This window comes from Elephantulus edwardii, unplaced genomic scaffold, assembly GCF_000299155.1.
Source record: "Elephantulus edwardii isolate Elephantulus edwardi_28Jun2011 unplaced genomic scaffold, EleEdw1.0 scaffold00022, whole genome shotgun sequence".
Classification (NCBI taxonomy): domain Eukaryota; kingdom Metazoa; phylum Chordata; class Mammalia; order Macroscelidea; family Macroscelididae; genus Elephantulus; species Elephantulus edwardii.
In genome coordinates, this window is record NW_006399772.1 from 12,622,905 (window position 1) to 12,694,521 (window position 71,617).

The following is a 71,617-nucleotide window of genomic DNA, read 5'->3' on the forward strand; positions in this document are numbered from 1 at the left end:
CAACAACAACATATAAGATATATTTAACAATATATGTGTATTTAACAACCTATATATGCTCTTTGAGCAGCTACTTCTTTGTTAACATATAGGTTTTGCCTGAACACAATAAATGTTCTGGGATTCCCATTATTATCTGTGTTATCAGTAATTTTTTTATGATACACACATAAAATATCTTGGCATAGTCAATAATATACAAGTAATCTCTCTGCTTCTGGCTAAGATCCATCTGACATAATAGTAGCAATGATGTCCTTCATGCTACAGCTTCATCTAAATCTAACTTGAATTTCTGAAAGTTTATCAGTATTTTTAAAATAATCTTGAAAAGGATTTTACTTTCATATAATACTATGTGTAGTGTTAGCCTAAAAGTTGGCTTTTTTCCCCCTCTTTTTTTTTTATTTAATCCATTATATTAAACTCCCTCTAGTCTCCAGCCACCTTAACTGCAGACACAAGGTCTTGCAAATCATCAACACCTGTGGGGCTAGGATAAGAGCAAGAGAGCCTTGCACACTGAGGAGCAGAAACTGGGACATTAAGATTTGAGGAGAGAAAGACTTGATGGAGATTGATATTAGATACTGGCAGTTTGAGGTAGAAAGGCTGTGGCATTGAAGAAACTGTGGTAAGGTGTAACCTGAAGATTCTTAGATTTGTGCTGGCCACATTTAAAGGTTTTACTGTTTATGCAGAATAATTAAGGAGAATCTAACTTTGAACTGCCCTGAGAGAGACCTTGCTGGATGCTTTAGATTTGTCAGCTGAACTGAAACCAGATCCTGGACTAATTGAGGAATTGTGACTTGGAACTCGGGCAAAAGCTTGGATATATGTTGAGTGATATTCTCTGCTTCTCCCATTCTCCAATTTACTTCCTTGATAAACCCCATTCTCAGTACCACAACTGTAAGTCTATGAGTCTAAAGCCTGGGCTGTGCTAGTCTCATTCACTTGACCCTTTCAGTGAGACTCACTGCCCTGTGCCCCTATGTGTCATTTTCAGCTCTGTAGACACTATTGTCTAGTTTGATAATCTCCACATTCTTTTAGATCACCTTTTTATGGAATAAGAAAAATATGGATCTTTTTCAGTCTGTTGGCGAGGTAGTTGTCTTCCAAATTTGTGAACATATACTGATAAAAAGATACATCTAGCTTTCCATCTGTTTCCTCAACTGGTATACTACAAATTTTCTGAGACCTTAGTATTTTGCTAATGCTTTGGATAGGGCAAGTTTCAGAACTGCTGTTAATAATAGAGTTATTATTTGTTGCAGGCAATTCAATAGCACCTAACAATATCAGTCCAACTTGGACTTCTTTCTTCATTACTAGTGGCTCTAGATCCTATGCTATTTTCTGAAGTGTTTCAGTGCAAGCCAATTCTTTTTGTTACGGTGACTATGTGCATTTCTTTCATTTTCAAGATTTTGTCCATAGAATCTTGAAGCTTGAATTTGTTACTTAGTTCGTTTAGCTTGAGAAATACCTAGCATGTACTTCTCCTTTGATTTTCTAATTCCAGTTCAGATTAACAAATTAGATAGACCATAATTAGATAGATCATAAATTCTCTCTCTCAGTTTAAATAATTAACCTAAGCAAAGGATAGAGTGGTCATTGGAAGTCTCCTTTGGATTTTGACAGCTCTTCTCAGGTGGGAATGCTCTGGTAAATACGCATTTTACTACTGAGTAGAATGTCTGAGTTCTAGGGAAAATTATGCTCCTTCTTAACCATTGGCTAGTCAAGCATCCCACCAGTCTTTTAGGGATAACATCTGCTCATCTACAGACAGAACGAATATGACAGTGGGGTAAAAAATAGGTGAGCTTGTGACTTATAAATAGCAGAATGTTCTAGAAGTGTAAGGTCTGCCCTGTTTCCAAGCTCACTTGTTTAAGCCAACTTTTTGGACATTGAGACAACTATAAAAGACTGTATTCTTACTCAATTCAATACTGCACTGCCATCATCTTAGATATTTTTAAAAATTTATTTATTTTTCATTTCAATGAACATCTACAGAGATTCTGGAATTCCATTCATTCACTGTTGTACCCTTCTCCCCGCACCCCCCTCCCCCCACCGTTTGCTCCTCTCCTTCAAAAGCAAAAGAAAAACTCCCTCATTGATTTTTTAAAAATACATTTCTCTTTTACCTGTGGTAAGTAGTTATGCCCAATATGTGTGTCTACAGCACCCTACCACTAATTTTGCAAATTATTGTTATGTGCCTTTTCATTACAACCTACTCCTAGCTGACCCTCCAGCAGCTTTTCAGAATCAGTAAATCTCTTCCATAAGCTCATGGATTCAAGCCATGTCCCTTTGGGTCAGCAGTGCAGTTCCTTTACACTAGGCCACCAGCCTCTTTTGAAAATAGCATTTGTGATAGCCCAGGAGCACAACATTATGTAACATGTAGGGTGATCTGATGGCCTATTAACTAAGGAGCTGCTATGCTAACCCAAAAGTTGGTGTTTCAAATCCATCAGCTGCTATTCAGCAGAAATATGGGCAATATATCCTCCCGTTCAATTTATAACCTCTGCAAACACACTTTGAAAACACTCTTGAATCATTTCAGAGTCCAGAGCAATAACTTTAATGTGGAGGGTTGAAGTCAAAGAAAGCACAACATTATCACATTCTGTCTGTTACTGAGCATACAGGAGTGCAGACAGTGTCACGAGGTCATGGTTCTATTTGTAGCAGAACTTTTGAATGCAATGATAATTTAAATGTATATATGTGCATATTTCTCTGCATTACCTTTCTCTGCATTACCTTCTCACTTACTCTAATATGATGACATCAAAGGAATGGAAGGAGACGGAGGTGTGTTGTCCCTTTTCCTCTCAATATTTCTTACTGATCAAAAAGGTAATGTGTCAGTAATGTGTATATCTTGAAGTAAAATAAAAACTTAGTTCTGTGATATATTTCTATAATAAGAAATACAGGTGCATGTAAGCTACAGAATATGAATTATAACTGTGATGTTGCATACAAGTTTCATGATGTCGTATTTACATTTAAAGTGAGCAGTTTCCATTGCCGTTGAGTCAATTCTACATCATGGTTACTCTTTTGGATGGGCTAGAACTAACCTACAGGGTTTCCAAGGCTGTAACCTTTATAGGAACAGATCGCCACATCATTCTTCCGTGGAACGGCTGCTGGATTGGAATCATTCTTCCGTGGAACGGCTGCTGGGTTGGAATCATCAGCATTTCAGTTAACAGATGAGTACATAGCCGCTTAACCACCTAAATACACACTGTATTATGTTGAAAAGAATGGTAAAGATCATTCTGATAATTTAAGACTTAAATTTTTTTCTTTATTTATAATGACAGCGAACATTATCTAGTAAACTCTATGACAAACCAAGAAAGAGGCTACAGAAAAAAGAAAAAAATATATATATATATCAGTACTTCTCAAGGTACCTTTTTAATCTTTTTTAAACAAAACCCCCTTCCTTTAATTTTGCCCTTGTCATATGTAGCTGGCCCTGTTCACCTGTGCTGTTTACATTGAGAAGTGTTGGAAAAAATGGAAAGAATGCTGATAGCTTTGCATATATGGTTTTGTGACTACAAAACCCCATAAAACAGTCTAAATTGAGTCATATACTTTTCTGATCTAAGCCTTTTATTCATGTCATGTTGCTAACAAGCTTGTTCTGCAGACTCTTTTGTGTCACTTTTTTCTTTGATTCAGTCCTTGATACATGTGCAATTTGAGAGACATATCCAATGTCTCAGCCTGCCATTAATCAGTGACATCATTTAACAATGAAAATCTAATGAAGTAGAAGAGATTTTAATTGTTCATAACCATCTTTTCACTTTTGCTAATTACTGTGTGGGTTTTCCCCATATATCTTCTTTAGGTTAAAGAAACAAAGAGAGAGAAGAAAAAGAAAGTAATACCTTTAAATTTTCATATGCCCTTTCAAGTCTTTTTTATCAATCCTAAGGCAGTAAAAAGGAAATAAAGGTACATGCCCTGCTGTTATGAAGACCCGTCGGTGCTACCTGGCATTGAAGATGGAGCCCGTTCCCTTCTTATCACTCTTTATATCTGTAATTCCTTTTCATAGTATCTTTCCTGTAGAATTTTGTCTTTCAATCTTCGTTATGTTAATATTTCTTTGTTACTGATTAATGGCATGAATGAAAAAGATATACTTGCTAAAGCCTGTCCTTGACTATATGCCCTCTCTTTCTCCCTTTCTCACCCACATCACCGACTTAAGGGCCTGCAACCTTCAAAGCTGTGCTGGACTTACTTTATAGCTGCAAAAAATCCAACTAGCATTGGACCTTAGAATCTTGCTGTTCTTTTAAAGGGAAGCATCAGTAAAGTCCACCCGGTGGCCCACTCAGTAGGTCAGTCTAAACTTAAGTGGTTATTTTTCTTTTTTTAAAGGCTATAAACTATGTTGCTTTCTCATAAGAAGAAAACTCTTATTGTCCTTCTTTCAATAAACGTGCGCTTTGGATTGTGTTTTCAAATGGAGCAATGATTCATCTTCATTCTCTTCTCTGATCCCCTTGGGACCAGCAGCCTGCTGTGAAAGCTAGCCTGGCTGGGGTTACAGGTGCGGTCCACATTGTGGCTGTGAAGCAGATCATACACAGGTCAGGCGTGTTGGAGCCTGGGAATTATTCTTTTTAAAGCTCTAGCGTGTGCCTGTAATACCATTATATCTGTACATTTTTCATGTACTTGATGAGCCATACTTCTTCATAACATTTAAACAATGAGTCTCACTGATTTCTTTAAAATGCCTTTATTTTCTAGGATGCAATTTTCTTCTCTCTCTCTCCCCCTTCATTCTCTCTGCCAGAAGTACTTTTTCAACTACTCTTTTTATTCTACTAAGGTTTTCCTTAATGGCAATATTATACAGAATTAGATTGCCAATAATTTTGTTTTCTTTTACTTCGTAACACTCTTCCTTTGTGATATCATTTACACACCCCTGTTGTTTCAATTACTACATCTGGTCAACTGACTTGCCTTACACCTAGGCCTCCTTAAGTGGTTTTCCATATTAGATTCTGTGGAGTTTATCTTTAAATATGACTTTCCCAGCCATAGTTTGACTTTGCCATGTAGATGGGTGGGAATGTGTGAATGAGGAGTGTTAACCTATCCACAACAGGATTGATTATCTGCTAATCCATCAGGAGAATAGCTAATCTTGAGCAACTTATACCATCAACAAACAAATGGATAGAAAAACTATCACACAATGGAATATTAACAGCATTGAAAAGCAATGAACTTGTAGAACATTATGCAACATGGGTGAGCCTGGAGCACATTATCCTGAGTGAAATATTTCAGTCACAAAAGGAAAAATACTGCATGATACCACTGTTATAAAATAGTACTGACTTGAGGAATTGAAAAAGAGAATAGGGAAAGAGTGGATAGACAATAAACACTGCATTGAAAAACTCGAGGGAAGAAGTATCTGAAAGGAATATATGATTAGTCATTATATATATAACAACAATCTGGAACAAGAGGTGCCTCACAAAGTGGACTGTGGGAAGTGGAAGAGAAGAGGAGGGAAGAAATATATAATGAGTATTGTCTTCGTTTTACTGATGCTGTTTACAAGGACAGTTCTCTTTTGTGAAGCAGATAAAGGTCAGATATGGCTGTCCCCACCTGGTCTATGTTACACACACGCACACACACACATATGTTATTAGATATGTATATTATAACATATATATGTGTGTGTGCGTGTGTGTGTGTGTATAAAATTTCTATTACTGCTTTAATTAGGAAAGGGCCTGCTGGAACCAACAGAAAATTTGACAAACAGAATGTAAAAAAAAAAAAGATACAATTTCCGCTCATATATTTAAAAAAAAAAAAGCACACAACTGTCCAGAAAGAGTTTAATATAGAAATTTTTAGGAAGTCATAAAAGCATTAAGGGTCTGAGATTTTCTTTTCTGTTATCTATGAGGCATTGTTGTTAACACCGTGGCTTTTTCCTCCTATACACACTGCTTGCTAGCCATGAAATCATGATGAAACTGACTGGTTTTAAGTCAATTGCTTTGATGCCTTGTTATTGTGAGTCTCCACTGAGTCAACTCTGGTTCCTGGAAATACCATACACTATAGAAGGGATAGGTACATAGGGTTTTCAAAGGCATCCTATTTTGGAAGTGGATGGCCAATCCATCTTCCTAGTGTGTCCTAATCTGGATGTTCAGATTTAGAGAAGTATCCAACAGATAAGCATTTTACAGAAGGAGTGAAAGCATATCCCTTCTTGTGGAATTAACCATTAGTTTCAGTGTTGTCCTTGTCCTTGGCACAAGTGTCTTGACCCATTTATTTCTTTGCTCCACCATCCATCAAGATACCCATCCACTTCTACCCACTTCCTTCAACATCTATCTCCCATTGTCCAGCCCTTGATCTAATAGCTTATATCTAAGGCTTCCTTGGCTTTTGTAATCTCAGACACGTCTGCAGCTAACAGTTTCTTATGCTGTGACCAGAGTTTCCTAAGTTTGGTGGTAAGGTGTCCTGAATGAAGGTGATGTGTTCTGATGAACCAATTGGTAGATCAGGATGGATGGTGAAGAGCTTGAGATTGTTCACAGCTTTAGTCAGCTTAGCTCCACAATCAACACTCTTGGCACCAGCATCCAGGAAATGAAAAGGCGTATTGCAATGGCAAAGTCTGCTGTTAGGGATCTCTCTAAAGTACTAAAGATCAATTGTGTCTCTTTGGAGACTGAGGTGTGCCTGATACAGGCTGTGGTCTTTGTAATCACTTGTTATGCATCAGAGAGTTGGACAATGACTAGGGAGGATAGAAGGAGAATTGATGCCTTTGAGTTTGGTGCTGGAGAAGAGTAATGAGGGTACCATGGACTACTAAGAAAACAAACAGATTCATCCTGGAGAGGGTTAAACCAGGCTGCTCCTTGGAGACAAGGATTCTGAGGCTTTGTCTGACATACTTTGGTCATTTTGTAAGGAGAGACCAGACCTTGGAGAAGGACATCATGTTTGGGAGGGTGGAGGGCAGGTGCAGGAGGGGAAGGCCCTCTAGGATGTGGATTGATTCAGTGACTGGGGTAACTGGGATGGGTGTGTCAGAGACAGTGAGATTGGCACAGGACAGAGCAGAGTTTAGGGCTGTTGTATATAGGGTCGCTATGAGTCACAAGCGACTCAACGGCACATAACAACAACAACAAAGAAGGGAATTTTGGCACGTCCTGCATTATATTCCTTATTGTCCATTCTCTCAAGTATATTCTTTTTTTTTAAAAGAAAGCATTATTTTTTTTGTTTTCACACTGTTTATACCATCATTCATATAATCTATTCTACATCCTTTTTAATTGGTTTGCTTGCAAAGTTTAATACATTGTATTTCACACTATTCTTCATTCACATTGTATTTCATACAATCATTCTCATACATTCTATTTTATAAAATCAATCACCGTTGAACCTTGCCCGTCATTAACCTGACTTTTTGCCCAGATCCTTCCCTTTTGCTTCCCCACTACCTCCCACCAAACTGTGCAGTTCCGTGACTCCACTCCTACCTATCCTCACCCCTTATCTCCCTCCCTCACCTTGAATTCCTATATATATTTTACTAGTTATTTTTCTATTTTTACAGTAATAAATGGTCTTATACAGTATGTGTTTTAATGAGACTGAGTTAGTTCACTCAGCATAATGTTCACCAGCCTCTCCCATGTTACATTAGTATTTTTCAAAATCGTTGCTCCTGAATGCTGCATAATACTACATTGTATGAATGCAATTTCTCCATCCATTTGGCTGTGGTTGGAGATTTAGGCCATTTCCATTTTCTTGTGACGGTGAGTAACGCAGCTGTGAACATTGGTGTACAAATCTCCATTTGTGCATCAGTTCTCATTTACTTGTGTTACATCCCTAGTTGTAGAATAGCTGAGTCATAGGGAGTTTCTATGTTCAACTTTTTAAGGAAATGCCACATTGTCTTCCGGAGTGGTTGCACCATTTTACAATCCCACCAACAGTATATGAGAGTTTCTACCCCTCCACATCCTGTCCAACATTTATTGCCTGCTGCCCTACTATACTTTGCCACCACTACTAGAGTGAGATGATATATCACTGTGGTTTTGATTTGCATCTCTCTCATTGCCAGTATTTTGAGTATTTCTTCTCGAGTCTGTTGGCCACCGGAATGTCTTCCTCTGCAAAAAGTCTATCCATGACTTTTGCATATTTTGTAATTGGGTTATTGGTCTTTTTCTTCAAGAGGCCCAGGAGTATTCTGTAAACTTTTCTTATGATACTCTTGTCTGGAATGGTATTGTCAAAATTTGCCCCCAGTAGGTAGGCTTCCTTTTCACCCTGTTGGAAAAGATTTTTGATGAGCACAAAGATTTATTAGTCTTTAGAAGGTCCCATTCATCAATTTTATCCTCTCCAGATTGTGCTTTTTCTGCCTGTATTTGGCAGTCTCTTTGTACAATAGGCAAAGCCTTCTAAGCTTGGTCCCAGTTTGTCTCTTATGAACTTTATGGTTTTGGGTTTCACTTCCAGGTTTCTAATCCACTTTTAGTTGATTTTTGTGTGTAGTATGAGATGCAGATCCTATTTTAGCTTTCTACAGGTAGCAGTCCAGTTTTGCTAGCACCATTTGTTGAAGAAGTTGTCATTTTCTTATTTGATAGGTTTTATTTCCTTGTCAATTATCAGTTGGCCATAGATAGATGCATTCATTTCTTGATTCTTAATTCTATTCCATTGGTCTATGTGCCTGTCATTGTACAAGTACCATGCTGTTTTTTTCTTCTTCTTTTTTAAAAATCATTTGACACATTATTGAACCCAAAGAAATGTGAAGTATTTTTTGCTTTTGTTGTACACAGGTGAAGCAGGAACCCAAGGAAGAGGAAGACTTTATATACATCTTTCCTTGGAGGAGGAGATGTTGAGTCCCTGTAGTTTCATCTTGTGGTGGGAAGATTAGCCCATATTTTGTCTGTTGCCATAACACAGAGGATGGGTGTCTTTCCAGTCATCCCAACCTCGGGCTTTGTGTAACATTTTGTCATCATATGTGTTCTCTTTCATTCCTGGTTTCCTTGTTGCTGGGCTGCTTTTGTGAGCTCTGATGTCCTGCTTATTCCCTGATCTGGTAATGTGCCATGTTTCTGATGCTGATCATACCAATCATTCACTGTCATAGTTTCCAGGCTTGGATAACCAGCTCTGAACACCTTGGTTTGGGCTACATCCATGGTGAGAATGAAGAGCTTCATTGGTTTCCTGTCCTGTTTAGGTGAATGAGAAGTTGATGCCTCTTTTGAGGACTCTTTTTATCTAAGCATCTTTATCTCTTGATCAATACTCTCAGTCTCTTCCAATCTGATACAAATCCACCTCTGAAAGTGACTAAAATAATATTCACAGACATGTTCATAATCTGCTTGAACACTTTCCATAGCAGATTTCAGTGCACACAATCTACTTTCCATCTCCTTCTTTTGCTTGTATCTCTCTTTCTTAGCTTGTCTTTGAGATCCCATAGCAATGAAGTTAGGATAGGTCCTGGATGAGCTAGCAGTGTTATTTTCAGCTGAGTTGTTCTTGGTTTGGGACAGCTAAACTCTGCCACATGGTAATAATGGCACTGAGATAAATAGTTTTAAAAGTGTTCTTAAGACTGCTGTAAATGTTCTAGACATTTGCTGGTGTTGGCTTGTTTCCTGTCCAGAGCTCCTTGCTGGCACCAACTTTTGGTCGCTGGGAACAATTTCTTCCAAATCTTCATTACAGCTAAACAATCTGAGCTACAATAACATTTCAACAACCTTCTCAAGGAGGTCCAGTGCCTTGGTTCAGTTGCTACTTCACCTTCATTTGGAAGCTGCTTGCTTTTATCAAATAACTTTGGGAGCTGCAGCAGTAGAAATTCATGTTCCACAGCTGACGTCTTGGAGAGGGAGGAATTCCAAATCCAGTACCATCGTGTTTTGATTTTGAGGTCAGGGCTTGCTATACCTCCCACTTCATTTTTGTTTTTCAGAAGTGCTGTGGTTATTTGTGATATTTTGACTCTCCAAATAAACTTGATGATTTTCCTTTCGATCTCCTAGAAAAATGAGTATGGTATCAGTATTGGGATTGCATTGAACATGTAGATAGCTTTTAGTAGGATTGTCACACTATTGAATCTTCCTGTCCAGGAACAGAGTAAATTTTTCCATTTATTTAAGTCTTTTATTATATCTTGAAGAAATATTCTATAGTTTTCTTTCAGGTCTTTTGTGTTGCTAATTAGGTTCACATTCAAATATCTCAATTTGTGGTTGGCTATTATAAATGGTATTGCTTTCTTAGTTTCCTACTTTGTGTTTCCATTGTTACTGTAAAGGAATTCCACTGATTTTTTAATATTGATCTTGTATCCTACAACCCTACTAAACTAGTCCACTAGCTCTAACAGTTTTTTTGTTGAGTCCTTGGGGTTTTCTGTGTACACTCTCATATCATCTAGATACAATGACAGTTTAAACATCTCTTTGCTGATCTGGATATCTTTTATTTCCTTCTCTTGTCGTATTACCCCAGCAAGTACTACCAATACAATGTTGAATAGAAGTGGTGATAGTGGGCATCTTTGTCTGGTCCCTGTTCACAAGGAAAGTGCTTTTAGTTTTTCTCTGTTGCATTTTCTCTGTTGGTTTTGCATGTACACTTTTCACTTTGTTGGGTAAATTCCCTTCTATTCCATTTTTGCTGAGTGTCTTAATCAGAAAAGAGTGCTATATTTTATCAAATGTCTTTTTTACATAAATTACTAAGATCATCTGGTTCTTATTATTTGTTTTGTTAATGTGGTGAATTACATTGATTGTTTTTGTTATATTGAACCATTCTTGCACAAGTCTTATGAATTCTACTTACTCATGATGGATTTTTTTATGTGTTTTTGTATTCTATAGGCTATGATTTATATGTTCATGGGAGATATTCATCTGTAGTTTTCTTTTTTGACAATATCTTTACTAGGTTTTAGTATTAGGGCTATACTTGCTTTATAGAATATCTTTGGGAGTGTTCCTTCTTTTTATATTTTTTACAATAATTTAAGGAGGATGAGTGCTAAATTTTCTCTGAATGTTTGGTAGGATTCAGCTCTGAAGCCATCTGGTCCTGGGTTGTTGGTTTTTGTTTTGTTGTTTTTTTTTTTTTTTGTGGGAAAGTTTTTTTTTACCTGCTCAATTTACTCTTTTGTGATGGGTCTGTTACAGTGTGCTACATCTGACAATGTCAATCTGGGTAAAACATGAGTTTCAAGGAATTTGTCCATTTCCTTTATGTTTTAAAATTTATCAAAGTATAGATTTACAGAATATTCTGATATTATGGATTTAGTTTCCTCTGGATCTGTTGTGATGTTGCCTCTATCATTAATTGAGTTATTAGTGTCTTCTTCCCCCTGCCCCATTTGTTAAGTTTGCCAATGGTTTCTCAGTTATACTGACCTTTTTTTAAAAACAAAACAAAACAAAACACAGCTCCTGGTTTTGTTGATGGTTTCAATTGTTTTTCTGTTTTTTATCTCATTGATTTCAGCTCTTGTTCTTAAAATTTCCTTTCTTCTAGAGGTTATGTCTTTTGATTACTTCTAACCCAGCATCTTCCATTTTAGTCTCAGACAGTATTCCTTTGTGATACATAAGGTTTTCCCTGGCTATTTATTAGAAAGTAGATGGTTCAGCCTTTTTTTTTTATTTTTTAAAAATCTATCTTTATTGGGAAGTTTAATTACAATATTTACCATGGCTGTTCCTGCTTGCCTTGAAATGCTGTTGGTTCAGCTTTCAGAATCATAACAATATACTAACCAAGATAATATTGTAAAAAGACAGACAAGTGGGAGATGGGCTAATGTGTCCGATACAAGCAAGCGAAACAAATATTCTCTAATGATTCATCATATTTCCCTTGGCAAATTTTCCGAAGTAGATATTTAAATCTTTCTTCCAAGTCTTTTCTAATCACAATGCCCCACTGATACATATCATACATACATATCAACTGACACATTGGTGTCCCTGTTGGTATTTGAAATGTCATTGGCACGGCTCCAGCATCACAGGAAAAACAGCCACTAAATTAACAGGTAGATATTGAAATGAAGTTCAGTAGCTGTTGTTTGGATTAGCTCAAGTTGACTCTGGCTCACTGTCATCTCATGAACAAAAGAATGAAACCCTGTCTGATCTTGAGTTTTTCTCCTAATCTCTGTTATAATTAAGCCCACTGTTTCAGTTACTGTGTCAATCCATTGGCTCTAAGGTTTTCCACTTTTTGGCTGATCATCTATATTTCTACGCATGATGTTCTTCACCAGGGACTGATCCCTATTGATAGCATACAAAATATGTGAGACAAAGTCTTGCCAACCTTGCTCTGGAGGAGAACTCTAGCTGTATTTCCTCTAAGATTGATTTGGTTTTTGTGTTTTTGATAGTCCATGATACATTCACTAATTTTTACCAATACTACAAATCAAAGGCTTCATTTTTTTCCCCTTAAGCAGTGTTCTATATCATTGTCCAACATTTACATGTATATAAAACAATTGGTAATACTATGACTTGAGTCTTTCTCCAATCCTGATGCTGCATTCCTCCTCATAAAGTCCAACCTCCCGAATGATGTGTTACATATAGAGATTGAAAAGGTATGGAGAAAGAACATAACCCTGGCATACTCCTTTGTTGATTTGGAGCCATGCAGTGTTCCCTAGCTCTGTTCTGATGGCTGTTTCCTGATCTCAATATACCTTTAGTATCAGCGTCATCAACTGTTCTGGGATTCTCATTCTTCTCAATAGTAGCCACAATTTGTTGTGATACACACAACCAAATGTCTTTGCATAGTCAGTAAAACACAAATAGACATTCTTCTGGTGTTCTCTGGTTTCAGCCAAGATCCATCTGACATTGGCAGTGATGCTCTTAGAGCCATGGCCTCTTCTAAACCCAGCTTGTATTTCTGGAAGTTCTCTATGTACAGTACCAAATGGTTCTGGATAATTTTTGGCAGGATCTTGTTTATATGTTGCATTAGTAGTATTGTTAAAAAATTTCCGCACCCTCTTGAATCACCTTTTTTGGGGAATGAGAATAAATATAGATCTCTTTCGGTTAGTTTGCCAGGTAGCTGTCCTCCAGGTTTCTTGGCACAACTTTGTGAACATGACCAGAGTTGCATCTGTTTGTTGGAATATGTCAGTTAGTAGTCCATCAATTCCTGGGAACTTATTTTTTGCAAGTTCCTCAGAGTCGCTTGAACTTCCTCTTTCATCATCATTGCCTCTTTATCATAGCATATTTTGCTCAACTTTCTCCATGGAGAAGCTGATTGATTTTAACTTGGGTCTTTGAGTTGGCAATGCTGAATTCACCTGAGACTACTAGTGCCCCTGCCAGAGCATTTAAATTATTGTAAGTACTAACAAGTTTTATTGATGAAACTTAAGTAAATAATTGTTGATAGAGTCAATAGACCATCACATCCCTAGAGGTCAAGTAGATGTGCTACTATCAAGAAAAATATTACATTTTTCATAGATATAATTGATTATATGTAATATATATTTTATATAGTATATACTTTTTCTTTTTCATATTTTGTCAAAATGGAGTAAATTATATACGTTAAATGTATACAGTTATACATCATAGTTCAAAAATGATTTTAAAAATTACAATCATTTCCCATCTTTAGAATAACTATAAAATTTATTGATTAGTCCAAATTTTTCCCCTTTATTCAGCCCTACAGTTGATTGCTCTTATCTCAATTTCAGGCACTCCTTCAAAGAAACAATAAACAATTACTTATAATGTCTTAGTGCATCATGACATTTTGAGCATAACCTCTGTGCCTTTACACATGCTTTTTAAATTTTTAAAGTCTTCATCCTTCTTGGTCTTACTAAGATGAAATTGACTTATTCTCAGGAATCAGCTCATCTGTAGGTGTCTCCAGCTTACCTTTACCAGATCCCTTGTGGGGGCTCCAGTGGCATCTTGTACTACTGTCTCTTCTAACACACTGCATTGTCACCGAGACCTTCCTTGCCTGTTCATCTTCCCAAGAGATTTTACGTTTTTGTGAAGGCAAGAGGTGATATTTAAATTAACTCTCTCTATCAATTGTATCTGATACGCCATTGCACAGGTTTGGAAATATTTGTGTAATAGATTAACAAATTGAAAGATAAAATTAAAAAGATAAAAAAATTGAAAGATAAAATTAAAGGTTTTAACATTTATATTGTTATTATTTGCAACTTCAGAAAATGGACAGTCTAGATGAGCCTTAATGATGTTGCAGGTTCGGTTTCAGACCACAACAGAGCAAATATTGCTATGAAAAGAAGAGGCTTAAGTGTGAACATTAAAGTAAGTGAGGAAATTGATATTGACTCTCATTCTCTTATGCACTTTCTTTTTATATTACAGAATCCATTCTGTTCTTGGTAAAACATAAAATTAAAAGTTGGCTGTGGTGTTAGAGTTGCTGGCCTGCCTATCGGCAAATACTCCCTCTCCAATGGTCCTTAGCTGTTCCAAACATCCTTTCATCAGGCTGAAATGTGGCCGCTTCCTTAGCTGGCTTTCCTTGGCACTATTATTCTTATTTCTTCAGTTTCTGGTCTATCAAATTATGTAAAATCAATATCTATTCTTGTTTGAAAACTGCACTTTTTATCAAGGATCATTAATTTAAAAAAATGGTAAAACTTCGGAGCTGATGCATGGCGAGAATGGGGTTATTTTGAACTGGTATTGGGGTCTCTTAGAACATATTGGCAACATCCACTATATCTTTAGATCTTTAGAGTTGCATGGAAACTCTATATTGCAAGCTATTTCTGGTCCATATATTCACCTTGTTGCCAAAATAATTTGTATTTTTCAGTAGTTGGGGAATAGTCCAAGCTTAATTAATGCAAGGCCAATATTCTAGTTCACCAGAAAGACAGCAACTTTAATGACCTTTTTCATATTGCATATACATCTTTAGGCTAGCCAAGATCTTTATATTGCTGAACTCGATATACAGTCTTCTGTGCTTTTTTTCTAGGAGATACAATGATTGTAGAGATAAAAAAATTTTTTTAGATTATTTCTTTCTTGTCCTTTTACTCATAAGCTAAAAATTTTCCTTTCCTTTCCTTGGCATTCATGCTATTTGTTCCTCTACCTATATGCATTTCTCTCTTGAACTCTACCCAAGTCTGTTCCTGTCCTCTGCTAAGATGGTATCCTGTTGAGGATCACTTAAAGATTTTGTAATGTGTACCATTTACTGTCCCCTTTTAATAGTGTTTTCTGGAGGGTGAAATGAAACAACCATTACTATGGTTGTTAAGAATAATAATAGTAATGATTGTTAACCATAATAACAAATATTAGTATTATTTACTTCTTGTAAGGATAGGGTGAGTATTACAGTCCATTATTTATATAAAGTGCTCCACAGAGGAAAAGCTTTATATCAAACACAGAAATTGTCCCAGGTATTTTGATTTGCAATCAGGTAAAGCAAGTAGTATTTGGAACAAACAATGAAGTGTGACTGTTTACATTTTTTGATATTGAGAACATAAACCGTAAGAATTGATTCAAGAATATTACTGAGTATAACCATATCAATGTTTTGGGGTTTTGCTTTTAAAAAATAATTGGTTTCAGATGAAAAGCTCAAAAGCTCTCATTTTTGAGGAGTTATATGATTGCTTCTTAAACAACTCAATTCCCTATACTGTGTTGAAAAGACTTACAGAAGAACTTGACATTGTTTTTGTGCAGTATTCAATATAGTGCAGGATAGCCTGTCATTCCATCACTCCTGTGTGTGACAGAACATGAAAAGGTCATTGAAGTTGTCATCTTTATGATAAACTAGAGTGATGATCCTGCATCAATTAAGCTTAGAACATCCGGCAACTACTGAAAATATAAACAATGTTTGCACCAAGAATAACATATGCAACAGAAATCACTCACATTATATATTTTCAGGATGTTTAAAGTTGTGTAAATGTATTCTATGGAAGTAATCTGTTTTCTTGAGAATGTAATTGACAGTGTTTCAGAAGCATAGAGAGACGAAATATAGCTGTTTAACACACTTGAGTTGATGAATATTCAAGATTTATTTGCAGGGGTGAAATTATTTATAAACTAAAAAGAGGAATATGTGTAATCACAAAAGAAAAGGTACTTTGCAATCTGGAATCAAGAACCTGAATACTCATAAATGGGATTAAGAGAAAAAGGAAAAGAAGAAAAAGTTTAACCTGAAATGCTGTTTATTTAAATAGCTTGACAATGATATTGTGTATTCATTGAAAAGAAAAAAGGAGTTTTAATTACTAGATCAGAAGATAAAATTTTAAGAGATCTGGAAGGTGATGTTAGTTAAACCACTGGCAAATAGATGGGGACTAATCTTGCCTTGAAGTTGAAGCAAGACACTTGTCTAGAACAGAGGGGAAGAAACAGCACAAGCCTCACGTATCTTATTTGAGGAAGAGGAGAAATGAATTCTTTAAAGTCAGAGAAAAGTAAGGCAAATGACAATTTAATTCCAAAGGTTACCGACACACTTATTAAGCCTTCATTAAGTGTGTATATTTGTAGCTGTGTTATTACTAGATGAAGGTGAAATTTTATGATACCATAATGCATGTTATAGCTAATGTATGTTGATTGGAATAGCATACACATGCCTATTGAGGAAGCATTTTAAAATTCTGGACTGAGAAGTTGGTGTGGAGTTTATCTTTCAATATGACTTTTATTAGCCATTTGTATCTGCCCTAACCATGTGACGGGCAGGTCTATGTGAATGGGCTGTGTTGGCCTATCCACAAGAGTATTGACTCTCACCAATCTACAAGGGGATTGGCCAGTCTCAACAATCTACAAGAGGACTGAGTAGTCTCGCCAATACATTTAACAACAACAGAGACAGATCTTTTGGGCCCATTGAAGAGAAAGTAAGACAATGTAAGATGCCTTTCCTGCTGCAGATCCACCTATGGCCAAACTAGAGACCTGACCTAAGATGGGACTTTAGGGTGGAGGGAACACAATATTGGTAGGAGTGAAAATTTTGTTGGTTAACTGGGAGTGGGAAATCAATACAGGACTGAGAACTTCAGAACATGGGAAGGCCACAAGGCTCAAAGTTAAGGTGCCTGTGTGTACATTTCAAGAGCTATCTTGTCTGTGTTGTTGTTGTTGTTATGTGCCGTCGAGTCGTTTGCGACTCATAGCGACCCTATGTATAACAGCCCTAAACCATGCTCTATCGTGTGCCAGTCACATTGCCTCTGACACACACATCCCGATTACCCCAGTCACTGAATCAATCCACCTCATAGAGCGTCTTCCCTGCCTGCGCTGTTCCTCTACTCTACCCAGCATGATGTCCCTCTCTAAAGACCTGTGTCTTCTTACAACATGTCCAAAGTATGTCAGACGAAGCCCCAGAATCCTTGCCTCCAAGGAGTAGCTTGCTTTAACCCTCTCTAGGATGAATCTGTTTGTTTTCTTAGCAGTCCATGGTACATTCAATACTCTTCTCCAGCACCACAGCTCAAAGGCGTCAATTCTCCTTCTGTCCTCCCTAGTCATTGTCCAACTCTCTGATGCATAACAAGTGATTGCAAAAACCATGGCCTGTACTTGTCTGTACTCTGTTATTAACCTGGATTCTAGCCTTTTGACTTTCCCAATATGGTTCTGTGTGGTCTCTGAGGTATCATATTGAATTATGTACTTAGAAAAGTAATAATATTGATGTTGAGATGAGTAGTAATAGGTATGGGAGTGTGGGATCCATAACTGAGCTCACAGGAATTAATTTTGTGTTATTGATGCTGTTGGCAGAGATAATTTCTTTTGTGAAGTAGGTTAAGGTCAAATGTGGTTGTCCTTGCTCTTGCTCTTTTTATTGTTGGTATTCTTCAGATTGACAGACAAAGAACTCTCTGAGGAAGTGTCATTTCAGCTGAGTTTTCCAGGTCTTCTAAATAGTAAATTCCTGATGGTAGAATGAAGTCACTATGATCAAAACCAAAAAAGGGATCAAGGGTATTAAACAAAGGTTTACTGAGTTCCAGATAAAGCCAGATATGTAGTAGGGAACAAATCATGGAGTATGCCATTGACCTTCTTGAATATGGATTTTAATTTAGGTACATGGATGTCAGAATGTGTTGCATTGTTGTTGTCATCCAGTCAGAACTGACTCATAGCTGACCCTCTAGCAGGTTTTCAGTGGCAGTAAATGGCACAGGAGTCGAACTGCCCATCTTTGTCCTGCAAAGCACCTGGTGGATTCCCACATTGTGCTTTTGGGTTGGCAGCGTAGAACCTTGCCATTAGGCCACAAGAACTCCCCGATGTTGTATTAATTATTTTCATTTAAAAAATCAAAACAGTTGCCATTGAGTCAATTCCGATATAACAACTCCATCTACTGCTGAGAAGAACTGTGCTCCACAGTGTTATCAAGTCTAGGATGTTTTAGAAGCAGATCACTCAGTCTTTCTTTTGAGGTGGCTCTGGACGAGTTTGAACTATTTTTTACTAGGTAGTTAAGCACTTGACCAATTCTGCTACCCAGGGATTCAATTCCAAGATAGTGATATATTCTAATTTTTAAAGTAGAAGCAGCAAGATGATTTGGAAGTGACTGAGTGATTGAAGAATGATTATTTCCAAGTGCAGAGAGAAAATTGAAGGATGAAGTGCTTTTGAGTGGGTCTCCGCCACCTGAAGACAAGAAAAATAGTCACCAATAGTTTGATTACATTTCACATGGTAATGTTTGATTAGTATACTATCTTTACTTTCTATAGTACAAATTAGTACTATAGTACAGATCTGCTGTTGCTTATATATTACTTGGATAAAATTCAACCTTTCTAAACCCATATAACGTATAAAGATATGCTACAGTAGAACATTAATATAGATTCAGTAAACTTACCATTTGTTGCATATCATGAAATATTTCCTTCACTGGAAAGGTATGGTTTGATGAAAGGGACAAGACAACTTAAAGAATAAACCATCACATATTCTTGTTCCATTGATTTATAAAGACCACTGTATTGGGTTTTTCTGTATCCTCCTTTTGCATCACTATGTCTTAGATATAGTTTGTTGACAAATAATACTCAATTCTCGGTTATTCTTGTCTTAGTTTATTAGCCTATTTTTCCCCCTTGAGATGAACACATATGTGGCTTTTCCAAAAGCTTGATTATGTGATTATGATTGTTCATCTTAGCATATGATAAAGCACTGGGTTAACCCCCCCTCCAAATGGTTATCAAAGACAATGATGTTTTTTGGGATATTGGCTTAAGTTGAACTCTACTCAGTTTCAGCATTTATTATCTGGCCATCGTCACATATTTTGAACAAGTTGTTACATGTTCTGTGAGGTACTACTTGAGAAACTAACACATTCAACATCAGAGACCTAAGCCCCAGTAAAATGCATGAAGTCTATCATTGCATTCACTAGTATTTTTCAGCATTTAATGTGGAAGATTTAGTAGCCTCATGGGTTAAGGAATTACACTGTCTACTGTAAGGCAGGCCACTCAAGTTCACTAGCTGCTTCATGGGAGAATGATGGGAAATCTCCTCCTGTGTGATTTACAGCCTCTGAAAATCCACCGGAGGGTTAGCTATTCATCAGTTCTGACTCAATATTAATGGGTGAATATACACAAATATGTAAAGTACCCTGAAGAATATGACATATACATGCAAAGACCACACATACACAGTCATTTAAATGAATTTAAAATGGTTTTTGTAAAATGAGTAATAGAGACTACTGTTAAATATGTTTTTAATTGGTTTGCTTACAAAGTTTGTTTCATACTATTCTTCATTCACATTGTGTTTCATATAATCATTCTCATGCAGTTTATAAAATTAATTACTATTGAACCTTGTCCATAATTCCCCTGTCTTTTCACCTGGATCCTTTCCATTTCCTTCCCTATCTCCCTTTACCCACTAAACTGTTGCTAAACATTTTGAAGAGTGAGAAGTGATAGATGATAAGGAGGTCAAACAGATTTTCCTAGAGAACTCAACACCTTGTCTTTTCTGAAGGATTTAAGATGTTCTCTCAATCTCCATTTTTCTTTTATTACTTTCAATGGGAGGATTAACAAAGATGCATGGTCGGAGAGGGAACAGAACCAATGAAGTTGCTGAACTTTACTCCTTAAATTTTGGGTAATTTGTAGAATGCTAACGTAATACTGAAAGCCCGCTGAAGGGTTAGCTATGAGTAGGTTCTAACTGGGCTGATGACACACACAACAACAACAATAACAACAACAACAACAACAACAACATATTACTAAGGAGGCCTGGTGCAGTCCACAGAGCATTGCACTGCTAACCCAACAGCTGTTTGCGTCTTCTATGATTTCAATCCACCAGTGATTCTGAAGGAAAAAGAACAGTCTCCTCCCAGGCTATTAAAGCCGTGGGAACTCCATGTGAGGTCACTGTGCAACAGAACCAATGCTGTGGCAGTTAGTAAGTGAGTGAATATATTCCAAATGGAAAGTCTGAGGCCAAAGAACATGTGGAAAATTATATGGGACTAAAAATTCACATTACTTTTGATAGAGGACTTCTACAACAGAAATGAAAGAGTCCAACAAACCCTCCCTTTTGATTGATTAGTAACAAAGTACATAAAACATCAATATAAATATGCCACAAGTAAATTTAAGAGGGAAGAGAGAAAGAGAGAGAGATAAGAGAGAAAAATGAAAGAGACTGAGCATACCCCCCCAAAAAAGGATATAGGTACAATAGGTAATGGATCCAGTATCACTGTTTATCTTTGTTTAGTGAGCTCTGGTGGCCTAGTGGCAAGATGCTGAGTTACAATCTCGAAGGCATGTGGTTCAAGACCACCATCTGCTCCATTAGAGAAAAATGGGCAACCTCCTCTCATGTCATTAATGGCCTCTGAAAACCCACCTGAGGGGTAAGCTGTGGGTATGTTTGAATTGTTTGGTACACAGCAACAACAACAACAGTGGTCTGATGGGTAAGGAGTTACACTGCCAACCAACAGGGAGGTAGTCGACATTCACCAACTGCTCTGTGGGAAGAAAATGAGAGAAATCTCCTTTGGACTCTGAAAACCTGTTGGAGGGTCAGCTATGAGTAGGTTCTAACTCGACTCCATTTTCAGCTCTGACTCAATGACAATGAGTGAACAAGTGAGTGAGAATCTTTGCTTTTCTTCTCTAATTTCTTAATTTAGTTATAAATCTCCTTGGAAGAAATAAAGTCTGTGTAGTTATATGATTAAAAATAATTTAAAAGAGATTTTAGCAATTTTATTCAACATAGGTGCAAAATGTAAAAAAAAAAGATACATATTTCCATTTTTCTGCATCCTGATGAATTATGTTCAATAGCATACTTTTATTTTTAGCCTTGTATAAATTTTTCATCATTCATATTATAATCTATAATAAGTATTGAGGTTAAGAATAGGTTAGTTCATTTCACACCTAGATGAATGCCTTTCATTTTGAAAGTTTGGTAGATTGTTTTATTTTTAGATTTAAAGAAATACCTGTAATCAGTTAGCTGTTCTATTCTATTCAAAACAAGCAGTGCAAACAATAGATATTGGGGCAATTTAAATGAAGAAATTGTATTCTGATAAAAGGAAAACATAAGAGTGTTATGTTAATATTCTGGTTCATAATTATTAATTGCAATTTTAGAAAACACTCCCAAAATGTCCTGCATTCTGAGCTACAAAGAAAACGTGTACTGGTTTTAGTAATTGGAAATCAACTGAGAAGAGTATATTGGTTTAAGAGATAAAACCACACACTCTGATGCATGACTTTAAAAATGCAAACAGTACTATAGAAAAAAGCTTAAAAGCTTAATGCATAGAACAATGGTGACAAGTGGGAGCAGACAACTTTAATAAAAGTATTTCATCTTCACTTTTATATTAGAGGTTTTTTTTCCCATACCTAACTAAAATGAGGCAAAACTCCACTTTCAGAATCAGCTAGCATACATCTTAAAGGAAACATACAACGATGATATAGGTCGGAGGTATTCTAGAACTCTAAGGAATAGAAAATATAAATATATACACACTGTGTGTTATTTATTTGGGCTCATATTTCAAAAGTGAAGCTTATAGATTCAGTATACTTTTCCATACATTTTAAAAAAAATGACAGACAATAAGTTGACTTTTCTTGCATAGGAAGAATGTACTTTGCTGAACAGTTCATCGGATATAGTCCCTACTGTTTAAATCTTAAATAATTGAATAAATGGAATGAATCATGAAGAAAAGAAAAATAATTTTAGTGTAAACAGTTTTTATCATTCAACATGTAGTCAGGGATCTACTGTTTCAACATAAGAACAAAAGCTCAGTAATAGCCAATCTTTTCCTGAAGTACTACTCAATGTAATGTTTTTGTTATTGGTAGAATTTGTTTCATGGATTTTCAATGGAAGTGACCATGGGTGGCCTAGAGGTAAGGAGTTGTGCTGTTTAGTCAAAACTATGCAGCTGGAATCCACCTGTTGCTCTGTAAGAGACGGTGGAAAATCTCTCCTGTGATTAACTCCGCTGAAATCCTACTGGAGCTAAGGATTGGATGGGTTCTGACTCAGTAGTATGAAAGAACAATTGTTTTAGAAGTAGTTCATTAAGCTTTTCTTCTTTGGCAATTTATGTGGACTTGATCCCTTCAATTAGCAACTGAGTATTAACTGTACCACCCAAGGAATTCTGGGAAAACGAAACTTGTGCCATGCATTCTGTCGTTGTTGTTGTGTGCCCTTGAGTTTGAATCAACTTATAGTTAACCCTCCAGTGGGTTTTCAGAAGGAGTGAATTACACAAGCCAATTACAATCCATGTTACTGCCCTGCCTTGGAATTTGAACTCTAAGCTTCCTTCATCATCTGAGGATATGAAGAATGACCCACATTGTCAAGAACTCAAAGAGAAAGTATCTCTCAACAATAATAAGAGATAAGTTCATGAAAATGCTGTATGTACTCTGGCCTGGAAACATATTTAGCAAATGAGAAGAATTTGAGAATTGGAAATGAGATGGCATTACAACTTATTTTAGTGAATTATTTTGGTTAGGAGGTGGTGGGTTTTGTCTTTTATAATCCAAAATAAAATGGATTCATTATGACAAATGAAGCCAAACCTTGCTGAATAATTGATTATGTGTGTTTGTGTGTGACTTTTGCTGTTGATATAACTCAGAATATTTACAAAACGAAAGAATACTTTAGGTTAAACATTGGTAAATTTAAAGCAAGTTAATTTTAGAACTGTAAGCATTGCCAAATTATCAGTCATATGAGGACATTATATGGACTCAAGAAATAATTGAAAGGAATGGCTACAATAGCAATTTCATTTATTGGAGTTTATATAATATATATCTTCATTAGACAATCCTTATTATCTGTCATTTAATTCTTTGAAAAAAGAACAATTTGCAAACAGCTTGGAAATGTTTCCACATTTCAAAGACATTATAACCAAAAAAGATTAAGTAGTGTGTTTAATCTTATATGTAAGTTCAGATTAAGACACTAGATATTTTTTTTAAAAAATGCTTTTCCTTTTTCTTTTTAAGCATAATACAACCTATCACAGAATTGTCTTTAAATTAGCTTTCCTTTTTGAAAATTAACAACAGTCAGAAAGCCTGGTTTGCATTACATATAAGAAACTGAAGAACATCCTCACTTTTATGACAAGCAAATAAAAAAATTGTCACAATTAATAATGATGAGAAGTAATTTTAAAAGAAAGGACAGAAAAGAGGACCATGACACAAAATGGGCTTTCTTGATATCAGAGGAACTGGCAAAAGAAGCAGCAAATAGTATAAAGATCTGACAAGTCATGGAGTGTATTGACTGATGGGTGTCCCATTGATTAAGAGACTAGGTTCTCTGTCATGCTTTCTGAGAGGAGTTTTAATTAAGCAAGACTATTAAGAAAATATTTAGCAAGATAATATATTCTGGATCATGTGAAGTTGGTCAGAGTTGTAACTCTAGATGTAGCTTGTAATACACGTGGTCAACTGAAGTACCTAACAGATGTTTGAGATGTGTGTGTAAATGTATTTTGTGGGTTATTTAATTTGGATAAACTAAGTATAATTTCCATCATTCAGTGATACAAAGCATAAGCAAGCTGAAATTTCTTTTCACTCTTTTTCCCCCCTAATAGTTCAGTCATGTTGGAACAAATTCACATTTTCCAAACAAATGTTAGAGCAGAACTGATTATACAATGAAATGTATCATACTTCAATAGATATTTGTTCAGCTTTGAAAAATGCATAAAACCATGTAATAGCTAGGGATATAGAAAAATTTTATCACTACAAAAAGTTTCATTCTGATCCACCCTAGTTGTTCATCCTAACCTACTACTACTCTATTTTACCTTCTAGAAGTTCATAGAAATACAAGTATATTTCTGGTCAAGCTTTGTTTATGCAGCATAATAATTTTTAGATTTATCCTCCTTGTTGTATGCTTCATTAATTCCTTTCTTTTTTAAAAATGACAATTAAGAACACATAAAAGAACGCTTTCCACATTGCCTATTTCCATTTTAAAGTGTGAAGTTCAGTGACTTATTTTTATTAACAGTGTTGTACAACATCATTCCTCCCCGATTCCAGAATATTTTAATTATAAAAAAAGAAATTTTATGTAAATTATAAAGTCAATCCCAGTCTCCCTTTTACTCCCCAGCCAAGCCACAGAAACCACTATTCTGCTCTCTAGCACAATAGATTTACATATTATGATTATTTAATGTCAATGGAAACCTACAAGGTGTGACCTTTGTATATGATTTCTTTTATTGTTCTGCTGATCCATAATCATGATTTCATTTATCAGTACTTTATGCTCCTATTATTATTATTATGATTTTTTTATTTAGAATCTCCCATTATAATAGTATACCACATTTGTTTATCTATTTATTTGTTGATGAAATTTGAGTAGCTTCTACTTGTTAGCTATCATAGGGACAGCTATGACTATTCATGCTTAATTTTTTTGTATAAATACTTTCATTTGATTCTTTTTAGTAAATACCTAGGAGGGGAAGTTATAGAAATTGTTTTCAGGAAGCTGCTGTCTGAACAATGTAAGGGAACACTGTACAGTTCAAAATCAAGAAAGCAGTGCCTCAGGGATGCACTCAACCTTTTAAATTTCCATGTGGGACAGATACTTTGGGACACTGGACTTGGCGAAGAAGAATATGGCATCAGGATAGAAGATTCATCAAAAGCCTGCATTACACAGAAGATACAATTTTGCTCTTTGAAACTAAGGAGGATTTGAAATGTTTGATACAAAAGATCAAACACTGTAGCCTTCAATATTAACTGCACCTCAAAATCCAGAAAACAAAAACCCAAACCACCAGGCCAATAGGCAGTATCATGGTGAGTGGAAAAAGGATTGAAGATGTTAGTGATTTAATTTTGCTTGGTTCCACAATCAACATTCTTGGCATCAGCAGTCAAGAAATCAAAAGATGAATTGCATTGGAAAAAATTTCTTCCAAGGATCTCTCAGAGTGCTAAAAAGCAACACTGTAAGCATAGAGACTCAAGTTGCACTTGATTCAGTCCATGGTCTTCTCAATTGTTTGTTAAGTATCAGGGAGCTGGACAATAAATAAGAATGATAGAAGAACCAATGTCTTTGAGTTGTGGTGCTGGAGAAGAGTATTAAACATACCACAGAGTACCAAAAGAACGAATAGATCTGCCCAGAAAAGGGTGAAGCCAGTTTTCTCCAAGGCAAGGACTTTGAAGCTCTGTCTGACATACTTTGAGCATGTCACCAGGAAGGACCAGGCCTTGGAGAAGGATATCATGCTTGGGCAAGTGAAGGAAAGGGTCAGAACAGAAGAGGATGACCATGGATAGATGAATTGACATAGTGACTGCGTCAATGTCAGGTGTGTCAGAGATAGTGAGGTTGGTTGAGGATAGGAAAAGGTTCAGAACTATTGTTCATAGAGTCATAGTCAAGTCGAGAGCACATCGCAACAATGACACAGTACTTCTATTTTAAAGTTTTCAAGAACCATCAAATACTGGTCGACAGTGACTCTATCATCTTACATTCTTTCTGAAATATCAAAACTCGAAATCACTGCTATTGATTTGGAACCAACTCAAAAATTCCGTGGGTTTTCAGACTGAATCACACTGGAGATTGTCCATGTTTCTCCTGCAGCACTGCTGGTGCCTTCAAATCAGCAGAGAAGTGCTATCTGTGGGTTATCAGTGTCAATGACTACATGCTGCACCATCAGAGCTCTCTACCAGAATATGAAAGTTCTAATTTCTCCATATTCTCCGAAAGTTTTTATTTTCTGTTATTATTTGTAATAATTAAGACATCCCAGTAGATGGTTTAACACTATTAAGTCTTATAATGCATTATCATAGGGTAATTTCCTTATTTCTTTAAATACATATATTCATATCCCAGCATCTTACATTATTAAAACCAGGTTGTTTTTGGAGGTAAGAATTGTGAAGTTCCACCTCACATACTATTTAAGGGCATGTTGCCAGGAGGCATTCAGTCCTTGGAGAAGGACATCATGCTGAAAGGGTGGAGGGTCATTACAGGAGAGGAGGACCTTGGATGAGATAGACTGACACAGTGGCAGATGGGGCAAGTGTGTCAGAGACAGTAAGATTGACCCGTAATAGGGTAGGGTTCAGAGCTATTGTTTCTAGGGCTGCTATGAGTCCTAGTGAACTTGACGGCATATAACAGCAACTTAAATAAATGCCATGACTTCCTTAATTTACTTTTGGGATTGTCAATTGTCAGTGTATAGCAATGCATCTGATTATTGCACATTTATTTTATATCCTACAATGTTGGTGAATTCATTACCTCATATAGATTTTTGTGAATTGTTTAGAATTTTCTATAGGTATAAAATCATGACAACTGGAGCTAAAATTTTACTTCTTCCTTCCTAGAATTGACAATATTATTTCTCTTTCTTGTCTAATTTCTTAGTCAGAACTTCCAGAATAATGTTTAGTGACAGCCCTTTAGATGGCAGGAATGTGGACAAGAAAAATGAAAACTAAAATGTTATAAATTTTTCTTACTGATTGAAGTTATTTTTCTTAAAATTAAATGCTCACCTGACTAGTATCAATTACTTAACAGAGTGTTTATGCAACTGATTTGGGGAGTTGTTGCCAGTATATGTGATGATTTTTGTGGTTGGTTACACTTTGGAGATATCCTTGAAATTGTTTCCACAATTTTCACATACATTTTTAACACATTTTTGTTGTAGAACATTGTTCCATTACATGAGCTCACTTGTTGACATGTCTCGGCAGACGGTTGTTTTGGTAATTTTGTTTGCTATTATAAATAACACTGCCATAGACATTCTTGTACAATAATTTTTTTATTTTCTTTAAATGAACCTAAAGTTCTGTTTATTTTGGATAAAATTCTTGAAGGGAAATTTCTGGAGTCTTGTGGCAGAAGGAATCCCTAGGACTTAAGGTCATGAGATTAATGCCCTAGTTTGCCCTTCTCAAACAGGCAAAGGAAATATGCCAGGTAGAAAAACAGATGAGTTGATGGTGCCTGAGTACCATGGCAGTACAGTGTACTGATGGGAGAGTGGACTTTGATGGACACAACATTAAAATATAGATCAAAGCTTTTTTGTTAGTGCAAGGGGCCAAAAGGGAAAAACAAACAAACAAACAAAGCAAATTCCAAAGAGGCAGAAGTGAAAGTTAAAAGTAAAGATAGATTTGTTAGAAAGTTACATCCTAAAGATGGAAAAGACTTTTCTCCTTGATAGGAAATATGGAGGAGGGAACATGCCAGTAAGGTGAGGCTGTATTTATGGATTCTTCATCTGGACAGGCCTTGGGACTGGATTCTGGGTCGATAAGACGATGCTGATCATGAGCTCAAAGTTTAATTGGTGGTTCTCACTCTGGTCCATGTTATTTGATGTCTTTCATGCATCCAAAGCATCCACTTCTTCTGAAATCACTCATGTGTCAAAGTACTAATTCTATGCATGCCAGTATAGGCTTTTCGGTTCTGACAGCTCAATTTTCAGAGCATAAACTTCTGACTCTTCTTGATTCTAATCTTAACAGTAGTACATTGAAGTGTTAACTGAAAATCATCACTTCAAATTCACCAACCACTCCATGGGAGAAAGAGGAATAATCTCCTTTTGTAAATATTTACAGCCACAGAAATTTCATGGAATATCTCTATGAGTCAAAATTGACTTGATGGCAATGGATTGTGATTGATACAAACTTAAAATTTTAGGAGATCGAACATTTTCCTAAAAAGGTGGTATTATTTGAAATTCCTAAGGGTTCAAATTACTTTTCCTCTACCTTAATAGCTGCTATTTTCGGGGATTTTTAAAGACAATTTTACTTGTTACATGCAGTGTTTTGCAATAAACTATAGTTTACAGGATATGATATATATATTCTAATCAAATTCAAAATTTGTTGTTAATCTTTTGGCTTTGTACATACTAAATAGATGTAAATTAATTAGTGATATGTGAGTTCTCCCAGATGTTAGAAGAACATCTCCAAAGCGAAAGGCCATCTGAAACTCACCTAAGTTTAACTCTTTAAGCTCTAAGATAATCACAAGTATTGACTGAACTGCAAAAGCTGTTTCTACCTATCTTCATCATTCATTTTCATCTTGGTCAGTTAAGTATCCTTGGATCATGTCCATTAATTATTGTTAAACTCAAATTTAAAGAGGATAGAACTTTTGGGGGTATAATTATTATTAGAACTCAAGTTTTACATCTAATTTATCCCCAAATTTTGGAAAGTTCATTTTATATCACCTTACGTGTGCAAAAGACATACATTGATATAGTTTTTGTATCTTAAAGACATTGGAAGAGGATTTTTTTAAAACACATTTTTTTTGTGTGTGACACTTTATTCATTTTTAATTTTAATTGTTGTTGTTGTTGTTGTTGTTGTTGTATGCTTTCAAGTTAGATCCAGACTGTCCATCCTTTTCCAGCCAAGCATCTGTTGGATTCAAACTGTGAGCCATTCGGGATTGCAGCAGTTTCTTGCCACTAAGCCACCAGAGCTCCATTTTTTCTCCTATATTTTTTTTAAGAAAAGGTGAAAAACAAAACTCAAGTGTGGTGTTAATTTGGCTGCCAGTTGTGAAAGAGGCAGATCCTCCAGGGCCATGTCCTTCTCCAGAAACTGCAATCAGCATTTCCATATCAAGCTGCCATAACTTTAACTGTGTCTGTGAACCCTACATGTTAGTGTTCTTTCCAGTTGTCTATGATATTTGTATATTTGGTAGGTATTTTTTGGGGTCAGAGAATGCTCAAAATTTTGATCATATGAGCAATGACTGTGGCTTTATTTCATTTTGGCTTATGGAAAGTTTTGCAGGAACACTATACTTTTTTAGGTAGAGAGGAACCTTGTATTCTGGTATATGGCTGATATACCTCCTTAAGATTGAGAGAATGCTATTAAACACCATCCAAAATTTACCACCCTGAGATATTCTTCACTTATTTTTGGTTTTGTTTTCAGAAAAGGAGTGAAATATGAAACACATCTAGTTTAGATTTTCAGTCACATTTCATCCTTTAATTGCATAAGAGACCTTAATTTAACATATTTCAAGAATACAGCGTCAAAGTATTCGAAAGGATATAGACATATGTTTGTATTTATCTTATGCCAAAAACATTAAAAGACTTTTTGCAATTCTATTTTATTTTACAACAAATAGAAAAAAAATTCCCTAATGGAATTACTTACCTTTTTTATTTTCAGTGAAGTCATCAGTAACTTTGCCAAAGTAACACTTCAGAAGGTATTCCAGGGATAGGAAAGAAGATAAAGAACTTTCCTATGATAAAAATATCAAAGTCATTTTTGTAGGGAATGTTTTGAAAAGGTTTTTTTTGAAAGAAACATGTTTTTCCATTTACTCCATGTAGTTCAGATGTATATAACAATCTGGGGAAAAGAGAATAGAGCAGTTATAGAAAAAAAAAATTCTTTGGAAATGCTAAAATTCAGTTTGCCTCAAATTACCTTGAAAAGAAATTTTTTTACCAAAACCATTTATTCAATATAACTGAATTTAAGAAATTCTATGAAATAGAAAATGTTTTATTCTTACAATTACAGGAAATAATTATTAGTACATGTTGCTTAAGTGTTAGTTTTTAAAACCAATGAAAACAAACTTTCCTAAGTAATATCTTTTGTTGTCTTATACAATTCTAAAAATTAATTTTAATATTTAATATTTTTGTGTGGTTTTGGATTTCCACGAAGAATGTTGTACTTGTGGTAATTGAATTTCTTGAAAAGTATCATATTTACATTTAATTAAAAAATTATATTTCTGAAATTTATTACCTTTCAAGCAAATATCACTTTTATTTTCCTTAATAAAAATGATATAGTAACCTCATAGCTAAGGTGTACCATTAATGTTATTTAATAACTATTATTAGTGAAAGAACTCTAGCAGTAAAATCTATAATACATATTAGGTTTACAGATTATAAAATTAATGAAAAGGAATATTATCTTGATATATCTTTTCTTTTTTAAATTTTATTTTATTAATTTTAATGAACATTTACAGAGATTTTGGATTTCCATTCATTCACTGTTGCACTATTTTCTCTAACCCCCCACCCCAGTTCATTCCTCTTTCCCCCCTCCTTGAAAGTCTGTTTTAATTGTCTCATTGTCACAGTGCTTGTTAAAACAAGTTCTGATTAATCTCCTTTGTCATTGTGTCCTTTGCCATTCCCTATCACTCCTCCCTGAGAGAGATTCACCCTGATTCATAAGGAAAAGGGGGCAGCATAGTCTCTTACCTACTTCCTGATGAAAAGGGATGCTGTAGGTTTCAGGGTGAAGATCTTCTCTCACTACACTAAAAGGCCCCTTTGGCAATAGTGAACACGTAGACTATTGTGGAGATTGATTTTGGAATTTAGATGCACTGTTATCAGTTGTGCTTAGCCATACATGTTCATATCCTTGAAGATGTGTCATGGAACTGTTATAGCCTAGAAGACACAAATTTAACTAACAAATTAATAGTATATGAGTGAAAAATTAAAAGCAATAATATTCTAAGTAGAGGTTCTAACAGTGGCACAAATCAAGTTACAGAGAGAAGGCAATTCTTAAAATAAAAGGCTTATTGACTAGCACTTTGTCTATTACAGTATAAAGGTTAGGAACCACAAGATGTAGAGAGGCTCAATTATGTCATTTATTGTTCTTAAATCCTGGACCAAATTCTATCTACCACTGGGTTATTTTACAGCTTGGAAGTCCTCATGCAAGGCAGAGGTGAAGTAAGGAACTGCTTATGAGGTTTTCCGTCAATTCCAACAACTAAGAAATAGTGAGAAGAGTTGGGACCTCAGAAGGCATTTAGGACCAAATAATAGGCTTTTGTGTCCAGGAGAAAATTAATATACTTACCAGTAATGTTAAGAAAAATCTCAAACAGTAGACTGAGAATTCCATTAGGTTTAGCTTTGTATTTCTGATGAGGTGATTATTTAGAAAGACTTATGAAAGTTTTTTAAATTCATATGAACAACAGTGTGGAAGACATAAATGTAAATGATAAATTCTGATTTACAGTGCTCATTCTTGCCATCCAAACAGCAACAACAAAAACTCTAATTGCTCTATTTAGGGAAAGGGAGAATACTTTAATCCTAATTTCTTGCAGACAGTAATTTTGCACTTTTATTACTATTTAGATTAACATTCTGATGTCAATTGCCCCATATTTGCTTTGATAAACTAAAAATATTGTCTTAATAAATAAGTGTATTGTAGGTAGTAATATGTTATGGGCAATAGATGTGTATTATATTTGTTTTCTAATCAACTTTTATAAGCTTTGAATTTTATCATATTCTCTATTTAGTAATAACACCATTTCCAGTGCAAATTTGCAACAATAATGGTGACAACCTTAAGGGAATTAATTTCTGAAAAATTTATTTCCCACAAATTGTTTAACCACCTGAATTTGTTTCACTGATAGAAAAATAACTACACTGATCAGTTTGAAAATGGTCTAGAAATACCACAAAACAATAACAAAAAGAAAAGAGGTGCAACCACTGTGGAAGGCGGTATGGCACTTTCTCAAAAAGTTGCAAATAGAGATACCATTTGACCCAGCAATTCCGTTACTGGGAATATACCCCAAAGAGACCATAACTGACATCCAAGCAGATATACGCACACCCATGTTTATTGTGACGTTGTTCACAATAGCAAGGATTTGGAAACAACCTAAGTGCCCATCAACAAATGAATGGAGGGTCAGTGTTGGTCAGTTCTGACTTGACAGCAAACAACAACAATAACAAACTTATGTAGAAAGCAAAGAGAATGCAATGACACCCAGGCAATGACAGGATGGAAGCGTTATTTTGGGGGGGGGTGAGACTCTGAAAAAAGATTAACATAAAGACCCTTTAAGAACCAACAATGAGAAACACTATGTTAATTTCTTAATCATAACCAGGTATACTCTGAGGAAGTGAAGGCTTTACTGGCTCTGCAGCCCTAGGAGAAATTTTTAGGTGCCATAGGTCAGTTGGCATAGTCTACAAAGACAATGTTCTTTAGTGTATCTTAGTAGAAATTGGAGTCTTAAAATCCTACCAGCAGAATCCAAGCTATGTTTGCTAGTCTCTCCCTACCCAGAACAAAAAAGAAGGATGAAAAGCGAAAATGTCATGACAGGAGTCCAGAATGAAGGCTGCATAGTGGAATGGATTGGGGGGGGGGGAGGAATTGTATAACAATGGAAGAATTTTTCTTTTACTTTTCAAAGAAAAGAGTGATCTGAGGGGGAGGGGTGGGCAGGGAGAAAAGTGCAACAGTGAATGAATGGAAATCCAAAGTCTCTATAAACTTTCATTATTAATAATAATAATAATAATAAATAAAAATGTAAAGATGTGTAGAATCAATTAGTCCAAAAGATAACTTGGCAAGTGAATCTCAAGTTCCAATATCCTGAAACCAGAAAGACTAGAGGCTACAAGGCTCGATAGTCATCACTTTATCATTGCTGTTGAGTTGGATGTGACTCATAACTGACCCTCCAGTGGGTTTTCAGAGACTGTAAGTCATATGGGAAGAGATTGTCCATCTTTTTCTAGTTCATCTGCTGGTGGACTTGAACTGCATACTTTCAGGTTGGCAGTACAACTCCTTAGCCAGGAGGCCAACAATGATCTTAGACAGTAACTGTTGTTATATGCTTTGAGTCAGGCCCAATGACCATAGCTTAACCTCCAGCTGGTTTTCAGAGGCTGTAAATTGCATGGGAGATTACCCATCATTCTCCTGAAGAGGTGGACTTGAAACTCATGCTTCTGAATTGGCAGTGCAACTCTTTACTACTTGGCCATCAGAATTCTCTATATTAGAGTAGGAAAATTATTGAAAAAAGCCCTAAAAATATAAAACAGTTTAGGCTTACTGATCTGAGAGAGACAGGTGGAGTCATTCTGACGATGGTCATCACCTTTAGAACCCAGAACCACACTTGGCTCCATGGTTCAACTTTCAACCAAATCATGAACAAGTGTATAGATGACCAATAGTATCAGGTAGGTGCTCTTACAAAGCAATTATATAAGTTAAAAAAGTAACGTTGCCCAAGAATAAAACCCAGAAGGCAGCAAGGGAGGGATAGAAAGATTAATGAAAAGGAGACTTACCTGAGGGCAGTGGGGAAAGTCCAGTTACCTTTGGAGTATTGTAATTAATGTTATAAAACAAAATATGTAGGAATTATTGAGTGAAAAATAAAAGCCGTTTGACTTCATCATAAGAGAATTTGAGAAGCATAAGGAAATAAATTAGCAAATAATAGTTAATAAGATCAGTATATAAAATTACACAAAAGCCAGAATAAAAAGTAAATTAATCTTGTATCTGATATTATATCTGTGATATGCATGTCTGTGATATTATTTCTGTGATATTTCTCTAATCATGCATGACAAGTTATAGGGTAAAAAGTGAAGATAATGTCTTTATTAGTAATTTTCTCGATTCTCTTCCAAATCAATGCAGTTCAAGGGGAAAAGTTTGCACTCATTTCAAGAAAGTCATATGTAGTAAGGGATTTTACTCTGAGCTGGTATGTCAGCCCTTACTTGCTCTGTGCCTGCCATGCTTCTAACCCCCTTCACTACAACTGATGCTGGGACAAGGTTCTCTACTCCCACTGCTGACAGATTCTGACCCATAATGACTGGCTTTCCACAGCTATAGATGTTTACCACTATTACCCAAATCTACGGAAAACTTTAAGCACAGACACAATCATCTTTGAACTTTAGCAGGGATGAGAAGGGAGAGAAGGGGAGTAAATATTAATAAATAGATTAAGTGAAAGGGAAGGTAGTATATCAAGCAGTTGGGTTAATTACACATTGTAGTTTATTATTTATTATGTATTTATTAATTCCATTAATCGGTTGTAGTTAATGTTATCAAACAAAATATCAATGATTTATAAGTTGTTAATGAAATAAAAAGGAAAATAAATAGCTTATTAAACAAATAAAATCTTTTCTCAAGGAGACCGTCCATTTTTCTTCCAAAGAAAGTTAATGGATTCAAACTGCTGGTTTTTAGGTTAGCAGCAAAAAATGTGGTTCATTATGTCAACAAAGCTAACTGTTACAAGACATAGTAAGTGTATATAACTTAGCATTGCTTTACCACCACTAAATCACATACTTTTTAATTCCCTTCAACCCTGCTTGGGTTGTGAATGAGAACTTCATAAGCATGAAAAAAGGCCAGGTTTACTGTTCTGCTAGGAACCAATGGACTCCTTGACACTATGGCTTTTAAAATCTCACCCTCCAAAATTGGAACAAAATTCACCTCTGAGGCTGACCCGGGCAAGAGACCAGCAACACCAGGGAGGGACTTACTCCTTTGAAGAACCAGTCATCTAAAAGTCAAAAGAGCAGCATTTTCCCCAAAACAGAGCTCTGAAGGCAGGAAGAGATAGGATAGAAAGACTGATGGAAATGAAAATTGCTGAAAGTGGGGAGTAAGATTACACTGTGAGTATTGTAATGTTATAAAACACAGATGAATGGCTGAATAAAAAAAAAATCTGTTTTCTACAGTTCACTCAAATCATTTTAATCCTCACAGAACCTAACTAAGCCTAAATCTAATCCATTTCCATCCAGTTCCTGAGGTTGTAAATATTTATTGGAAGATATTATCTTTCTTGTTCCTGAGAAGCAGTGGCAGATTTGAATTGCCAACCTTTGAGTAAGCAACCTGATCTGTTATACTGCAGTTGTTGTTAGGTACCACATACGACTCAGTGGCCTATGGACAATAGATACAAACCCTTTCCTATCCTGCACCATCCTTAGGTACCTTCAACAATAATGCAGTGCAAATTCATGTAAGGAAAAATATTTAAACAATTAATGAAAGAGATACTAAGAAAATAAATATATGAAAATATAATAGACTTCATTAGCATTTGTGGGAATAGAATTACAACAATAATGAAAACACATCTCAAACCTAGTCATTCAGGCATACTTATAGTTATTTAAAGTCTGCTAGCAGCCGTTCTACTCAGCTGGTAATTGAAAACAAAGCGGTTCAAGGACACCAGCAGCTCCACAGGAGAAAGGACACGCTGGTCTGCTTCTGTTAAGTCTAAAATCTATTGCTATTTAGTCAATTCAAAGGCATAGGGATCCCACAAGAGAAAGTACAACTGTCCCATAGAATTTCCAAGGCTGTAATCTTTCTCCTGAGTAAGAAGTGATATTCAAAGTTCCAACTTTTCAGCCAGCAGCCAAGTGTGCCATAAGCAGCAATTCTCCTTGGACACAGGGTCCTATCAGTAGAAATTTGCTCAAGTCATCACACAATGGACAACTGCTGTTGAATAAGGGAAGGCAAGGAAGACCTCAGAAAGAAGAGCAGTCTGCCATCGAGTTGAATAGATTCATGGCGACCCTACAAACAATAGATCTGAGCCCTGCCCTGTCCTAAGCCACCTTCACAATCTTTGACACACTCAAGCCCATTGTTGCAGTCACTATGCCGATCTACCTGATTGAGAGTCTTCCTCTCCTTTGCTGTCCCTCCACCTCTCCAAGCATGATGTCCTCCAAATAATAGCCTTTCCTAGCAACATACTCAAAGTATATGAAACAAAACTTCACCATCCTTGTTTCCAAGGAGCAATCTGGCTTCATTCTCTCCAAGACATGTTTGTTCTCTTGGCAGGACATGAGATATTCAGTATTCTTACCTAACACCACAACTTAAAGGCATCAATTTTCCTCAGACACATAACAGATGATTGGAAAAGATCATGATCTGAATCAAGTTCACCTTAGTCCTCAAATTGACATCCTTGCTCCTCAGTAATTTGAAGATTTGGTTGCAGATTTGCTCAGTTCATTATGTCTCCTAATTTCTTGACTGATGATGTAAAATCTATGTATTGTGGATCCAAGTAAGAGGAAGTAATTGATAGTTTCAAATTTTTCTCCATCTGTCATGATGTAGTCTATTGGTCCAGTCATGAGAATTTTGTTTTCTTGATGTTGAGATGCAATCCATATTAAAGGGTATATTCCTTGATATTCTACAACAAGTATTTCAAGTCCACCTCACTTTCAGCCAGCAAGGTTGTGTCATTTGCATATTGAATGTAATCGATGAGTGTCCTCTAATCCTGATGCCACATTCTGCTTCATAGAGTCCAGCTTCTTGAATACTTTGCTCACTATACAGAACAAATAGCTATGGGCAAATGATAAAAAGAGGAGTAGTGGGATGGTAAATGATCTCAAGAATTATGGAGGGCAATTTGGAATACACAAGCATAATACTAATAGCTGGTGCGATTCTATTTCTAGTGATCTTCTTACTCAAAGCCATGTAGAGCTTTATATAAAGAAATTTTCTGAAACCTTGATAGCAAAAGCAACAAATCTGTAACAACCAAATTTTAACAATGGGAGACCATATTTATAACTCCTACTTGTAAACCTTACTGTATTGCAATGTCAAAACACTAGTGGAAATTGAGAATACTGTACTTAAGTGTATGTTTATGTAACTAAAACCTACTCATGTTTTATGATTATATACATATTTTGTAAAAATGTGAAATCACATTTAGTGATAATAGCCATTAGTTCATCTCAATTACATTGGAAAGAGAGGAAAAGAATCCTAAGGACAAAAGAAAACATTGTTTCATGCATGTATTTTAGCAAATTAAAAAATATCTAAAGTAAATCTCTTCAGGAAGTCTTATATTTGTAGATTTTGGTGAAAGCAGTCAGGAGAGGATCTGCTATATTATTTTTGTGTTTTTATTTTTTGTCATTACTTCATAATTAAAAATCTCTCCTTAAAAGAACCAACGCTAAGAGCTCTTTTCTAATTTTATGTATTATGTACTTTTGTTAGATAATTTTTATCTCATTTTAAGTAATATGTCTAATTATGAAAGTAAAGTTTAATGTAGATCTGAAAAATCCTTTTCTTAATACAATTCTTAACCAGATGCTATTGTTTTGGAACAAATCTATGTTAAATCAGGAAGCAAATTGGTATAAAATTTTAGCATGCTTTAAATAATATTATAAATTCACACTTTTTAGAAAAAAATCATTGTAGCCCCCTTCCTATACTCATGTTTTATATTTGATGAAATTGAGTGTTAGAATAAATTGAATAGTACAAAGAACTCTGTCATCTAAATAATGCTTTTTTCTCATTGATATAAGGTGGGGGATATTTGTTGTTCTTATTTAAATGATTTACAATATCATTTAAGTTGACAATATAAAATTAAATTGACTCGTTATGTTGATATTATGTCTGATAAAATAATTATCTTATTCACTTACTGAACTGCTTTGCTAATTTGATCCCGAATTCTCACAATGACAATTTCCCATTGGAAAATTTTGGACAATAACTCAATTCGTTAAGTGACAATTCTTTTGAAGTTACATAAGTTTTGACATTTTAAGAAAATAAAAAAAAATTGTTTCCTCAAATGCATTTGAATCCCTCTATGTTTGCCTACATTAATCATAACTAGTAAAAAAGTTCAGCCAAGGCATAACTAATAAATAAAACTGAACCACTCCTGCTGTCCTCACATGACTTCTAACTCACGATGACCATCCATCAGTTTCCCCAGGCTATAAATCCTTTCTGGAGGAGACTACTTCATCATTCTCCCAAGGAGAGGCAGACTTGTGAATATAAATCATAGCCCTTTCATTAACAGGCTAAGGAGTAGCATAATGCACCACCATCGTTCCTAATAGGGAATAAAATAAACAAATAACAAATTAAATAAACACGTGATAAATTAATAACCTGTCAACCCCCTTGCCATCTAGTCCCTTCTAACTCTTAGCACCCTGTGATTAAGCTTCCCATCTTGTAAAGTTTAATAGAAGCTCTGGTCACTTAGTTCATAAGAGTTGTACGGTTAACACGAAGAATTCTACAAAGTGGGATTGTTTTGTTGTTAAGTGCCATTGAGTCAGATGCAATTCATAGTGACCCTTTGAACAACAGAACTGAACTCTGTCATACCCTGTGCCATCCTCATCATCTCGGACTCGCTCGAGCCCGTTGCTGCAGTCACTGTTTGAGAATCTTCCTTTCTTTCACTAACCATCCATCTCCAAGTGTGATGTCCTTCTCTAAGGACTAGCCTCTCAAGGACGCTGACGTAAGATTTTTCAAGGCACGGCTGTGCATACAGCCTTTGCTGTTTCTTGTAAGTAGCTGAGCATTTCCCTGTCCAACATACTGCTTTGTTCTCTGCCATGGAGCCTCAGTCAGAAGGGAGAAAGGAAGAGTCCAGGTTGGAATCCTGTTAAAAGTTAACTGTAAAAACTAAGGCAAATATATAAAGAGATAAAAGAAATCAATCATTTAACAAAATATTTAAGATAAAAGTGCATTTCTTTCTAGGATCTTTTTCATGGACTCATTTCTTGCTTTACCTATCAGAATAATGATCAAATCTTCTTGCATAATTGCATTTCCTTGGGAAATTTTGAACATAGAGAAAAACAAAAGCCAACAACAAACTCCACTCAAAATGTACAGTAAGAAAAAAAGTACCAAAGGGGCAAGGGGAAGGAACTCTGAGGTCATCATAAATATTTCATGTCGGTTAGGCTTACGGTATTTATTTTTTCCTGACAGAAATATGTAAAATCGTGTTACTAATTTTTAAATTTCATTTTCAGGTAAGAGCAAGGCAATTTTAAGTTGTCAGAGTCACATAAATTACTGACTGACTTTTATAGCAAAGGCTATTTTCTAGTATTCAGTGATTATATCTGAAATACATTTTTATCAAAGCATGAGATTAAGTACTTTCACCTCTAAATGTGGTTTGTATGTTCTTCTTGTATCCTTCTTGGAAATTAACTATTCATGTTTAGTAGAGGGTAAAATTCATCAGGGACAAAACATTCCAAGTGAGTTCGTTCTCCCATTACCTTGATGTATGGAATTATCCCCTGAGGTCCAAATCTAATCAAATGTGACCACAATCCATCTAGTACTTTCTTCCTGATATGTTCAGCCTTAACAGTATTACCAACTAATGAATTCTTCTACAAAGAAACCTATAGGAAAATCCTTCTGCAACTAGGTAATTCTTGAGAGAATTTCATTTTGTATTGATGCTCGGAGTAGCTTTATTTGAGATCCCAATACTTTGGGAACTTGGCAGATTTTTCAGTATAATAGTGTGCAATGGGAGAAGAATTAACATTTTTATATTTTCAAAAAAAATTCCATGAAATTGTACAAAACACTAAGAAAATAATAAGTATCAAAGAGAAATTTACATATAATTTAATGAGCTGTTTTGGCAAAGTGTTTAGAAAATCTCTTCCATGTTTCAAAACAACCTTAACAGTAAAAACTGTCAACATATATAAATTGTGTATGTGAAGCTCTTTTTAAATAGGGGCACTCTGAGGAGTTTGCTGCCTATTTCCATGTGCCTTGAGTCCTGGGTTAGAGAGATACACAGAGAAGCTAATAGTTATTAAAACTCTTCTCTTTCACAGAGAAATAGATAGTTATTAAAACCCTTTCTGTTACTATTAAAAGTAATAATAATGTAATCATAAATAATAGCCCAGGAAAAGAAATGTTTTGTGAATAGAATAGCCGGAATCTAAAATATCCTTGCATAAATAAAAGGGAAATTTGTTAGGATAGAAATTGAACATAGACAGTAGTCAAAGATTCAGTGAGAAGGGCCATCTGAAATAACTGGAGCAAGAAGCAAACTAGTTTCACAGAATTATAATTTTTTTGTGTACATGTATAAAATATATGCAGAAAGTCAAGTACTTCAGCCTCCAATATGATTGAAGCTCAACAGCAAGAATACAAAAATTCTTACCACTGGGCAGAATGGCAGCATCATGATGGATGGTGAAGAGATTGAGATTGTTGACAGCTTCATGTTGCTTGGCTCTCAAGTTAACACTCTCGGTACCAGCAGCCAGGAAATTAAGAGACCTCTTACAGTGGGAAAATCTGCTGTCAGAGACCTCTCCAAAGTACTGATGAGCAATGATGCCAGTCTGGAGATGAAGGTGCACCTGATACAGGACATGATCTTTGCAATTACTTGCTATCCATCTAGTGATGATAGAAGGGGAATTGATGCCTTTGAGCTGTGGTGCTAGAGAAGAGTATTGAATACACCATGGCCTGCTAAGAGATCAAACAAATTCATCCTGGAGAGGGTGAAGTCAGGCTGCTCCTTGGAGGCAAGGATTCTGAACCTTCGTCTCACATATTTCGGACATGTTGCAAGGCAGGATCAGTCCTCAGAAAGGGACATTGTGCTTGGGAGGGTGGAGGGACAGTGCAGGAGAGGAAGACCTTCAATGAAATGGATTGATTCCGTGACTGGGATAATGGGGGTAGGTGTGTCAGAGACAATAAGAGTGGCATGGGATAGAGCAGCATTTAGGGCTGTTTTAGACAGGGTGATTATGAGTTGCAGGGCACTCAACAACACATAACAACAACAACAATAACATATGTATATGTATTTATTATTATTTATTATACTACACATACACAAACCTGCACATACATGTCACACATACTTAAGTATACATACATGCACATATTTACAATGTTGGCTCCCAAAATATATACCTAAGTTAAAAATGATTTTGTTGTTATGCACCATCGAGTAGCAACCAACTCATAACTGAAACTCCAGCAGATGTTCTGAGGCAGTAATTACACAGGAGGCGATTGTCTATTTTGCTCCTGTGGAGTAGCTGGTGGATTAAATCACATGGGCAGCACAGCTCCATGCCACGAGGCCACCAGAGCTCCCTCTACTATCTATAAATATTACCTCATTTGGGAAAGGGTATTTGTAGATGGAATCAATGTCAGAATAAATGAAGAGATCATCCTTAACTGACTAAATGGGCTATAAATAGAATAAGCAAACCCTAAAATTCAAAACTCATTGCCATTCAATTGGTTCCAATTAGAGATTATAAAACTCTAAACATATGTCGCCCTTGAAGGACAGAGATTTTTATTAAGAAGCAGCAACAACTAAAATATGAAATTATTACTACTTCTAAAGAAAGAGATCATTTTTAAACATTTCTTGCAAAACTAGAGTTTGATTAGAACCAAAAAAAAGAAAAAAGTGATGAATTGTAAAACTAAATATTTCAAGAAGCTTAGTGCTTCCTTTCCCCTTTGAGTAGCTGTGAGTTCAAATTGCCAACCTTCTGGTTGGGAGCTAAATTACTTCGACACATAAAAGCTCCATTAAAAATGACAGAGAACCTTACAAGTATGACAGAGAAGGAGAATAGACAAACAGAATACATAAAGATGAACGGCATTAGTTAAGAATATGTAATGATTTCCAGTATCCACTAGAAGTTGAAAGAAACAGAGAGGAACTTCCCGCTAGACATGGGACAAAATGCTACAATGCCATCTCCTTGATTTTAAACTTTTGACCTGAACTTCTTACCTAATTCCTTTCATATTTTGTAAGCATTTGTTAACTGCAGACTCTCATTTGCCAGCAACAAAATTTATATTCATTTCCTAGTTCTTCCATAACACACTAAAAGCCTTATGGCTTAAACTAACAAAATTTCTATTGGATGGATGGCAATGAGTTAAGTATGTAAAGGTATCTCATTTGAATATGCAATTGTTAAACTATTAAATTTGAGTGTTGAAAATTACGCAGGACTAGCAGGAGTGGCATCGACTTCCTAAACAACATGCCTCTGAAACTCAATGAACTTTGATAAATGTCTATAGTTATAGAAATGCTTCAGGCCTTTTGTTCATAGGGTCACTATGAATCGTGCTCGACTCAAAGATAATTAACAACAACAGTAACAATGCTTAATTGCTTTCCTTACTTTTGTCAATTAAAGGTTTTACTTTGATTAAAAAAACACAAAACACACACACACAGACACACAAACACACACAGACACACACACACATACACACACACAAAGATTCTGAATATTTTTCAGAAGGACATGGAGAGCATGTTATTGGAAAAGAGGAAAAGATGATCCTTGTTATAAAATGGGGAAAATTTGCCTGAATTTTGCTTTATTGTTATGTAGATGCAAAGCAGAACATGTAAATAGTGAATTTGGACTTTTAGGTGAGATTTATGAGCAAAATATTGATAATACAGTCTGGTTACTCTTTGCTATTTATACGCAGATGTAAGAAGAAGAAAATAGCTGTGGAATGGGATGAGGCGGTAAAACAAACAAAAAAATCCCCAATAATCCAGAAAGGATCTTTAATGATCTTTTGATGATCTGAGTAGTAGATGATCTGGGAGGTCCTTGGTTTGGCTATGTTACAAATGATGATAAAATGAAGTTATTTTATGCCAACATGTTTGTGTTGATTATGTAGCAACCATATAAAGCAAATGCATTCCCATCTCTTGGCTCGTAGATGAAATCTACAGGTATAATTGGCATCTCTCTTGGGACAATAATTTGAATCATGTTTTCTAATAGAACATGTAGCTGACAAATGTTCTTTTTATTTTTTTGTTATTTATTTACTGATGTATCCTTCTTATTCAAATATAAAAGGTAAACAAAATAAAAAAAAATTAGATGATATTATGCCACAATGGAAATTTTATTAAGATTAGAATCAAAGTTACTTTGAAGTCTGTTCCCCACTAACCAACCATGTGACCTTGAGAAAATTAATTAACCTTTCTGAAACAAATTTAACTGTAAAATAAAGATAAATAGTAATACATTTGACAAGGAAATGAAAGAGAAAAACATAAAAATTGGCAGGGACAGAATATGCTAATTCCCTTCCTCTCCTTCCTTTATACCTACAGAAATGTTAAGATTTTGCATTAGAAATGAGTAATTCCTTAGCCATATTTTTAATGCTTACGAATTTTCAATCTTACAATGTTTCTGAGTTTATTGAAGGAGCAATTTAGAGAGGCATATGAGGAAATAGAACCTTTGGCAATGTTGTAAAGTCTGCTGTCTTATAGATGCATATCTTTATGACCCTAGGGAATTAATTTAATAATTTTTAATGGTTACTTTTTAAGCCAATATGAAGAAAAAAAATTCTTTCAATCACAGGAAAAAGAATAACTCAGTTAATGGTAAGACAAAAGCTATGCCTGTATAGTTTTTGAGTTTTCTGTTAATAATTTTTGAAACTTACTGACTTCCTCTTCTAGCTCCTAAAATGATTTTTAATGTATTTAAATTGTCTGCTCAGATTTAAGGTTTTATTTCTGAAAACTCTAATAGCTGGGCAAATGTAGAAGCTTTCATTTCTCCTGAGTTAAATTCTTACTCTTATTTATGGGACTTGGTAAAAATGTTTTGAAAGGTGACATCTATTTGTATTTATAGATTTTGCAACATTTTTGTGTCTGCAGTTGTGCACATGCCACAATTCTGGAACTGAAAAATAGATTCTTTAAACTTAACTCCTGAAACCAGATCTCAAATAAATTTGAAAAGCTGTGCAGTCAGATTCCGTTAGAGAAGGAGGCACCCCCCCCTTTAAAACTATTTCTGTTAATACATAAGACTTTTCTTTAAAAAGTAAATCTAAAGTAAAAGTTAATCTTAGTGATATATTAAAATTAAAATGTCTTGAATTAGGAAAGGAAATAAAAAATATGTATATGTGAAATTTCCAGCATAGTCAAGAATAAGGAGTGTCGTATAAGGAAATTCCACTTGCTTATCACCAGCTCAGTAGTTAGATCCTATCAATCTGTTTCTTCTATAACTCTACCTACTCTTCCCACAGTCTTGGATTATAATGAAGCAAATTGTTACCATCAACTATTTCATCTGAATATTCATAAATACTTATAAGAATATAACATTATAATATTTATAAGTATAAGAATTTTAAATATAATACTCAAATATGAAAGTAATTTCTTTTATCATCCAATGTAAGTGATCATGAATCTCATACTGGTTCATAACATATAGAAATTGTATTGTTATTAAGTGGCATCTAGTTGGCTCTGACTTGTAGTTGCTTCAGGTACAACAGTGAGAAGCATGGCAGTCTTGTGTCATCCTCACAATTTCAGCTGTGAATGAGCCTGACGTTGAAGCATCTGTGTCAAAGCATCTCAGGGAGGGTCTTCTTCCTTTTACTGACTGTCTACTTTACCAAATATCATACCCATCTGTGGAGAGTAGTCCTTCCTGTTACTATGTTTGATATTGGTAGGGCAAAGTTTCCCCATTCTTGCTTATAAGGAACATTCTGATTATGCTTTTTCCAAGACATATTTATTTCTTTTACTGTAAGTCCATTTAATTTTTTACAATGTATTCAATATTCTTTGTCAATATCATAATTCAAATTCATTCATTCTTTTGTGCTCTTGTCTTGGCTATCCACAGCTAGTATATAGTATAACAGAAAGAGGTAGATACATGAGTTTAACAGAAGTTTGTTCTCTCACAGCTTAAGAGGCTAGAAGTTCAAAGAACATCCAAAGAGCTCAAAGCAGTTAAGGGTGTGGGCTCTGAAAGACTTTCTCTATGTTAGTTCTGGAGAAAGGACACTGTTATGTTTTGCTTTGTTTTTCAACATCTGAATGTCCAACATTCCTTCTATATTTTTATATGTTTGGCATCAATTCTTTCTTGGACGTTAAAGGTTCACAATGCCGAGCTGTTGAGTCGAGAAGACATGTTCCATTTTAGGTTCTTTCTTTTTCATAGTACTGAAGTCTCCCTGATCTTTAGTCTCTCCTTCAGTCTCTTCAATATCTGAAAAGTAACTGACACAAGGTACAACCTAATCCTGTAGAGTACATCTTGTCTCACTAACTTCAGGATAATGAATCCTCTGTCAGTAAGATCATAGAGGTTGGGGTCTGTAACATATAAGATAATAACAAGAGATCACAAGATGAATGACAGTTGCATTTACTGAGCACCACAGCCAAGTTGGCGTGTATACTGAGCTCCTTCATCATCTCTTTTAATAGATGTAGTAGCCAGCTAGTAAGCTTTGTGTTCAATCACTATTTATACTGTAGGGGAGAAATAAAAAGTATTTTCAATGACTAGCTTGTGGACCTTATACATTTCTATAAATTAGTTCTAGGACCTGGCCTACTTTTCAACTACTGTTCATTGTTTGTTTCCAACTTTTGCATTCCAGTCGTGAGTAGCTATTAGTGCATCCTGATTGAAAGTTTTATCAATTTCAGATAGCAGAAGTTGATAAAAATATTAAATTTCTTTACATTGACATAAATGGCTTATTTGTAATTACATGCTGAAATGGTATTTTTCAACAGTAGTTGTGACATCATTTATCTTCAATTGGTTGTTCTTAACATTGCACACCATATATCTGTCTAATTTAAAATGGCCAGTTCTAGTCCATTTGACATGCGTTAGGAATCTTATCAGGAGGGTCCAGTTCCAGGAGAAAAAAATCATGCTTGGAAATGCAGGAGGTCAGTATAAGAGAAGAATATCCTTATTAAGATGGACTGCCATAGTGACTGCAACAATAGACTTAAGTAAAGTTTATGAAGATGGTGCAGGATCTAGCAGAATTTTTTTAATCCATTATCCACAGGGATATTATGAGTTGGAGATGACTCAACAATACCTAACAACTAACTGTCCCTTATCAGCTGACCAATGACTAAGACAAGAACTTTAATGTATTCTATTTCATATATAATAACTTTTAATTTCCCTGTATTTATACTTCATACTTTACACATTTCCAGCACTAGTGGATTTTTTGTGTTGTTTCTTCTCAATCTGAGTCTTGATAAACAACAATGCAAGTTTCTGATACTTCAGCCACTTCATTAAGGTCAACTCTACTCTGAGGAGGCAACTCTTCCTTTGTTGTGTTTTCCCTGTACCTTCTAACCCATGGAACTCTTGTTGTAATTGTTTATCATACAGTGTTCTGCTACTGTAAGTAAGATTTTAATCAGTAGTTATCTTCAGAAGTAGATTTTCAGCTCCTAGATTAGATAGATCTGCTTTAATCTGGGAGCTCCACTGAAAACTGTCTACCATGGTGACCCTTCTAGCCTTGGAAATACAAAGTAGTACACAAGGTACCACAGATCAACTGAGAGATGAATAATAAGACCTACTATTAGGAAAGTCTAGATTTATTATTTATGCTTGACAGATCAATCTTCTAGTCTCCTTTCAATTGTATAGTTCTGGTTGTTCATATTCTGAGAGTCAAGATGTATAAAAAGACTAAAAATCTTAACATTTGTATGCATATCCACTAAAATCTGCTGTTGTAAAGTCCATTTCCATTCACAAAAACTCTATGTTGTTGTTGTTGCTATGTGCCATCAAGTATCCTATGACTCATAGTGACCCTATGTATAATAGCTCTGAACTCTGTCCTATCCTGAGCCAATCTCATTGTCTCCAACACACCTAGCCCCTCTACCTCAGTCACTGTGTCAATCCATCTCATCCAGAGTCTTCCTTTCCTGCATGATCCCTCCACCTTTCCAAGCTTGATGTCCCTCTCCAAGAACTAGTCCCTTCAAACAACATGCCCAGAGTATGTGAGATGCAACTTCAAAATCCTTGCCTTGGTTTCACCATTTTCAGTTCAGACCTGTCTGTTCTCTTGGCAGTCCAGGGCATGTTCAATACTCTTCTCCAGCAACACAACCCAATGACATCAATTCTTCTTATGTCATCCTAACCCATTGCCTAGCTCTATACTGCATAGCAAGTAGTTACAAATACCATGGCCTGGATCATGCACACCTTAGTCTTTAGAATGACATCTTTGCACTTAAGGACCCTGGAGAGGTGCCTGATAGCAGACTTTCCTAATACAATTCATCCTTTGATTTTTCTGGCTGGTGGTTTCAAGAGTGTTAATTGTGGGTCTGAGCAAGCTGAAATTGTTAATCACTTCTTTCTTTTTCCATCAATTATGGTGCTCCCAATTGGCCCAGTGGTAAGAATCTTAGTTTTCTTGATATTGAGCTTCAATTCATATTAAAGAGTAAAGTCCTCGACTGTCTGCAGCAGATGCTTCAGGTCCTCCTCAGTTTCAGTAAGCAAGATGTGTCAAATGCATAATGCAAGTTGTTGATGAGTCTTAATCCAATTCTTATGTCAAGTTCCTCATAATGAGCAGCCTCCTTAATAATCTCTTCTGCATGTAGATTGCAAGAGGTGTGGAAGCAGGATATATCCCTCATGCACCCCATTCCTGATTTTAAACCATTCAGTGTTTTCTTGCTTTCTTCTGATGATTGTCTCCTGGTCCAAGTGTAAGTTTTGCATGAGAATAATCTTTGGTAGTGCATATACTAAAATTGGAATAATATAGAGATTATAATGTACTCTATGCAAGAATGACATGCAAATTTGTGAAGAAACACTATGATAGGCACTTAGAATTTTAAAGTCTGTAGATATTTATAGAAGCAGGTTATCTCACCCTTTCCCTGCATAGTAATTGGTGAACTACTAGCCTCTAGATTGGCTAACTCAAAGCTTAACTCATTGCATCACCAGGTTTCTATTTATAGTAATTCTTCCAATATTAGTGATATTAATTCTTCAGCTGAAAAATTATACATTTACTTTCAGTAGTTCAGTTCAGGACTTCTCCAGCTTGGAAATTTCCAGAGAACTGCAAGAGTAATTGAGAGGCAGTCAATAAACAGCATAAAGTAGAACAGGTTACTGAGAAATCTTTTTTTTATTTTCCATCATCAAATCTTTGTCTTGACAGCAACTTGCTTTACTTCTAGTTTCATAGATGCAGTTCTGGGATTTTTGTAAATTTGACAGTGTAAATCTTTCACAGCTTTTCCATTGCTCAGTCAGCACTTTCTATTTATATTTAGAGTGTAATTCTGTTTCTTTTACAGATACTTCTGTATTCTTAGTTTCTGTTATGTAGATAGTCCTTGCGCATCTGCAATCTGACTTCCAAAATATGGTTGTGCTTTTTTTAAAATCTTGATTTTTGAGTCTGTATATTTTAGAAAGAATTTACTTTGTGACATTTGGAAAAAAAGATCAATGTTAGATGAATCTGTTTAATATTTTTCATCTTAAAGTAGAAAATATCCATAAATTTTATTACATAAAAGATTAAAAATTAAAAGTGTTTTCAAACTTGCAAAGAAAACATAATTTTGATGTAAATAGTAAAAATGTAAATAAAGATTAAAAAGTAATGACTGATTACTGTTTATTCCTCATCACCTTAACTTCAGAGAACCATGACACCTGGAATACTATAGATGCTAAGAATTGAATGACAAGTAGTACCACTTAAAAAAAATCAACTGTAATTCTTGAGATAAGAATTATATTGGGACAAAGATGAATTAAGGAAATTTATGGAGGTAAATAATGCCATTTTATTAGAGTTAGAAAACAATTATCAATGGTTCCTCAGTTTATAAAAGAGACAGTCAGATACTGTGTACCTCTTGATCAAAGTGTACAATACAATCAAATTATTGTATTGACAACATCACTCACTCATTCAATCCCTGTCAAGTGGGAATTAACTCATAGCTGACTCTGCAGCAGGTTTTCTGAAACTGTAAATAGCTTCAGAAGGAATTGCCCATGTTTCTCTGCAAAGCTGCCGGTGGGTTGGAATGGCCAAAGAGACACTACTTTTAGGTTAGCTGAGGAACTCTGTATGAAATACAGCATCAGAGCTTTTACTGACAAAATAGTGAACATAAGTTGAATCCAATCTCTAAAGTTTTAACAGTCCATCAGTCTCCCATATAGTAAAATGGTCAAGGCATATTAAATGACATATGACTATGCAAGCAGGAGGGGAAAACTCCAAAACTGGAGAAAATTTTAGTCTTGCTTTCCAATAGACATTTCTGTAATAATATTGTTCCAGATCTGCATTGTCAAATCCAGTAGAAACCTGTCGTGTTTTAAGGCTAATGAGCATTGAGATAGGGAGCTCTGGTAGCCTAGTGATAAGAAGCTGTGCTACAATCCTGAAGGCATGTGGTTCGAATCCACCAGCTGTTCTACCAAAAAAGGAAAAAAGGTGAACAATAACCTCCTGTGCAATTGACTGCCTCTGAAAAACCTCCTGGAAGGTCAACTATGGGTCAGTTCTGACCCATAGCACACAATAAGAGCAACAGTGAAATATTTTTCTTTTTAATTTAATTTTTATTAATTTATTTTAAGCAGTCATAAGTAGCTTGAGACTGCTGTATTGGATCTTAAAGAAATTTAGGACATTTCTTCCTACTCTACAGCACACAGAAACTATAACATAGTACTGGAAGAGGAACTTCTAAAGTTGGAAATCACTCACAATACCATAGGGGGTAGAGAGGTCTTCCTTAAGCATAATTAACCTAAATGATGTGGATAGTTTCTTAGGATCTTCAGTTACTTACATGGCATGACTCAAACGAAAAGAAGCAGCTATAACATATTCACTAATAACCAGTAAAGGCAATGTTTGAAATATTAACCTAGGAAAATAAGAATCTGTCAAAAATGAAACGGAATCATTAAAATCAGTATCATAAGAATTAGAGAGCTGAACTAGACTGATACTCTCTATTATGAAACAGATAAACTTATGTTCTACTCTGCCGAAAATGACAAAATAAAGAGGAGTGGTATCTCATTCATTTTATAAAAGAAGATTCCAACATGAAGTATATAATGCTATTACTGAAATAGTATATTTATCTTCTTATAATACATACAAGTTAATACAACTGTTATCAAATTAACACGCAAAATATTTATGACAATTATGAGGAACTTAAAGATTTGTATAAGTTTCTGCAATCTGAAATAAAACAGACACACTTTCAGAAGGTATTGATAAATTGATTATAAGACGCAAAAGATACAAACAAATAAGATCTAAATCTAGATAAAACAACATCATTGAATTAAATCTGACTCATACTTCCTAGGCTTTGAGATTATAAATATTAGCTGGAGGGGCTCCCTTGGAACAAGCAATAGTTTCACATGACCCACATTTTGGTTGGCAGAGGGACACAGACAATTAGAAAATAGTTCCTTGGTTATAGAAACAACACGAAATATATGATAGAATTTTGCAAGATCAAGAGCCTTTTTTTTTTCAGAAATCATTTCTCAAGATCATAGATGGTTTGAGAAGACAACTATAGTGATAACTTAGGGTTGCTGTGATGCTGAACACTATGCCATAGTTGTGTCAAATGCTATAATGGTTGTCCATTGTAGACAGTGTTTGGTGGAGCTCCTAGATTGATTCTTTGGAAGCAGGAGTAACATCCACTTCCTGAACCACATGCCTCTGGAGACTGTGAACACAGAGGAACAATGATAGAACAGGGTTCAGGTCTTTTATTTATAGGGTTGCTATGAATCATACTCAGCAACCTGGTATTTAACATGCATGGTATTAACAACTATCTCTCTCTCTCTCTATCTCTATCTCTATCATCATCTTTATCTAATCTATATTTATATCTCTATCTTCAACTATTAAACAACACTAAATCAAGGATGAGCAAGTTTAAATCAATTAAAGGGGTAATTTATGTTACTTTACACTTATACTGTAGAAGATCTATACTGAGACATGGATGTAATTTTGTAAAACTAGTATTTGGTGGCACTCCCGGTTAAAACAAGCTTGGAAACAGTAGTGGTATCCACTTCCATAAACAGCTTGCCTCTGGAAACCGTATGAACCTGAAGAAAGGATGAAAGTCACACAAGTGTCAAGGACTTTCACTCATAGGGTAGCTATGAGTCCCCTATGACTCAACGGCACTTAACAACAACAACAACAAACAAGTGTTTTGAAATCAGGTTCTTATGACAAATACTAAAATCAAAACTATACAACTATTTGAAATCTAATCTTTTGTGTTGGAGCTGTTGTTACATATCGTTGAGTTGGAACTTCCTCATAGTGACTCTCTAGTGAGTTTTCAAATATCAAGGGAGGAGATTACCCATCCTTCTCCCCACAGAACAGATAGTAGATTTAAACTCTGGTCCTTTGAGTTGGCAGAGGTACTGATTACAACTAAGCCACCAGAGCTCACCAGACCTCATATAGGAGTAGAGCATCCAAAATATGATTTAATATGTCATGGTCACTTTCATAAAAGAAGATTAAAGGACACTATAAATATTATTGGTATGATATTTTCTAGTAAAGAAAACCACAAAATTTTCAAATATATTCTATTTAAAGATTGTAATACTTGCTAAAAGAATGTTGCTGTTGTTGTTGTAGTTATGTGCTGTCAAGTCACCTACAACTCATGGTGACCCTATGTAGAACAGTCCTGAAACCTGTCCTGTCCTAAGCCAGTCTCACTGACCCCTACACACCTATCCTCATTGCTCTAGTTATTGTAGCAATCCATCTCATTCTGGGTCTTCCTCTCTCACACTGTCCCTCTACCCTTCTGAGCAATAAGTCTTTCTCTAAGGACTCATCCCTCCTGGCCATGTGTCCAAAGTATGTGAGATGGCGCTTCAGAATTCCAGCCTCCAAGGAGAAATTTGGGTTCACCCTCTCTAAGACAGACTTATTTTGTTGTTTTGTTTTTGTTTTTGTTTTTGTTTTTTTGAGGTCAATGGTATGTTCAAGACTCTTTTCCAGCACCACACTCAGAGGTAGAATAGGAAATAGATATTTCTGAATTAATGTCTTAAAACACAAGAAATTCCAAAATCTCTGAAGATGTTCATTGAAATGAAAAATAAAAAAATTTTAAAAAAGGGAAAAAAAAACCCAAGAAAGTAGTACTATGCATTCCATAAACTACTTCTATTTTGTCTAACATACGTATTATGCCCCATACAGCCGAGTTGGCCTTGACCTGAAAAATGAGTTGACTACTCGTGATTTTGGATGTATACAAGAAAATTTTTTGGTTACAACTGTAATAAATTTTAGTTTTATTAGTTGCCAAAGGTGGGTGACCTTTAATCCGCGCCCTTAGGGCCTGTAGTTCATTGTTTTTGTTTAGACATTCCTCTAGGTCCTATAGCCCTGTTGTACAAGTTGCCGTACAGTAGTAACTTGTGGTTGCTGTGAGGCTGAACACTGTGCCACTGATGTGTCAATGTGTCAAATAAGTTGATGGTTGGTTACCCAGTGTGGACAGAAAGTGGGGTGGAGCTCCCCGATCAAAACAAGCTTGGAAGCAGGAGTGGCATCCACTTCCATAATAGCTTGCCTTCGAAAAACCCTATGAACCTGGAGAGAGGATTAAAGACACCCAAGCATTGAGAGCTCTCCTTCATAGGGTTGCTATGAGTCCTACCTGCGACTCAACGGCACTTAACAACAACATGTATCCTAGAAATGAAAACAAAAATCATGTAGAATTAGTCATAGAGACCACATATTCCAAGATTACTGTCAAATAGTTGAAATGATGCATTCATGATAATCAATAACAGCAAAATAATGTTTTAGGCTTGGGAAGTATTAAGTTTATATCACTTGACTCTGCCCCATATCAGCCCTATAAACTTATGCTTAGACTGCCACATGAGAGAAAAAAAATGTAACCCTTGTTCTAACAGTTAATGCACAGTTTCAATATTAAACCGTTTCAACAAAAAAGAAGAAAAATAATAAAGCTGAATTTACAGTTGTTTGTTCCAAAATTTATTCACTTTTGCTCTGATACTCTCCAGTCAAAATAGGTATAGCTTATCCTGTCTCTTTTCCTATTTAACTCAATTTCAAGTCAAAGTCCCATAGAGGTGCACTTGAATGATTTATCATTTTAAATCCTACTGGGAAGGAAAACTCTTTTGTATTTCTACTTTATAAGGAAGATTAGAATGAATGAATTTTTAAAAAGAGAGGGGAGTTAACTATAAATTGACCTTCTGAATATATCATATTATTTATATAAAATGGGAACTTTATATTAATTACAACATTTCTTACTTTCCAAGAATATTTATCAGAAGTAAAAAATCAGGCCTACTAAGTATGAGGTAAAAGTTTGCTCTCATTTTAGTCAACTGAATGGCTCTCTGATGAGTAATGGGCATTCTGATTCTCTTGGTGACATTTTCATAGCTCCCACTGTTAAAGTGTTTTTTTTCTTGCTATTTCTTTCAAGAATATGAATATAATATTTTTAAAATAAATTCCTTTGAGGAATATTTGGAGGCTTTAAAAATATGATGCTTTATGAAGTAAAAATGGAAGAAATGGTTTCTGGCCAAAATAAAAAATCCCCAACATTCTTCTTATTAGTTTGCACTCTATCAAAAACTATAGTTTATATCAAGAGATGAATGGTAATGAAGTCCATTTCTTTATCTTCAGTTGGATATAAACATGTCTTATTTCAGTCAGAGAACCAAGTTTGAAATAATTCAAGCATAAATAATAGTAAAAGAATGCAAGGAAATAATCTGTGGGAAACCTGACAGATGGACAATCTCTTGCTTTTTCCCTACTACATGTGATATTTGCCATGCAGATGGAGTTGTTTTCTTTCCCAGACAAATGGTTTTCCTGATAGCACATTGCCAGGAAGTCAATTTCCCTCATCAGCCACAGGTTTTTCCTTAGAAGGATAAATAAGCTCACCTGTTGTGTAGAGAAAAGATAAAGAAAGATGTCATCAGTGAAGTCAGTGGATCAATTGGCCAGGTGGTCGACTGGCACAACCTGATAATTCTCTTTGGGGACAGATGGCCTTAGCAGATGCTATCTTAAGGTAAAATGTGCAGAATGGAACAAGGAATGTAAAAAAATTCAGAAAGAAAGTGTGTAATGGAGACATCACAGCATATAGAAGTAATAGAAAGGGACATTTAGAGGCTAAGTAAGTTAATATTCAGAAACAATAAGTATCATAGAGGAGTAGAAGAAGAGACTGGTAGGTATTTTCCCCCCTGAGATTTAACAAACAAACCTATAACAAATTTTATGGAAGGATTTGGTAATAGAGGTTTTTCAATTGTATTCCTTTTAAACTGTGATCTTTAAAATTTATTATACTAGTTTATTTACAAAATTGGAATACACTGTTTACACACCAGATTATTCCAATTTCCCTCACCCCCCCCCATTAAATTGTACAATGCAATGATTAATCCCCTCCTTCATACTCATCCCTCTGCTTCGCCCCCCGCCCCCACCTTGGATCCTCACACTCATTCTGCAATAATGGTTTTATACAATATTTGTCCTTGTGGAACTGAGTTAGTTTACTCAGCATGATGCTCTCCAATCCCTCCTAAGTTAGGTAATAATTTATAAAATCATTGCTCCTGTGTGCTACATAGTATTCCATTATATGAATATATCATAATTTCTCAATCCATTCATTATGGTTGGACATCTAGGCTGTTTCCATGTTCTTGCGATAGAGAATAATGCTGCTGTGAACATTGGTGTACAAGCTTCTGTTTGTGCCTCAGTTCTCATTTTCTCAGGATATATTCCAAGTAGTGGAATAGCTGGGTCACATGGGATTTCTATGTTTGGCTTTTTGAGGAAGTGCCAAAGTGCCTTCTAGAATGGTTGTACCATTTTACAATCCCACCAACAATGTATAAGAGTTCCTAATCCAACACCTCTTCCTGATAGATGCTCAACAGTATTGGAATAGAAGGGAATTTCCACAATATAGTGAAAAGTATATATGCAAAACCAAAAGCCAACATCATTCTCAATGGAGAAAGACTAAAAGCATTTCCCTTGCAAACAGGGATCAGTCAAGAGTACCCACTGTCACCACTTCTATTCAATATTGTATTGGAAGTGCTTGGTAGGACAACATGACGAGGGAAGGAAATAAAGGCATCCAGATTGGTAAAGAGATAGTTAAATTGTTGCTATAAGCTGATGGTATGATATTATACACAGAAAACCCCAAAGACTCAACAAAAAAGATCCTCTGCTAAGTTGGCCTACTAACTCTGACAGGTTTTGGGGGTTTTTCTGTTTGTTTTCTTGTTGTTGTTTTGGGGGAGATATATATATATAACATATATATATGTATTACACATATATATTACACACACACACACACACATATATATATATATAATCTCAGTAGGACTTCTCTGTAGCAACAAAGAGAACTCAGATAAAGAAATTAAAAAAGCAATACCATTTACAATAGCCAACCACAAATTGAGATACTTGGGAGTGAACCTAACTGGAGATAAAAAAGCCTATACAAAGAAAACTATAGAGCATTTCTGAAAGACACAATAAAAGACCTAAAGAGATGGAAAAATATGCCCTGTTCATGGATAAGAAGACTCAATATGGTGAAAACTATAATCCTACCAAAGCAATCCCAATTCAGATAACAAATTAATTTTTCAAGGTGATCAAAAGGGAAATTGTCAAATTTATTTGGAGAGGCAAGAGACCCTGAATAAGCAAAACACTTTTGAGAAAGAAAAGTGAGGTAGGAGACATAGCACTCCCTGACCTCAAAAGCTACTAATCAGCAGTAGTAATCAAAACAGCATTAACTGTAATTTGATTAAATATTTACAAACTCACTGGTTTTCACATAATAGTACACACTCATCTTGCTTCATATTACTCATTCTCCTATTGTGTATCACCTTTCCCTGCACCCATCTTTAATAAATATCTATCTTCAACACTTCTCTCTCTCCACATGACACCAACTGTTATTTTTTGCCATTGAGTCAGAGCCAACTCTTAGCTGACCTTCAACACGTTTTCAGAAACAGTAAATTGAATGGGAGGAGATTACCCCGGCTTCTCCTGTGAAGTGGCTTGTAGATTTGAACCACATGCCTTTAAGATTGCAGTGCAGCTTCTTATCACTTAGGCTACTGTTGTTGTTATGTGCCGTCTTATGACTCATAACGACCCTATGTACAACAGCCCTAAACCCTGCTCTATCCTGTGCCAATTGTACTGCCTCTGACACAACCATCCCAATTACCCCAGTCACTGAATCAATCCACCTCATAGTTGGTCTTCCCCTCCTGCGCTGTCCCTCCACCCTCCCAAGCATCATGTCCCTCTCCAAGGACCTGTCCTTCCTTACATGTCGGAAGTATCTCAGACGAAGCCCCAGAATCCTTGCCTCCAAGGAGTAGCCTGGTTTAACCTTCCCCAGAATGAATCTGTTTGTTTTCTTGGCAGTCCATGGTACATTCAATACTCTTCTCCAGCACCACTGCTGAAGGCATAAATTCTCTGTCCTCCCTAGTCATTGTCCAACTCTCTGATGCATAACAAGTGATTACAAAGACCATGGCATATATCAGATGCACCTTAGTCTCCAGAGACACATCGTTGCTCTTGAGTACTTTAGAGAGGTCCCTAACAGCTGATTTTCCCATTGCAATACATTTTTTTATTTCCTGGCTGCTGGTGCCAAGAGTGGTGTCCATGGAGCCGAGCAAACTGAAGCTGTGAAAAATCTCAACCTCTTCGCCATCCATCCTGATGCTGCCAATTGGTCCAGTGGTGAGACTCTACTAGTGTTTTCTAAAACAGACAAACAAATAAATAAACAAAAACTCAACAACAGCCAAACCCAAACAATCTAGCATTGGTAATAAGAGGATTTTTAATGTAACTAGATAGCATGAGGAACCTGTGTACAGAGACCAAGAAGAAGTCTTGAACAAAGAACGGGGATACTCTTATATTTAATTAAAGAAGTGTACATGTGTCAGAGTTATGTCCTCTCATTACACTTACTCAATCTGTATGCGAAAAATAACTTTTATGAGAAAATAATTTGAGAAACTGGACAGTATGAAGCACAATGTGTATCAGGATTGAAGGAACAGTAATCAACAACCAGCATTATACAGATAGCACAACCTTGCTTGCTGAAAGTGAGGAGGATTTGAAGAACTTATTGTGGAAGATCAGAAACTATAACCTCAACATCAAGTAAATAAAAAGTTTCAAAGCGGGTCAAAAAAGAAATACACTAGTAAATAGGGAAGAAGATTAAAACTAGAGAGTTAACAAAGGAGAGGAAGACTCTTCTTGAGTTGGATCGACACGATCTTCAATAATAGATTTAAATACAGGAGAAAGTGGGAGGATGGTGCATCACCAGGCAAGGCTTCATTTGCTTGTACATATGGACACTCCAAGACCAGCTGACTTGAAGGAACAAGAACGGCATTCTAATATTAAGCCAGAATCTCAAATCTACTTTATTCAGTTTAATAAGAACTTGGATATATTTCTTCTTCTCTTTCTTACTCTCTCATTCCATTTCTATGTCTATCTCTCTCTAAAACACACATGTATGAATCTTTGCTGAGCTGCAAATGTGGTTAGTATTGAATAAAATAACTTTTCTATCATCCTATACAAAAAAAGCTAAGACAATCCTCCATTCAAATGTGAAAAATATTCTGAAAATGTATTCATCTTCATAGACAGGTTGTTAATGATTGAGGACTAATGTAAGTATAGGCATATAAAATTTGCTCAGTACTCTCATTTTATATGCGTGTGTGCATTTAATACATGTGTATATGTATGCACACACGTTTATATTTTGAACTCAAAAAAGAAAAAATTCTTAATATACAAAGGTATGGAAATTTATTGAAAAATACAGGCTTAACTTTATAATGGCTGTCAAGCCAAGTACTGCATTTTTCATAACATAATTGACTTTTTATTCCATATTCTGAAACAGAAAGATTTGAAAGTTTTGCAAATTATTCCACCTTGTTACCAAAGGAGACAAAAAAGTTCAGCCAACTGAACTTTAATCAGGTACTAAGATGGAAGTATGGCAGAACGTATTTTTTAATAAAGAAAGTGATGGATATATAAATCATTTAATATTCAAGGTCTCAATGTTATATTTCTTTTATAAATGATGTTAGTGTCTGGCTTATCTCACTTCTTAATGTTCTTGATAGGCCTTAAAGATATTGCTGAAACCTACATTTTGAAATTTTTAAACAGATGAAAGCCAATCATAAATAATGCATTTTTGCATTTAGATAAAATATTCTGCTTGCCTATTTTAATGCTCTTAAAAAGAAAGAAAAAAAAGAACCAAACACACAACAACCCAAAAACAAACAGATAAGGAACAGCTCTGCCTAGATGTTTTCAGCAATGATTCAAACAGTAATCATCATTTTTCTCGAAGGTGCTGTCAACAGGATTACACTCCAGTAAAATGATATGCAATAATCTCTCTCAATGACAGATGCGGTGATCACTTAGAAGGATTATTAGTTTTTTTGATGTTTTAGAATATTTAAAGTGTCATGTTGGGCTAAAGATCTTGGCAATCATTCTCAGTGATTGAAACCACACACTATAGGGCAGGGATTCTAGGAGCTGAGCCCGTTCTCATCTATATTTTGGTGTCTCTTTCCAGGAGGAGTTTTTATGTAGTGGACTGATAATCAAAAAGTTGGAAGTTTGAATACACTAACCATCCTGTGGGAAAGGGATAGCCAGTCCTTCCCTTTAGATTCCCATAAAGATTTACAAACTTGGAAACTTAATTAAGAAGTTTTCTTCATTCAGAGAGGACTCACCAACAGGCGGTTTGTGTTATGATTTTCTCCTTCCCAGCTGCCTGGGGAAGTATCACAACAATTATGTCAGGATTGCTGGCAGAATCCGGACCTTCAGAGGAAGAGCCAGGACTGGGCTTTTCTTCTCACCATGTAGCAAAGGACATACCGAGTGTGCCTTACCTTAGGATCTAAACTCTAACTCTTCCCTCTCTCTGCAGTTTGGGTCTCTAGAGATCCACTGGACTCAATCTCTCATCTACTTAAGGGCTTTGCTTATTTCGCTGACTCAGTAAGAACTCTAATTGCCCTCTAATCTGTCCCTCCCCTCACCCACAGCATGACAGTCTTACTTTTATCCTCTAAGTTTTCTTCACTCAGTAACTCTTACTATGCCAATATAATTAAAAAAAAAAATCAATGTCATTCACTGCATTCACTCAGTGTCATTATCCTTCAGTCAATTCTAACTCATGAAAATCCTACATCAGGTCTCTGAGGATGCAAATCCAACGGGAGGAGACTGCACATACTCTCCTGCACAGCGACTGGCAGATCTGAGCCATCAGAGATATACAGTATTTTGATTATCAGTGCAATATGAGCTATAGCAACAAACTCCTTAGTTTCCTAACTACTGTTAATATGTGCTATGGAGTTGGAACTGACTCATAGGTGATGCTCCAGTAGAATTTCAGAAGCTACAAATCACATTTAAAGATATGATCCATTCATCTTTTTCCCAAGGAGTAGTAGGTAGCTTTGAATCACCTACCTTTGGATTGGCAGTGCAACTCCTTACAAATTAGGCTACAAGAGCTACATAGATATTATTTAGTTGCCACATTGTTGTGGCAAACTGATTTAAAAAACCCTCAATAAATGAAGAAGCAGTAATAACAAGTGATCCTCCAGTGTGTTTCTGAGGCTGCAAATCATTATGAAGGAGATTATTGATCTTTCTTTAATGGAAGAACTGGTGAATTTGAACCATTGGCTTTTAGGTAGTCTAAAACCAACATGTTAAGCACTATATTTCATATATAGTTCCTTAGCAGTAAGTTTGTTCTTGTTGTGTGCTGTTGGGTTGAACTTGACTCATAGCTGACTCCAGTTTGTTTTCAGAGGCTTTACATCAGATGGGATCACCCATCTTTTTCCTGTGGGGCAGGTGCAGTTGGTGGTCCCAAACCCTGTGCCTTAGGGTTATAGCATAACTTCTTACCACCAGATCTCCTTTAAGGAAGGAGGAAGATTGATAGGTAGGAAGGACAACTACTCTTCCAGAGGAAAGTAGTTTCTTTTGAATCTTCTCTAAAAGAAAGGGGGAAAGCCCTTTTAAAATATTGTTCTTGTTGTTATGTTATGTTATGTTATGAGTCGCCTGCTACTCATAGTGACCCCATATACAACAGCTCTATACCCTGCCCTATCCTGTGCCAAACTCACTGTCTCTGACACACCTACCCCCATTACCTCAGTCATTGAATCAATCCGTCTTATCAGAGTCTTCCTCTTCCATGCTGTCACTCCACCCTCCCAAGCAGGATGTCCCTCTCCAAAGACTGGTTCCTCCTTGCAACATGTTCAAAGTATGACAGATGAAGCTTCAGAATCCTTGCCTCTAAGGAGTAGCCTGGCTTCACCCTCTCCAGGACAAATCTGTTTGTTTTCTTAGCAGTCCATGCTATATTCAGTACTCTTCTCTAGCACCACAGCTCAAAGGCATAAATTCTCTTTCTATCATCCCTAGTCATTGTCCAGCTCTCTGATGCATAGCAAGTGATTGCAAAGACTGCGGCCTGTATCAAGAGCACAGTAGTCTCCAGACTGACATCATGGCTCTTTAGCACTTTAGAGCTACAAAGGCAAGTAATATTCATTCACGTTCAGGTTACAAACCTGCCCCTTCTGATACCAAAATATGTATAGTTATTTACCTCAAGATTTGAAGTTAAAATTGTATTCCAGTAAATAAGTTTTCTCTTCCACATCAGAAAGAAAAATTTAAATTTTGTATCTTGCATTTCTTTTTGTATCTGCTTTAATATTGTTTTTGTGTTGACTGGCAGGAATTCCCAAGTAGGATAGAGTTACTGTGTATTTGACTTTGCTATTCATAGAGGCAATAAAAATGATAATAAAAGCACAAGAACTTGAACTATATAATTTTCTATCTTAAAAATACTGTCCCAAGTATATGAGAAGTCAAAGACCAACAATCACTGCACCAACCCATGAAATTATCTTATTAATTCAGAATTATCTTAATAATTCGTTGCATATCTGTCATCACAGGGTTGGAATGCTAAACTTGAGCTCTCTAATTTATGGGGACATATATTTATAAAAGGAATTTTTCATGTATAAGTTTATAAACAAAAGCTAGTTTGAACAAAAATTATACAAACACATTTCTACTCAATGATTTTCAAGTGTGATTAACACTTTCTGCCAGTTTAATTAAAAATGCTCAAGTAATATTAAGCATTTCTTCTGAGAAAAAGCTATCTTAAAAAATCCATGTTGCTTTCATAATGATATTTGTTTTAAACTAACTCTTCAAGGTATGTTTTGATCGCATTGAAAACTTTGTTATATTCACTAGTGCAGAGCAATTAACACATATCATTATCAATTTGTTCTTATTAAAAGTATTTAAAAACCATCAGGTGTTTGAAATCATGCTCCTGGAAGATAGATCATCTTGAAATATTATTTCTTAAGTACTGGCTTGCCCTGGATCAACTGGTTTAAACTAAGGAGCCCTTCTCCAACTGTGTTTACTCTAGTTAATGCCTAACAGGGATTATTAAGTCATCTATTCTGTACTGTATTACATGAACCTAAAGATTTTGTCAAAGAACGTAAGAAAAATACTTCAGAAATGGATGAATTAAAGAAGAACAAGTGTGCAGCTGTAGGAATTAGAGAGTCTTAGCCCTCGAGAGGATGGAACTTGAATACCTCTTTTCACAGATGAACAAGGAAAATTCTGTTAATTTAATAAGGTTATTGATCTACCTCCCAATATATAATTCGTTTTCTATTTTTTTTGTAAAGAAAAAAAGACAACTATATCTCACATTCTATCTACCGTCACAGATCTCTTTAAAGTGCTAGAGAGTAAGGATATAATTTTAAAAACCAAGGTGCACCTGCCTCAAGCCATGGTATTTTCTATTGATTTATATACATTTGAAAGTTTGACAATAAATAAGGAAGACCAAAGTATAATTGACAGTTTTGAATTGTGGTATTGGAGAAGAATATTTATTATGGCCTACCTAAAGAACAAATAAATCTGTCTGGGAGAAAGTGCCAGCAGGGTACTTCTTGGCGGGAAGGATGATGAAACTTCTTGTCACATACTTCGAGCATGTAGCCAGGAGGAACCAGTCCTTAGGAAAAGGTACTGAGCTGGAAAAAAAAAAATAGAGGTTCAGAGTAAAAAGAAAAACCCTCAATGAAATGGATTGACAACAATGGGCTTGAGCATGACAGAGATCACGGGGATAGTGCAGGCTAGCGGAAGGTTTCCAGTTGTTGTTCGTGAGTTCACAGTTTACTCGATGGCACCTAAAAACAACTCTTCTTAGTAGTGAATATCAGTAGCTTTCTCTCTGTTTGTGGGTCAGGAAGTCAGGCAGGACTTAGCTGTTTATTTCTTGTATTGCACAAGGCATTATTGATTGGGGTCACTCAATGGCATTCAGTTGTTGGCTAAGCTTGTTTGGAGAATCAAAGATGAGTGCACTTCTGTAGCTGACACTTTTGCAGGAAGGTGAGATGTCTGGATACAGCTGCACTTTTCTACTTCCTATAGTCACAAGACCTCCCCTCAGGGTCTGTCCGACAGGATAGCCAGAACTCCTTTTGCTCCTCGCATACTGATAATCACTTTTGAGTACCATTATAACTGACTCCTCCAGATTTTTACATCCTTCATTATCTAAATATATGACATAAATATTTGTTCATTTACTTTGGAGACATTTATAATTTTTTGGTTTTGGTATAAGAAATGCAGCTTTTAATATGCAGCTATTCCACAGAAATGTAAGATGTTAATGTGTGGAATGGGGAGAAGTGTAATCTCTGTGCTTCTTCACACATGTTATGTAAACCTAAATACTCATCATCATCTAGTTGATTCCGACTCTTAAGGACCACCCATGACAGAGTAGAACTGGCCTGGAAAATCTCCAAGGTTGTAAATATTTGGAAGCAGACGACATCATGTTTCCCCCTCAGAGGTATTGTTTGATTCAAAGTGTTGACCTTGAAGTAAGCAAGCAGAAAAGTCACAAGGACTCCTCGTAAACCTGGAAAATTAAAGCTCAATTATAAAGAATGTAGTTGAACTTTCAGACTAGAACCTTCAACTTCCTTCTTCCAAATTGTCATCTTTTCACTTTTGAGCTTCAGAGGAATCAGAGATTATAGCAGAATTTAGCAGTTCATTTGAAGATCAGGCCCAGAAAGAAAAGAATATGCATTACATCATTAGTCAAAAGAGACATAGAACAGCCTAGACTCAAGTGATTAGCTAATAAACACCACAGTTCACTGGAACTTGTGTCAATGACAAATTGCTATCACCAATTATTTCCATTTATTCCACATGTTAAATACAATCAGCTCATTTTAAACTTTTCCAGTCTTATCTCATCTGAACTGCGATTTGAAGTTCAGTATCTTGTTATGTATGTCCAAGTGCAGATAAAATAGCTGAAGCAAAACCAGAGTTACCCACTCCCACTATTATTAAGTCGAATCTGACTCACAGTGACTATACATGATGCAGTAGAAACACTGCCCTACAGCGTTTGCAAGGCTGTGAATCATAATGAGAACATTCTGCCTTATCTTCCTCCCAGAAAACAGCTTGTGGATTAGAACTATGGACTTTTTAGTCAGCAGCTCAACACCTTATGCCATCAGAGAATTTGTTTTTCACACACTTATAAGCCATAAATATGTTACGACCCACATAGCCAAATGTTTTTGCATAATCACTTAAAAGCAAGTGTTACTGAAAAAAAGGGTTCTTTCTGCAGCCAATTGCCAAAAAGCAAAGGGATTGTAGGATCCAAAGCAATTTATAGCAGATCTGGAAGAACGAAGAGAATCTTCTCAAAAACTGCCTATCTGGCTAAGGATGGCTATTGGTTTTCATACTTGGGTTGCTCTACTTAACATACTGCTATTGCAGTTCAAAGATAAAGGAATTTTACATTCAAAGAGGACAGTTAACATACTGTTGCTTGTAAACAAAACAAACAACTTATAATGTCATTTACTTATGACTAAGAAAAGACTGTTTCAAAGAGGTAAATGCAAATCCAGGAAGATGCATTTTCCCTCCTGCTAAACAGACACCTAAAATGCAGTTTACATATGACTGAGAAAAAGAAAATTTTAGGATTCTTACACAGTTTATAGTTAACACACTACTTGAAGTACCATTTACAATTGACTGCGAAAAGATAAATTCTAATTCAATGAGCAATGCATTTCTTCTCTTGGTAAACAAACAGCTTAAAGTACTTTGTATAACTATAGAGAAGTTGTAACAGGGTCTGAGGACCAAACAAATGTTAGTTAGATGGTTCGACAAGTTTTACAGGCTGGAGGTACATAATGTCAGTTTTACAACTATATCATACATTTGAATAATCCTGAATTTATTAATCCCACTCTATGATAAGTATCCATCTTTCTGGCATTCTCTGCTTTCAGCTAAGATTTATCTGACATCAGCAATGATAGCCTTCATGCCACAGTCTCCTCTGAATCCAGCTTAAATTTCTAGTACCCTGTCAATGTAGTATTCCAGTTGATTTTGAATAATTTTCAGCAATAATTCATTTGCATGCAAGATTAATGATATTTTGTGATAATTTCCCCAGCCTATTAGGTCACCTATCTTGGGAATGGGAATAGGTATAAAGCAGTTCATTTGAAGATCAGGCCCAGAAAGAAAAGGATATGCATTATTATATGTAGCTTTCTTCCATAAAAGGAATGTTCCTTAGAGGTAAGGATGGTAAAACTCCATCGTTAGGAAAAAACTGTCCTGAAGAGACATCATGCTAGGAAAGGTAGAAGGTCAGTTACAAGGGAGGTCTTCAATGAAATGAATTGATTAGTGACTCCAATGGACTTGGGCTTGACAGAGGTCATGCGGGTGATGCAGGACAGGCAAGGTTCAAATCCATTTTTCATAAGGTTGCAATAGGTTGTAGTCAACATGACCACACAACAGCAAAGGCCCTCATAAACACTGCACTTTATACAAGACATTTATGTTTGTTCTTTTTGCAGTCCATGGGATATTCGGTACTCTTCTCTAGTACCACAGCTTAAAGATATCAGTTCTTTTTCTGTCATACTTCTCATATGTATAGAGAACATCTAATTGCTCTCAGATGTATACCAAGTGATTGAATAGACAGTGGGCTAAGTCAGACACACCTTAGTCCTTAAAATGATATCTTTGCTTCTTAGTATTTTGGAGAAGTCCTTGACAGTAGATTATCTCAATGCAATACATCTTTAGATTTCTTGAGTGTTTATACCAAGAGTGTTGATTGTGGAACCCAGTAAGATGAGATCATTGACAATTATAATCTTTTCCCATCTATTATGATGCTGTCTAGAAGCCCATCAGAACTGCTACCTTTTTGATGTTGAAATGCAATCCATAGTAGAGGCTGTAGTCTTTGATCTTCTGCAGCAATTGTCTTAATGTGTTGTTGTTAGGTATGGTCAATCCTCTGATTTATATCGACTTTACATACAATAGATTAAAACCCTCCCCAAACCTCTACTATCCTCACAATCTCTGCTCTTCTTAAACTCATTGTTTTAGTCACTAAATCACTTAATCTCATTTGAAGATCTTCTCTTCATTTGTCCTTGATTGTGTAATAGTATAGTTGGATTTAATAATGATTTATTGATTGATAGAACATTTAGGAGTCCTAATATTTTTCTTTTAAGATCAAAAACAGGTAAAGTTCTTTGAAAAGAAAATCAGAATCAATCAAACTAATTAGATCAAAACCAAACTAAATATGGCATAAGGGTGAATAAAGATTAGAACTTTTAAAATTTTATACAAAATTCAAGTACATTGTTTTTGAGAAAAGATTCTTCCAATTTCCCTCATCCCTGCAGCCATCAAAGTGTACACCCCCATGATTAATCTCCCCCTTCCCCTGCACATCGTCATCACTCTGATTCCACCCTCCACAACCCCCCTTGGATCTTTATACTCATTCTATAATAATGGTTGTATACAATATTTATTCCTGTGGAACTTAGTTCACTCGGCATAATGCTCTCCAGTCCCTCCCAAGTTAGGTAGTAATTTACAAAATAATCGCTCCTGTGTGCTGCATAGTATTCCATTGTGTGAATGTTCCATAATTTCTCAGTGCATTCATTTGTGTTTGGAAATTTGGGCTGTTTCCATGTTTTTCTGTGATGGTAAGTAATGCTACTATGGACATTGACATACAAATCTGCATGTGCTTCTGTTCTCATTTTCTCAGAGTATGTTCCAAGTAGTGGAATAGCTGGGTCATATGGAATTTCTATGTTCACCTTTTTGAGGAAGCATCAAGCTGCCTTCCAGAATGATTGTACTATTGTACAATCCTACCAACAATGTATAAAAGTTCCTTTCTCATCACATTCTTTCCAACATTTATTACTTTGCTGCCCTGTTAAACTTTACCACTGTTACCAGAGTGAGATGGTACCTCTTCATGGTTTTGATTTGCATCTCTCTTACTGCCAGTGATTTGGAACATTTCTTCATGTGTCAGTTTGCCATTTGAATATATTCCTTTGTGAAAATTCTTTCCATGTCTTTTGCCCTTTTTGTAATTGGGTCATTAGTCCTAATTTTTTTTTTCAGGCCCTGGAATATTTTGTAAACTTTTGTTATAAGACTCTTGTCTGAGATGGTTTTACCAAATGTTTGTTCCAAGTCTGTAGGTTTTCTTTTCACCCTGCTGGAAAAAATTTTTGATGCACACATACCTTTAATCTTTAGAAGGTCCCATTCATCAATTTTATCCTCTTCAGATTGTGATATATTTTCAGAAGTCAACCAATTAAGATTTTTCACACATTTATTAGACTTCAGACTATCATAGAAAATTAGCATTGAACAAAAATAATGTTGTCCAATGTCTCATCAGTTTTTCAAGATAAATTAGGAGTTGCAGAATTATAAATAGAAAACTGGTATATTGTTTTTCATTCTTTATTTGTTGGCAGCTGCTTTTCTCACAATATTAGAAAATGAATGCATTTTTACTTGTTTGGTGCAATTTTACTAATCCGGCTAAACATAAAATAGTAATCTTATTATACATATGTATACATGTTTACATATCTGTATACATATGCATATATATTCAATATAAATATATTGAATTTATCATGGACTGCTAGGAGAAACAAACAAGTTCGACCTGGACAGCATGAAACCAGGCTGCTCCCTAGAGGAAAGGTTTCTGAAGCTCTGTCTGACATATTTTGGATATGTTGCAAGAAGGTACCAGTCCTTGAAGAGGTACATCATGGTTGGAAGGGTGGAGGGATGGTGCAAGAGAAGAAGACCCTGGCTGAGATTGATTGACTCAGTGACTAGGGGTGGGAGTAGGTGTGTCAGAGACAATGAGGTTGAATCAAGATAGAGCGGATTTCAGAGATGTTGTACATAAGGGTCACTATGAGTCGCAAGTGACTCAATAGATACATATGGATATAGATATTGATTATAGATAAATGGAGATTGAGATATAGATAGATATAGATGATAAAGATAGATATATAGATATATATTTTCAATTTAAGGAGTTTATTTTACTTTTACACTCCATTTTTGGAATAAATTTTGTATTTTTTATTTGTAGTAATTGTATAAATAAGAGAATCTACATGAACATGCCAAATATTGTAGTTATGTGAATATCAGGTTTTCTATTCATTTTAATACTAAACTAAAATGAAAAGAAAAAATAATCATTGCTGTTGAGTAGAACTGCCTCGTAGCTGGCCCTCCACGGGGTTTTCAAGGCTACTCATCCTTCTCCCACAGAACAGCTGTATTCCAACCCCTATGATGTATGACATTTGTAATTGGGTCATTAGTCCTATTTTTTTTTTTGAGGCCCTGGAATATCAGCGCAACTCCCTACAGACTAGCCACCAGACTTCCCTTATGCTAAAGTTTTGAATAAATTTAAAATTATTTTGAGTCACAAAATGATATCTATGAGCTACTCAGACTATTTTGTTTCATAGGCAAGCCAAGAAAATGTTTGATACTCATTCACATCAAATTTAAATTTTTTGCTTATATTGGAGACATTGGAGATTCACATTCATAGTCATTTAAATATTCTTTGACTTCTGTCTTTCTGTCCAATTTGTACAACTACTTATGTAGTGAAGGGTACATCATTTGTATCATCTTTGTCTGTGTTATGTTCTAGAAGAATTTTCTCTTTATGTTGTGTCCTATTTTAACTAATTATCCACTTCACACAGGCTGATTTTCTTAAAATGCAAAACTAATTAGATAAGGGATACCTTTCTTCAAGTAAAAGAGAATGTGAATGCAGACTGCAGGACAAACTAAACAGGTATAATTTTTTGGGGGCAAAAATGGCAACATGACATCTCTTCTTTTCAGGACTTGGCTTCCTGGGGAAAAAGATTTCTTCCTGTTTTTCACGTGGAAAGTAGAATTTCCTATGAGGAGAGCTAACTGTTCTCACACCCAGGCACTGCCTTATATTAACATGGTGCTTCCTGATGTAAAACTATAAAATTTTTTTTTGCCAAAATAATTATATTATTTTAATTTCTAACTTTCTGATTACTCTAAAAGGAACACTATTGAGAAACATTAAACTGAATAATACATGCATAAAATAAGCAGGTAAAACATTCTATAGAAAAACTGTAATATTATCTTTAAAATACGTTGAAAAGTTACAACAACTGAACACAAGGTATGCTTTGTGATTCATTATTGGTTTTTTTAAAAAAAGTAAATTGTAGTGGTTTACATTCCCGAGAAGATTTGAGTATAAAGTACTCATGAGATGCAATTTTGGGTTATCTGTTTTCTTAGATATCATGATATTTTCAGTAATTCTAATATTATCTTGACTTTATGGAGTGATCATGAGTGACTGTCTTCCAGTTGGTGGACCAGACACATATCTTGGCACATACCTTGGCACAGACAAGTGAGTACATCCAAGGTATCATCTGTTTGTAGAAACACCTCAGTTGATGTCTGTCAATTCCTATAGCTTCCTTTTTTTTATCAGTGTCTTCAGCCACCTTAGATATCTTTCTTCAGTACTATTATTTTTTATGATGTAATACCTTTTCAAATGGTTGAGGATTGACCAATTCTTTTTGATATAATAACTGTGTTTTCCTTCTATTTTTTTTTACATTTCCTGTGTCATTGGTTATTTTACTGAATCATTTACTTTTAAAACTTTAAGCTTGAATTTTATTCTTATGTTCTTTTAGCTTGAGAAATACTGAGAATGTTCTTCTCTTCTGGTTTTCAAATTCCAAATCTCCACATTTCATTATAATGTGCTTTATCTTCTTAAGCCGCCCTTTGAAGCTTATTCTCTGTCCTCATAATTTTTTCCACATAGAATTTTTGCATTATGGAACACGTTTCAGAGTCTCTTCTGGCACTCACTTTGGGATTAAATTTTTCCCTGTATTTTCAATCATCTTTGCTTTCTTCATGTGTGATATTCTGAATGTCATCCCACAACTCATTTAATCTCCAATAGTTTCAATGCATCACATATATTCTTTAGATGGTATCTAAAGTCAAATAAGATAAACTCAAAGTATTGTTTGGGAGATCACAAATTTCACTTTCTCTAAAGTCAAATAAGATAAACTCAAAGTAATGTTTGGGAGATCACAAATTTAACTTTCTCTATCTTCAGTTCAAACGCATGTGTGAACTCTTGATGATCTCTTCTACGATGGGCCTTAGCTTTGTTCTGACTGATAATACTGAGTTTCTCCATCATCTTTTCACAGATGTATTTGATTCCTGTGTATTCCAAGAGGTGGTGTCTATGTGTTTAGTCACCACTTAAAATTTTCTTACAGAAGTATCAACAGAAATAATTTATGTACAAAATTTTATCATACACTTCCTAGCCTTGTTTATACCACCATAGCTTCCGTTTTCTGAATACCAATCTTTTCAACTACTTCTACTAAAAAAATGCTGCCATTCTAAAACATTAGAAATAATATCACATGCAAGTAAAATCTTGTTGAAGCTACTGAAAAATGGCTGGAGCAGGCTAGCACTAGAGAATTTCCAGAAACTTCAAGCTAAATTACTAAGGAAGCATTTATAATGATTACAGCCCCAAGCCACCAGCCAATTGAAATACCCACAAAGAGAACAAAATTCCCCACTAGTCAGAAACTTGTTAGAAGCTTTCTGTTTCCCAGACTTCACCATGACACTAACATGACGCTAACTTAATAATGAAGAGAAAACTACAAGGCCCAGACTCTATTTAGAAGGAGTTCTAAGACAACCAAAAGATAATAGAGAAGACAAAAAAAAAAATAAAATAAAACATAAGATGCAACAGAAGCATCTGGTATGTACATTTACAATAAATGTTAAATACAGTCTAATTCTTTTCCAGGTACATATAAACCATCACATTAAAAGTTAATTTATCCAAGGTTCTATTACCTGATATGTTATGTTCAGCTAATAAGGAAAACTTAAAAGTCATTCTAGAAGGAAAGGAAAAGTGCAGTTCAAACAGACAAAGCAGTCATCAGAACCAGGCACAGATATAGCAAAGATTTGAGGATTGTCAGACAGGAAATTAAAAGTAAGGATGACTGTATTTAAGTGATAATCCTGGTACTTTATGAGTTGTAGTTGACTGTACTGCACCTCCCAACAATAATTTTAAAGGAGTTTGGAGGTGAGCTCTGGTGGCCTACTGGCAAGAAGCTGCACTGCAATCCCAGAAGAGAATGGTTCGAATCAACCAGATGCTCTGCTGGAGAAGGAGGGACAATCTCCTTCTGTACCTGTCAGATCCGATTT

The 71,617-nt window shown here is 35.5% G+C and overlaps 1 pseudogene; it reads right to left on the bottom strand.

Moving 5' to 3' along the window:
* Nucleotides 1-9,042: 9,042 nt before the first annotated feature.
* Nucleotides 9,043-34,572, bottom strand: LOC102872108 (annotated as a pseudogene).
* Between the last annotated feature and the right edge of the window lie 37,045 nt (nucleotides 34,573-71,617).